This window comes from Lissotriton helveticus, chromosome 3_1 (assembly GCF_964261635.1).
Source record: "Lissotriton helveticus chromosome 3_1, aLisHel1.1, whole genome shotgun sequence".
Taxonomy (NCBI): Eukaryota; Metazoa; Chordata; class Amphibia; order Caudata; family Salamandridae; genus Lissotriton; species Lissotriton helveticus.
The window spans coordinates 347,162,303-347,234,391 of NC_136061.1; positions in this window are offsets into that span (position 1 = coordinate 347,162,303).

Consider the following 72,089-nt stretch of genomic DNA (forward strand, 5'->3'; position numbering starts at 1 on the left):
TTTGCCTGGTACAGACCTTGCTGAAATAGACTATACTTACCCCACTGACTTGTCCATGCCTGACCTGCAAGCCCGTTTGGCCACAGAATCCAGATTTTCATTTGACACTGTTTCCAATACCTCGAAGAAACCCTCACGTTTTGCAGTTTGTGCCAGCTTGTTTAAAAAACATTTTTTAATTCCGCCTTGGACTTATATTTGGCTGGTGCTTTTTTCAATTTACCTTTTTATGTCAATTGGGTTTGTGTTTTATTTTTTCCGACTTATGAATGGACACTATGTCGAAGAAAGAACATGCATTCGACATCTAAATGGAACTTTGGCCCCCCTTTCCTCATCGCATTCTGCACACAGATTGAAATGAGACTTGACATTTGTTAACATCACTGCTTGGCCTGTCCTTGATGGGATAGTGTGGGATGCCGTTAGGTTTCAAATTCATGGCCCTACCGAGGTTGTTAATGTCCCCAATGTGCTTAGAGTTAACATGGGGAATGTAGTGAAACAAAACATACGTTCTGATGATTGGGATGTACAGGCCGTAGAGTCTTTATTTTCTGATTTGAAATACTATGCTGCCTTTGATGCGGAAGATTTGTACTTAGAATCTGCTAATTATGGTGATTTGTTTTGCTTTCAACATTTTGGCAATCACTTCTTACATAAAACAGCATCAAAAAGGAATACTGTGAATCATACACAATGGGAACATTGCCCAGCCCCTAAACAAGGCAGTTCGAGTACTTTTTTGAAAAAGTACACTTATTTTACTGACTTCAATCAGTCCAATCCCGAGTCCTTTTATTTCAAAATGACACAGAAGCCTATGTCCAAGGTTAGACTTACCGATACCAAATTATTGTATTCGAAGTCCTTTCTTGATCAGCTGGCTGTTGGCGGCTATGAATTATGGAAGGAAACTATTGACTTAAAATCAGTTTGGGGTTCTAAAAACTGGCAGATACAAGGCACTGAGGCTTTGCACCGTGCTTGTCTCATCCCGAATCTATTGTTGTTTTTGATTTCTTCTATTTCACAAACGAAGTGCTTTGGATTGGCTACTTCTAAAAAATTGAATGCTCCGACCATCCCTGAGTTAGAGGAATATTCTGGCTGGAGTAATTATACTCAGTTTTCGATTAGGGACTTGCAAACCCTATTGTTAAATTCATCCTTTAACATATCCAGTATGGATCCAAAAGGTTGGCTGATGTGGCACAGAAGTGCTGATTCATGCCAGCGTCGTTTTCTAGGTTTATCTGAGGGCTTTACACAGGTCAGACCTGATCCCCGTTTTGAAATCGAGCATTCTGTCATGACTTACTCTGTGGGCAAATTATGTCAAAATTGGTTGAAACATTCTAAATTGTCTGCAGTTAAATTACATCTTGCAAAACTGAATGATGATGTAGATTTAAATGATTTCATTAGGGGCCCGGCTAGTGGTAGATCAAAAAGATGGATATATGCTGTTTACAATGAAATCTGGAAGACATCACAGATTGAGGCTGCGACACGCCTTAGAGCTATAGATCAAGCCAATCTAGAAAAAGTGCTTGCTGTGGTAGATAATAGTATTAACATGCTTTCTTCCCGCATTTACACTTTAGATAATATAGTGTCTTCTGTAGTGGATATTGTGCATGATGAAGTGTCTGTGTTATACCATGGTCAGAATCAATTACGTTCTATCATGCAATTTGCATGGACCCTTCAAACGTTGAAAGCTGGCAAGGTGCCATGGACCTACATGAATGTTTCTTCTCTCTTTGCTCCCTTTAATTTGACTGACAAGCAGCGCTTGCTTTCTATGCGAGATGCTTAATTTTCTATGTTACATATTGAGAAATTGGAGTCCTTGCCTTTCTCTGTGGCAGAGGCCAACGATGCAACGTGGCATATCCACGGTTTAATAACTTTGCCTTTTGCTTTGTATAAATTTACAAATTGTATGAGATATGTTGCCATAGGTCGATATGAACCCTTAGGTAGTGCATTTCTCCATGAAGTCTGGTCCCTTCCTTTCACTTATAGATGTTTGAAAGACGGACAGGAGGTTTATCTGAATGGGGAGGAGTGTACAGAAACACCAGACCATTCGCTAATGTGTAGGCATATACAATTGCACAGTTCTTGTAACCAAGACCGGCCTAACTTAGCCTGTGTTTTAAAAGGGACTCCAGTGCCTGCAATCACCCCGACTTTTTACTTGCTGGGAAACGGAAGTTATTTACTTTTAAATAATGAAGATTGTTGCGGGTTAATTAGAGGTGTAGCTTATGTGGTCACCGTAACTGAACGTGTAGTTTGCTGCAGAAATGTTCTGTACCCACCCACGCATGAAAATAGGGATGTTTCCATCTGGCCACGCATCCCAACCTTGAAAGCAGAATTCAGCGGCATGAGCAGAATAAGGGCTCTATTGTCCCAGAAAGAAGTGGCCTTGAGTTCGGCTAGGGAGACTTTCGTTCTTCACATAGCTAACACCCGGACTGAGGTTCAGGCCCTTTTAAATACTGATTTACCGTTGCATTTCAGCGAGATGGTACATTCTATCTTTAACGCGTCCTCCACAACTGGCCTGGCGCATTTTTTAAAATCTGTTAGCAGTGGTCTTGTAACTTCATTTGAAAAAATCTTTGGAGTCATCCCTGCTTTCTTCCATTCCATTTTTTCGAGTTTGTTTGGTGGATTCCCGGTTATCCTGGCACTAGCGGCAGCCGTTCTAGTGATTGTTTGCTTCCTGAAATATGGATGCCCCACATGTGGAAGGAGCAGCCCAGCCCCTCCTGGTGCTGTTTCGCAACCGGATGCTTGAATATTATGGCACGCTGCCGCTTGCGATTTTAAGCACGGCATATGGATTATCGTTTCGATTTTCCTACTTCACCTGTGTCCAGCCTGTATTTCACTGCCTAAGCTGTGACTTCGATTGGGCCATTGATTTGTGTCTCTGCGGACCGGTTTCTCCTGAAGTCGACTTTGATCAGCTGATGAGTCCCATCGTTACTCACGAGTTGGTTTGTACTTGCGACAGGATTATGGCCTTAGCAGCGATGCATGGACTAATGGGTCCTTGGAACATTCTTACAGCAGCGCAGGATTGCTTGGCAATGCGCTTTCTTGAAAACCCTCCGAGTTGTCCTCTGATGGTAATAGAGGCTCCAGTGTTGGGAGAACACGTTTGCTCTTTTCCTCTTTTGAATTGGATGGCTGAACTGTTTTCGGATGAAGACGGTGATTTCCTGTTGGAGGCTGTAGCTGCATATTTTGCATATTCGGTCTTGCCTTGAAGAACCTTCTTGGTTTATGATGATGCCCCACTTTTTTGCATTTTTTCACCTCTCAGTCCTATTGGCTTGAGTGCTGTGGAATTCTGAAATTGACATTTTTTATATTGTGATTTGATTACTGCAGTTTTTTATACTTATAAGGTTGTTCATGATTCTTGAACTCTGCTTTCATGAAGTTGCCCTTATCTTATCTTATCCGTCCTCGGATCATGGGGGGGTGTCATATAGCTACTATATATCTTTATAATGCGTTAAGTTAGCATAGGCACATTACATGTTTAAACGCCATTTTTCCTTTTGCTGCTTCTGCACACGACACTTAATTGTTGATTTAGCTTTCAACCTAGTAGTTCGTTGTGGTTTACATGAGAATAATATGTTATTACTCTGATATTAGCTTTGCTTAATAAACTATGTCTGTACAGAGAGTGCTGAAGCTTCAGGAACAACAAGATACTGAATTGTTATGAGGTCTGATCTTCGCACGTTCATAGACATAACATAAGTGCAGCTTCTGCCAACTTTGAGCTTTAGGCGGGTTTTATATTGCTTTGCTTGAAGCACACAAACACACTTGATGCGGTTCGCATGCAGAGAGAGCTGGAGTATGCTGATGTGATCTCTTCATTCTAGGATCCTGAGGTATGGGCCCGCCCTGTTAAAACCCAAAGAGACCTTCTTAGCTATTAATATAATATGTGTGTTAGGGAGGGTGAGAAATAAGTGTTGTTAACCCTTATTCATTACAGCATGTTAGCATGCTGTCACCATTTGCTTTCTATGGACTAGTAACTATGCTGATAACTTTGCTTCTGATAATATGTCTCCTTGTATTATCTAAGATACTGCGCCTGAGAAGACGGCATTAGTAAATAAATATTTCAAATGTGCACGTGTCCTCATTTACTCCAAGTTCTGGTTTGAAATGATTGTATAACTAAAGAGTGCTCATGTGTTCCACGTAACCTGAGGTATTGTAAGCTCATGTTCTGGTTTGTCTTAACATTGGGAGTTTGTTATGACCAATGAGACACTGTAGCTAGCTCGGTAAGGGGTTTGTTGGGTACTAAGGTGAGTTTTGGGTCACCCTAATTCGCTGAGGTTCCAATCCTCTGTGCACAGTTCTGTGGGAGAACAGAAACCATGCTACAAGGTGTAATGTATGCAAAGGGGGCGTATTGACGCGAGAAAGGGTCGTAGAGGTGACGCAGTGAAATCTATGAGATTTCACTGCATCACTTTTAGGACACCATTGCGTCAAAATCTTGCGCCTGCTTCACAGCAGGCGTAAGACTGACACAGGCCCTTTCACATGGGGCTGGCCCCATGTGAAAGGATGCATTGCTGGAGTTGCGTCACTTTTGTGACACACTCCAGCAATGCATCACTTTTGCACTTACAGATACGTCAGAAATACTGACGTATCTGTAACTGATTGCGACATAATGCGTCATACATTAAATATGATGCATGAGTAGAAGACTGAAGGTCTCATTTATGAGGCCATGCATCACTTTTAAGCCACCGGTGCGTCACTTTTTGTGGCGCACCAGTGCTGTAAAAAATACACCTTGTTGAGTCATATTTACAAAGTGACGCATCTAGGTAGATGCGTCACTTTGTAAACCCCTGCGCCACATTATACCTGCGCCAGCTGTAATGTATGTAAAGGGGGCGTATTGACATAAGGAAGGGTCGTAGAAGTGACGCAGTGAAATCTATGAGATTTCACTGCATCACTTTTACGACGCTGTTGCGTCCAAATCTTGCGCCTGCCTCACAGCAGGCGTAAGACTGACGCAGGCCCTTTCACATGGGACTGGCCCCATGTGAAAGGATGCATTGCTAGAGTTGCATCATTTTTGTGACACACTCCAGCAATGCATCACTTTCCTCTAAACACTCTACTTTATTTTTTTACTCTATTTTTTTACACTGTTTTTCCCCGTGGTGCGCTCAGGGAGAGCTCACCCGGGAGCGCACCCAGCGCTTACCCCGCGAAAATAAAAAAAAATAAAAAAACGTTTTTTTGCCCTTCAGGGTCCTTCTAGGCCCCCCTCAGAAAACCTTGGGGGTCAGGCGGTGTCTACTCTGCCCCCTTTTAATTATATCCCCCTTTCTTTTTTCACCTCTTGTGTCTCGATTCTACAGAGACACAAGATGGCGGACTCTCCGGACTGTTTAGAATGTTGACAGACACCCGACAGCCAATCAGCTTTCCGCTCGCGCACTCCTGTAGCGCGCCGGGTGCGCTCCCGGGTACGCGTACCGGTGAGAGCTCGGAGCGCGCCTATATATATATATATATGTGTTTTTGAAGTTAATTAAAAAAAAAAAACTGGAGCAATTTTCAGCAAATATAGTAAAGGCACATCTGCGTACCAGTCCCTAGAATTTTGCCAAGTTTGGCGTAATTCCGTTCAGCGGTTCGGGCTGTAGACTTGTCAGACCGTCCTATGGAAATTAACATGGGGAAAACAGGTTTTGGGACCCCCCTTTTTTCTCAGCCCCCACTTCACAAATCCCCCCGAAACTTTCAGGGAAGGAGCGCAGCGGAGCTGGCCAAAATTTTGGAAAAGTACACACAAATTCCTCAACTGGCGCCAGAGTTATTCCCAATAGAATGTTGCAGATTTCCTATGGTAGCCAATCCTAACTATAATTACCTACTGGCGACCGCCAGTAGGTAATATATATATATATGTACACACCATTCATGGTATTCTTTTGTGGAATATAAATGTTGCTCGGTGTATGCTTTTAGCTATGTATATTACCAGATAATGAATTCGTTTCCCACAGTTTAAGCTCCAGGGGTTAACCTTGATGAAGAATCGGGAAGAGGGACTGTGGGGAGTAATGGCGGGGGAGGGGGGCACTTCAACAGTTTAATAAAGACCTGAGGCTGGGGTTCACTATATTGAGACACAAAGTAAGGGATTCGTAGATGTAAATTAATGTAATCTATGTGGCTGCTTTTCCACCTTTTTTTTTGTGGGACTCATAAGATGTCAGATGGAATGGCAACGTTGGTGCAAAATTGCAGCTGCACAAAAGCAATCTGTGATCCAGAAATGTTGTTATAAAAACCTCAGCAGCAAAACTGCAATCTTTAAACACCTGCCTACAGTGTGCAAAACTGTGCTCCTAAACAATGAAGATGTCTTTATCATCACTGCTGAATCAAGTCATATATTGCAATGTTTCAGTGACACACAGCCTGCAAATGTAACCATGTGAACCTACTGTAATTATAACGATCATTATTGCTTTAATAAAACGTGCAGAAAGAGGAATTCTGTCCCAGGCCATAAAGATGCCAAGCTCTTGGAGCACTGTGTTTAACTTTGCAGTAAGTGGCAGAGAGCGTTTCCCTCTCTGGCCCGAGGGCCACATTACCGAGATCACAGAGGCTGCGACTGCAGAGGGCAGGAATGTCGCAGTAAAACCAAAACGAGAACAGAAAATAATTTCTTGAAAACTGTGAAAGGACAAGGGGGTTTGAGTTCGGCAGCGGCTGCCTTGGGATGCTGGCCCTGGTAGGGGGAACAGGGCAGTGTGTCCATACAGGTGAAGAAGGCGTTCGCGCAAGGTGACAAATACGAGAAAAAAAAACCAAAGGTGACAAAAGAAAATCCAAGAATTAATTGGAATCCACCAAATACAGGGGTTTCTTAGTGCACCAGTTGTTGGGTGCTGGTCTACAGCTGCCCTTGTGGGCAACACCAACTTTGCACCTACCAGAGTGTCTATTTATTAATTTTTTTTGTTGAGCTTTTCCTGTCACCTCAAGTCCACTTTCGAGGCAGATTACATTGCGGGTGCCTTCGCTGGCACAGGTAGGGCCTCACACCAGTTACCCTGGAGGTGTAGACAGGGCAAGCCCAATAGCCCTAAGAACCAGGGCAAGAATAATTTAGCAAAAGCATTAGCAAAGCCAATAGGTCGCGCCTATGCGAGAGCTATTTGCTTTGGCAATGTGTTAACCATGTTGTACACCAGTGTGGCTGCAGTTTAGCATGGCTAAAAGTGAGTGGAGTGGGCATAGACGAGGTGGAGTGGGGTAGATTGGGATATATTGGGGTGGGGTATATTGGAGTGTTGTGGAATATGGTGCGTTTTGTGAGGTGAGTAGATTGTGGTCAATTGTGGTAGGGTAGGGTGTGGTAGATTGGGGGGTAGATTGGGGTGGGTAGATAAGGGTAGATTAGGGTGGGCAGGTTGGGGTAGATTCGGGTAGATTGGGGAAGGGTAGAATGAGGCAGGTTTGGGTAGATTGGGGAAGGGTAGAATGGGGCAGGTTGGGGTAGATTGGAGCGTGTATATCTGTGTGTCATCTGCGTACATGTGGTAGGATATTTTGGAATTTCGGAGAATCTCTGTTAAGGGTTCGATATACAGGTTAAACAATGAGGGAGATAATGTAGATCCTTGTGGAACTCCAATTGTGTTAGGGCTTGAAGGTGACAGACTTTGGTTGATCAGAAATCTTTGGGTTCTATTCTGTAGGAAGGATTCAAACCAACTCAGCGCCTTACCAGATATTCCCATCCTTTCACGGAGTCTATTCAATAGATTTTCATGATTAACTGTGTCAAACGCAGAAGACAAGTCAAGTAGGATAAGCAAACAAGATTGATTGTGATCTAATGCCTGAAGTGCATCATCAACTATGTGTAGAATCGCCGTTTCCGTGCTGTGTCCAGTTCTAAATCCCGATTGGCATTCATCCAATAGTGAGAAATTGTCGATGTGTTGGCTCAGTTGATTTTGCACACATTTCTCTATTAGCTTGGCAAGAAGAGGAATGTTAGTTACTGGGCGGTAGTTATTTGGATCTGCTGGGTTCGCCATAGGTTTTTTTATGATCGGTACTACTTGTCCTGTTTTTAGACATTCTGGGAGGCTCCCCTGGGATAGGGAGGCATTTACAATTTCTGTCCATATTGGAACCACTGTATGGCAGATTTCCTTCAGGCATTTTGAAGGTAGTGGGTCATTGTAGTGATTATTCAAGGCTGATTGGGAAACATGGGACTGGAGTAGATTGGAATACGGTAAGTTGGAGTGGGGTAGTTTGGGTAGACTGGGGTAGTTGGGGTGGGGCAGATTGGAGTAGTTTAGAGTAGATTGGTGGGGGGTAAATTGGAGTAAATCGGATTGGTGTAGATTGAAGTGGTGTAGATTTTAGTGGGGCATATTGGGGTAAATTGGAGTGAGGTAGATTGGGGTAGATAGCAGTGCAGTAGATTGGAGTGCAATGAATTTTGGTAGATTGGCGTGGGATAGATGTAGACTGGAGTGGGGTGGATTGGACTGGGGTAGCTTGGGTAGATTGAGTGGGCTAGATGGGGCTAGAATAGAGTGGGGTGGAGTAGGGTAGATTGAGTGGGGTGGAGTGGAATGGGGTAGATTGGGTGGATTGAGTGGGATAGATTGGAGAGGGGTAGATTGAACTGGGTGGAGGAGGGTAGATTGAGTAAGATAGAGTGGGGTAGATAGCAGTGGGGGAGATTGGAGTGGGATGGATTTTGGTAAATTGGAGTAGGATAGATGGGGTAGACAGGAATGGGGTGGATTGGAGTGGGTAGATTGAGTGGGCTAGATTGGAATGGGGTGGAGTGGAGTGGGGTAGATTGGGTGGATCGAGAGGGATAGATTAGGTGGGGTAGATTGGAGTGGGTGGAGGAGGGTAGATTAGAGTGAGATGGAGTGGGTGGATTTAATGGGGTAGATGAGGGTAGATTGGAGTAGTGTAAATGCCGTAGACAGGAGTAGGGTAGATGGGGTAGATTGGGGCAGATTGAAGAGGTGTGGAGTAGGGTAGATTGGAGTGGGGTGGAGTGAGTTCCGATGAAGAAGGGGACCCATAGCTTTTGAAGAAAAGGGGATAAGCAGGTCCATGAAGATGGAGGAGCAGTAGTGCGATGAAGAGGGTGGGGGAGTCTTGTCATGAGGTAATGGGACCATTTTTGGGATGAAGAGCACGTTCCTCTCTATTATCAATGGCTGTGTAGCCAATTTGTTTTAAAAAGTGAAATCCCATTGCAGGTACACTTCGAGAAAAACTAACTATCTTGTTGTAAATGCCTGTCAGCTGTTTTAAAAGTAAGTATTTTGTTAATAAAAACATATTTTTTTTTTCAGTTCAGTTCAGTAAATCTTTATTTCGATGATTAAAAACCATCATAAAAATACATATATACAATTAAAAATGGATTAAATAGGATGTCTGAACTTTATCTAAGAACATAAAACAATACACAGTTTTAAAACTCAATAAAATATACATTCAATTCTTGACATTAACCTCTTGTTATTCTAAGTATTACTGCTATTCTTAGAAAATTCATGATTGAGCATAATGTTCGCATGTCGTTTGCTCTTTGTAAGAAGAGTAAGGCGGTTTTGGCATGACAAAATTTTGCCTCTTTCAAAATAGTCACCAGGAATTTACGCCGAGGCATATGATAAAAAGGACACAAAAGTACAAAATGAAGGGTGTCCTGCGGAGACCTATTGTCGCAGCCGCAGGCACCATTCTGCTCAATTGTTAACATAAAACCAGATGGATAAGACAATATATTTGTTAACATATTGAGCCTAAAACGACACATTAAAAACCTGTCCTGCGGGTTGTACATCAGAAATAGATATGGCTCCATACCCTCGTTATTACTCACAAGACAATGAGCAGTCACTGAACTCTTAGACAAGTCAGAACTTATCCTGCGTGATGCCAACTTTTCTAGCAACAGTTTTTTAATCTGTGGTTTACAGGAGGTAGTGATTGTATTCGGATTACTAAAAAGATCCTTCCTATCTATGTCTTCTAGTGTAACCTTGACATAGTTTAGCCACGGGATTTGTAGCCCCTTGTCCCTTTGTAAGCAATCAACTACAATTACTCTACTTAGTTCTGCCTCAGGATTACCCCAGATTCTGAGCCAAGCTATAATAGGGCTCATTTTTACCTGGTCTGTAATGTAGGGGGTTCCCAGTTCGCTGTGCGCAATTGCAGCGGGAGTACTCTGCGGGATTTTAAAAATCCTACGCAGGTATTTGTCTTCCTCCAACTGCAATTGTTTTGCATCCCCAAAGCCCCAGACATCTGCTCCATACAAAGCTTTTGTAGTACTTATGGAGCCGTAAAGGTTCATTACCTGCTCTGGGGACCAGCGACCCAACCTTCGGGCAAAATTTAATATGGCACAATTTGAGGACACTAGTTTTGAGCAGCGTTCCTCTATCAGGGTTTTAAATTGTAATGCCCCATCAAATAAAAGTCCCAGATAGGAAAAAGTCTTCACTATTTCTAAGGTGTGGGTCCCTATTTTGTAAGTAAAGTTCCTGCCCGGCTTTTTACCTGCCCACATCACAAAGGACTTGCTCAGATTCACAGACAGGTCTAAACTGTTCATGAATTTGACAAATCCATCGATCAAACACTGTAAGCTCCACGGGGTGCGAGCAAGCAGGACCGCGTCATCCGCGTACAAAAGTACCGGAATATGACGCGTTCCTGCTTTTGGGCAGTCTGTGTTCAGACTATTAGTGTTCTCTCAAGGTTATTAATATAAAGGGAGAACAAAAAGGGGGCAAGGATACAACCTTGCCTCACTCCGTTAGTGCAAGGAAAGGGTTCAGTACTCCCCCCTCCAAACTATAGCGGACCCTGGCCGGTGTGTTCCAGTGTAATTCTCTAAGAATGTTAATTAGTCCAGGGTCAATTCCCAGATTGCTCATCATAGCCCATAGCTTGTTCCTGTTTACATTATCGAATGCCGCAGCCAGGTCCATAAACCCCAGATATATGGTTTCATTACTGGCTTTTGTATATTTGGCGACCAGCAAGTAAAGATTAAGACACTGGTCACTAGTTGATTTTCCTGATCTAAAGCCGTACTGGGTATCTGCTATAGTGTGATGCTCTTCTGTCCAATCCATAAGTCGGTCCAATACTACCCAGCCCAGGATTTTGGCAGAGACATCAATCAGCGATATCGGTCTATAGCATTGAGGGTTGTCCCTACTTCCCTTCTTATATATGGGGACAATTATAGCTGTGGACCACGAACGGGGCATACCAGTTTTAACAGCTGCATTTAGGACCCTGGTCAGGATTGGGGCCCATAGGGCCACATTGCTCAGATACAGATCTGGCGGTGTACCGTCGGGGCCCGGGGCTTTATTTCTGGTGAGACCTTGAATTGCCTTAGTTGTTTCTGTGATGGAGAATTCTACTGCCGGGCTGCGTGTTCCACCCCAGCCCCCTTCAAGGACCATATCTTGAGTGTGATTATAGAGTCCCTCAAAGTGTGTCACCCTTTGTTCCGGGAGAATATTAGTTCCAATCACTGGGGCATTGGAGTCCTGGAAGCATGGCCTATTGATTATCCTCCAGAATTCCGTAAAATCCCTTTTCTCCCCAGCCTCCCTCAGGTCAGCCCACACTTCTGCTTGAAGGGCAGCCTTTTTCTGTTTTAACACAGTTTTGTAGGTTTGTCTGAGAGTGGCCACTTTTAGTTTATCCCGCGGGTTGGCTTTAAGACTAGTTTTAAGGTCTCTTAATGCACGGGAGCAGTTAGAATCAAACCATCTTGGCTGAGTTCTGATTTTCCTGGGCCCCTTTGCCTTAATTAATTCTTCGGCCAAGTTGGTTATAGACTCAAACGCCCTAAGCATGGAGCGCCCCTCTGTCAGTGGATCTAGGCATTCATCAATCTGAGTTTTCCCCTTTTCTATTAATGATTTATAGAATACCTGGGCATCGATTGCGGACCACCTGAGCCATCTCCCCTGGTCAGTTGCCCTCAGGACAGTATCTACTTGATTATTCCTCCAAGTATAAGTTCCAGGACTAAAGGGTTATGGGCACTAAAGGTGCTCCAATCAATCCGAACCCCCGTGATCCAGTTTTTTGCAAAACTGGATACTACAATGTAGTCTATAAAGGAGGAGAATCCTCTTCCTTTAAAGGTTGGGGTGAGTACCCCCTCTTTTCCCGGGACAACCAAGTCAATAGTGTGTGCTAGGGCGTGTGTCTAATAGTTTTCTAAGTGCTAACCCCTCAGGATTGTGTTCCAAGTGTGGGCCAGTCTCAATCGGGCATGAAGACCAATCTACCGTTACTGAGAGCAAGTTTGGGCATAGATGAGAGTTAAAGTCGCCCATCAATATTACAATAGGTTCTGTCGTCCCTTTCCTATATTCTTGTTCCTGATTGAGTCTATAATCTAATTCCTGGAGTACAGCATTTGTTCTTTTTACCGGCCCTGTGTTGTAGATGTTAAATATCGACAACCTTAGACCATTCCCAGAGAATTTTGCCGCCTGGAGAGTGTGCGATGTCCAGGATGGGAGCATCCAAATTCCTTCTAGGTTTACATCTACATATAATGCTAGCCCTCCTATTGCCCTTCCAGATCTGGCTACCTGTGCTGGTACAAAGAAACATTTGTATCCCAGTATTTGAAAGGGGGTGCTGTCAACCACCCAGGTCTCTTGGAAGCTTATTATTTGGAACCCACTTAGTTCACTCCGCCAGTCCATGTTATCAAATTTCCCCGCTATGCCTGCTACGTATCAGCACATTATTTTTAGCCCTCCTGTAGAGCCTTGTGGGACCTGTGCTCCCATATTTTGTAACATGGATGCGTCCCTCATTGGTGAGATTACCCGTTGTTTCCTCTGGCCTTGCAATGATTCGAGATCCTCGGATCCCCGCTGCTGATAATCCCCTAGTACTCCCTGATTGGTAAGTCCCACCCCCTCCTCCTCTGCTATATGCTCATTCCCTGACCTGTGTAGTCAGTCATTTTCATCGAGAGACAATAGGGGGCTGAATCTATTTGACCATTCTGCCAAGCCCCGCTCTTTAGGAACCAGACTTTCAAGAGTGTGGGTCCTTCCCCTGATCATATCAGGGGCTCTTCCCATTCTGCCAAAGTTATGCCTAGGATCATATGCAACACACTATATTGGGTAAAAATATCCTCGTGGCAGTGGTCGTATAGTACTAGTCTGGTTCATATTACCATTTTCTAGTATGTATTCCACCAGTCTAGTATTCCTAAAATTCACAATAATACAATTACCTGCCGTATCTTTACTCCTACTACCTATCCAGTTTACTCTTCTTACATGAAGAATCTCCCCACTTTCCTAGCCGGGCAGAGGCCTATTCAGATTTAACCAATTAATTATCTTATTTTTTAGTTCTGTGTGCGACTCTTTCTGCTCTGGCTTAAGTTCTGGTACACCCACTAGAACAACTACATAGGGGCACGCTTCGGGGGGTACGTTTATATTTGGAAGGGAGTTAATAGCTCTTTCGTGTGTTGCTTGGCGTATGTTATGTATCTCTGGCACTCTGAGGGTTGGGGGTTCCTGATTTGTGTGTGCGATGTGGTAGCTTGAATTTGATCTTGATCTGGGCCCTTATGCCCTGTTTTCTGAATATTACCCACCTCTATCTGCATTGGGGGATTTGAAGGCACATGAGCTTGCAAAATCAAAATAGACTAGGACACTTGTAACTACGTTACGCCAAGTAGTATAGAAAACCCTCATAAACGTTATGTTTGTTCGTAAAGGCGGTGTATTATGTTCTCCGCCCCACATAAACGTTTGTGGCATGTATCATCGGGTGATCTATAGTGCTTTATGCCAGCCTCAAGCCTGAGGACTACTCTGGAACAACGTAGCAGTGTCCAGAGATGAGGTATATGTATCACCACACTGAAGGTTTGGTTATGATAAGAAACAAACCTCACCCATTTTGTATTTTTATTCTGAAAAGGTGCGATTTGTTATTAAAAACACCAATTGGGTATACTCTTCGATCAGGTTACTGGATCTCAGTATATCACTTAGAACATACATACAGTCAACATGTTTCAGCCCCCTATGGCCCAGCCGGGTCTGTGGGGCTTTCGTCAGGACAGAACAATTTAAAATATACTCACACCTCTTGTGTAGTATTTTGTAGTGGTATTTCTTACCCACCAATTTGTTAGTTTGAGGTTTAAGTTACCTGTAAAGAATCACAGATTAGTACTGGAATAGTGTTATACCTCAGCATATATACACAATTAATATTGCATTTTTTGCATCATAAACAATTCATCCAAGATTTTTGGGTTAAGCAAAAATGGGTAAACAGTAAAAGGCGAATTACTCTTAAGGAGTCAATACAGTGTAAGAGATGGTGGCACGTTGGAAAACGAGTAAACTATACATTATTTACGATATCGCTTTACATTTCATCACATTGTCATCAGCGTTTGTCATAAGGGATAGTAAAAAGGTAACTGCAACGTTTCCAAAATCCTGCTAGTTAGTAGTGAAAAGATCTTTACATTTACCTTGGTCTGAAACGAAGGATTGCCGCTTCGGGGGTAAAAAGACTACTAGTCTCAGGCTGGCGTGAAAAAGGGGGAAACAAATGGTTTCACGTCACTTAAACTGTCTAAACAAACAGAAGGTAAGAGTTTTCTAGGTAATAAACAAGCAGACAGTAAGAGTTTCACACTGCCCGTTACGAGTTCTTACCCGCAATGATACACGTGTTCCGCGTCTGGTGCTGGCGCTGCCCTCGGACGCGGAAACACATTCGAATCCCGTTTTTGTATTTCACCAAGCACTTCCCTAATGAAAATAAATAACGGACTAGGAATTTAATCTTAAGACTACCTCGTAACGTGAAGACATTCACTCTTTTGAACGGTAGAATGTCTATTGGAGACCTGGCGACCTCCAAGAGTATTGTATTGTACATTCATTACCACAGTTTTTAATTAATTCTATTTTTCATCGTTTGAAAAAGAAAGGAATAAAAGTAGAGATAGAAATAGAAACAGACTTTAGAGCGGAGATACAGGGAGTTAGCCTATTGTCTCGTTGGACAATGATATTTTGATATTTTATCTCTCTGTTTGTAAACATCTTGCAGTGTTATCTTTCTAATATAGGATAGTGTTATGGGTGCAGATATATTTCACCTTCAACTCTTAAGACAACACACTATAATTAATTACATTGCAATTACCTGAGAGATGTACAGACTTATGGGATCGAACTTTATGCAAACTGGTGCCAGGGGACAACATCATTCAAACCAGTAATGTGGGTTTTCAAACGGTCGACCCACCTCTGTTCTCGTTCATATAGAACTCTCTCTGCATTGCTAGTTTTATCAGTCAACATTTCTATAACAGTCCATTTGAGTTCTTCTGCCGTATGGCCTGTTTCCACGAAATGAGTACATAGTTTTGTATTGTTCTTCTTTAGTCGTATATTACTTTTGTGTTCTCCAATCCTTAGTTTTATCTTTCTGCAAGTCATTCCTATGTATCTGCTTCCACATGGACATGTGATCATATAGATCACATGTGATGAGTTGCAATTTGTATGCTATCTCTGGGTCCACAGCAGTGTCTCAGTTAATTGCAATGTTCTCGTCATAGTTGTGGAGTTACATACTCGGCAGTTGCCACAAGGATAATGTCCTCTGATAGATGTCATGTTGATGTTTCTTTCTATCCTACTTGTTAGATGTTTCTTTGGGCGTGTATGGACTAATAAATCCTTCAGATTTCGTGTTCTCCGATTGGCAAATCTTGGCTTGGGCCATTCTAGATTACCTGAGTTCAATATATGCCAATTTGTATTCACTATTTTCTGGACCATGTAGGTAGCTGGGCAGTATGTGGTTACACAAGTTACCAAGTTTGGAACAGGTGCTTTATGATTGGTTTCAAGTAGGGATAGCCTTGGTTGATTTTTGGCTCTTTTTTGACATTTTGAAATCGTTGTTTTCTTGTAATCCCGATATAAGAGTTTTTGGCTCAATTCACGAGCTTGTGTATTATAGTCAGTTTTTTGGCTACAGTTTCTTTTGATTCTTAAAAACTGGCTATACGGCAGGTTGTCTCTAAGAGGCTGTGGGTGGAAACTCTTATACGACAGCAAGCTGTTTTTTGCTGTCGGCTTTGTGAAGGTCTTTGTTTCTAACTGTCCGTTCTTCACAAAAATTGTGAGGTCTAGGAAGTCTATGCTTTCTCATCTGCTGTAAATGTAAACTGCAGGCACTCATCTTTTGTGGTCAACCATTCTACAAAAAGATTGAGATCTTTTCCTTTATTCCAAATCATAAGGACATCACCAATATATCGTTTCCAGTAAAGGATACTAGAAACGAAAGGATTGGTGTGCACAAAAATTTTGTCTGCTTCCAATTGGCTGACATACAGGCCTGCCACCTATGGAGCAAATGCACTGCCCATAGATGTTCCATGTTTTTGTAAGTATAGGCTTCCATCAAATTCAAAATAGTTCTCAGTTAGAGCCAACCGACAACATTCAAGCACAAAGTGGCGAGGTGTTTGGTAGTTCCATTCCTTCATGAATAAAGTGTCTTCAAGCATTTGTAGAGTCTCTTTCTGCGGTAAGCTGGTATATAATGATTCGACATCTAGTCCCACTAGTAACATCGTGGTCTCATCAAATGGCATTTCTAAAATCTGATTCAAAAGATCCCTGGTGTCTTTTAGGTACGTGGGAGTACCTTGAACAATAGGTTTCAGAAAGTGATCTGCAAATTGAGACAAAGGCTCAAGCACCGAGCCTATCCCCGATACTATCGGTCGTCCAGGGGGTGGTGACTTATTCTTATGCGTTTTGGGTAATGAGTAGAAAAACGGGGTCTTTGGTTCTTTTATGATCAAGTAGTCTGCCTCCTTCTTTGATATCCACATATGTGATTCTGCTTCATAAACCATCATAGCGATCGTGTTCTGGAGCCTTGGTGTGGGATCGATAATTTTTTGGTGTAGAACCTTTCATCTGCTAGAAGGCTCAGGCACTGTTGTTTGTAACCTTCTTTTCCCAAAACGACGATTCCTCCACCCTTGTCCGCGGGTTTTATGAGCTTGTTCAATTGTGCATTCGTCATTGCTAACACAGTTATTGATGGAGGGGGACAGCCTATCAGGAATAGTATGTAATAAGGCGGGATTTGCAGGTGAGTTGTTATTTGTGGTAGGGCCCTTTGCCCTTCCCTGCTTATTCAGTTCATTTGTAATTTTAGCTAATCATCTGATTAGTGGTTTAATCTGACTTACAATGAAAAGTTCCAGGTGTTTTTCAAGATCTGTTATTACTTGAGCCATCCACCCTGGTGGGGTTGACTGATGTGTCGCTACTACTTCAGTGATTTCAACATCAGTATCTGTTGTTCTGGGCATTGGGGCACTTTGTTTAACTTTCCTAGTGTAGCACTTCTTGGGCCCCGCTTTTCTAATTTTACTGTTCGACGTTTTATTGCCAGACACGGCTGTTACTACGTCTATAGCCACTACCGGCTGGGCACAAGGAATATCCTCGGCCGAAATTTCCAAAGTGGCGGGTGGGGAGACAACCAATGTTTCATTATCAGTGGCCTGTTCAGGAGTAGATAAAACAGTCGTTGGTGTTAAAGAATAACGTCTCTCAGTGCGCTCGATCTCCCCTGATACTACACCAATCACTTTCCTCGACATGAGGTCAATGGCAGTGGGTTGAGCTTTTAGAGCATTTTGGCATAATGTTCCATTGGGCTCGAGCACTGTTATACGGGGTGTAAGAGGGGTATGGACTTGTGCTTTGGTAGATCGCTTTTTCACTTTGCTGGCCATTATAGAGTGGGCCCTAATGGGTCTCACTAGCACCTTTGTCTCCTTATAGCTCGCCCTGGAGTTATGAATGCCACCTCCCACTATTACAGAGGGCTTATGGAATGATCTCCTATTTACACCTTCACAAATACATTATTAGTCAATAACCCACCGCCGTAGTCCAGTGTCTGTTTTCTTCCACACACTCGTACTGTCTGGATATAGCTGAGTGCAGGGGTACAACTGGAAGTAGGACTCAAGGGGGGTAGCCCGGCCCGGCCTCCTCTGGCCCCGGACGGCCACAGACGGTCCCGCCCTTGTCCCGGGCTTCTCCCGGCGCCACCCGCGCGCGTCCCGCGATGCGGGAGGCGTTCCTCAGCTTTCAAGCGCCTCCGGGCGCTCCAATGGCGTCACTCGTGCGCCGTGGCCGCCGGGGCACCTGGGGATTGTGGTCCCTGCCCTCGCGGCGGAACTATGCCCAGAAGAAAGCCGTTCCCCTCACTGCGTGCGGGATGCAAGGTGCACAAACAAGCAGTTACCCTCCGGCAGGAGTGAAGAACAGGTAAGTGCGTCCTCCAGCGCCTATTTATTTTGTGTAATTTTTTGTCTTTGCATAAAATTTGTTGCTTCAGGTGATCAACTGCAATTTTGACAAATTCTGTTTTACTACATATCAACTCATTTCTTACTAGTCCATAACTGCAATGTTGAGAAAGCAGTTCCAGTGTTTATTTTCATGCCCACAATGCCATGGGCTCTAATTGCCGACTTAAGCCGTTTCCTCTTTTTTAATTGTCTTTTAGCCACAGAAGCGATATGGTTGAGCATGGGTGGTGGGCCCTGGTTTTCAAAATCCTCCTCACTCTAAAATCCTTTCAGATTTGGGCTTTATATACTGTTCTGGTTGATTTTGTGCTGTAGGGGATACAACAACAGTGATTAAGAAGGGTGTGGGGTGTTTGGGAAGCAACATCGAATACTGAGTCAATGGCAACAGAAAAAGGAATGGGACTTAAGTAGAAAGCATGAATGGGTGCAGTGCTTAAACACAATTAAAGGGTGGTGGGACACAACATTGAATACAGAGTCAGTGGTATTTGCTTATTATTGTAATAGGAACAGACCATAAGTAGCAAGCACATACTCTGTGTTTAAACTCAATAAAAGGTCAGCAGGGGTAGGGACATAAAGAAAAAATAGACAGGGCAAATGTGTGAGACAAAAAAGAAGCAACAGGGATGGGAGAAGAGCGAGTAAAAATAGAAAGCACTCTAAGCACAATTTAAAGGGTAGCTCCAAAAATGGAAGCAGTGAATGGACACAAGTACTCGATAAATGCTCTAAGGGCGGGCCAAACACAAGGAGATGCATGACGCATGCCATGACAAATGGGAACGAAGGATATGAGAACGAGGTGGAAGCAAACAAACCGTAAGCTAGGGGAGGGCTGTAGCCCAATAACTGTAAACAATATGTCTCAAAGAGACAGTGCTTGCCTTGTCTAGGCGAGACCTAAAAATAGTGTCTCTCTTAGGGAAAAAAGATACGTAATTTCAAAGCAAAAGAGCAAATCATTCACATTTTTTAGGCCAAAACATATGTACTTCTCCTCTATTTACCCCTGAGTAAAGCGCTATTTTTGCTATAGTATAACTGAAGAGCCGGTAAATGTGAAAGGGGTGCCCAGCAATCCGTTCCCAGTAGAGGGATAGAAGTAGATACAGTGTTGCAGTGAGCCTCCCTCTACGAGTCCACTGGGTAGGTCGGAAATGAGTAATGCTTTTCTCAATTCAAGACCTGATCCGGCAAAGAGGAGAGTTTTGTGTGAAAACAGCTGTCTTGGGGTCCTTTGTTAAGGTGAAATTGATATGTAAGGATCCATTCAGGAGAAGACAAACCTTCCTGAGGGAGGGGAGCCTGATTTTGTTCCCTGGTGGATGTGCTTTCAGGATTTAACCATATGAATGTATACTTCGTAATGAAAAAGCAGTGACTTGATATAAGTTTCAATGGGGATAATGGGGCTTTCTATTGAGTGTATAAAGTAGCCTAAGCCTGACAAGAAGACTAGGATCTTTCCCTCAGGTGGCTTTGTGCTTGGTGACTTAGGGCTATAGGTACAAAAGCATTTTTGGGGTTGGAAACGGCCTGATTCACAAAATTGGGCTGTTACCGACTCCAAAAATGCTTATCTATCTGTACAGAGCACAAATTGCGAGTCTGAAACAAGTTACTGAATTGCAATTTGTGGTTATGAATTCAGTATTTGGAAGGGGACGGTTTAGGGCTTTCTTTCCTAATACCAAATCGCAATGGTATGTATGAATGTTTTGCGACCCAATAACAGTCGCACAACATTTTGTACCGACACCTCAAGCGTTGTGGTAATCATTTGCAAATGGGATGGGGTTCTCGGGGGACCAGGCTGTAAGTCTTGATCAACTCTTCTGGGCTGAAGTTAGAAATTCTAGGCATTACAGTCTTAGACTAGAGGTGACCTTCTTCCAATCCAATAAAGCCTGTGGTGCTAATGGAGATGGCGATAAGAATAGCAGGCATTAGTAAGCAGGCTTTTTTGTATGAGGCCAGAAGACCTTGAAAAATAGCCTAAGGAGCTGCTATCCAGAGACTTGTAAACTCCTCAAAGGGTCTTTATTTATTACATGTTTTTTCATCGCATACAATTCAGGGCCTTCAATTAAGACTTTATGCTGTCATGTTGACAACACACATTTGCACTGCAACAAATAGGTCTTGCATTTGGGAAAGTTAGAGCTATTGGCATGGTAAATGACAATGTCTTTTACCTATGTGTTTTGGTTTGGAGTGTAGTAGACGTATGTGGTGTGGAGCGGAATTATGTGGGTTGCATTGGTATTGGTAGTCGTGGAATTATGTGGTGTGGAGTGTATTTGTGCAGCAGAATTATGTGCATGGTGAATAGATTGGGGTGAGAGCTGCACAGCATAGATAGAAAGGAGGATAGAGAGCGATAGATAGTTTGTGCAGGAAGTGGTGAATGAGCTCAAGACAAAGGAGCAGAAAGAATGAGTGAGAAAGAGAGAAAGAAGCTTAGAGCAGATGACAGATGCATCAAGAGGGTGGACCTGTATACGCAGAAGCCTAAGAAGAGGAGGAAAGTGTGGGTTTGAGGGACGGAAACCTTAAAAAGGCAAGGGAAGGGGGCGTGGCTGGATGCCAATGACTGCTTAGGAGAGGATCTCCGGTGAGCTGTCGACCTGCAGCACATTATCCGTCACCCTATCCGGTCCCCAAAGTTCCTGAAGGGCACCTCACACACTCTGGACTCACCGTATCCAAACTGGGACAGGTCCTGAGTCCCACGAGTGCTGTCCGAACCCCAGATCGGTGTTGGCCAGAGGCGAGCATGCCTGAGATAGCGACTTCACCAGAGCAGAACCGCCTGAGAAGCGGATTCCAGAGCCCCGCGGGGGCCGAGGCCCATAGGTGAAAGTGCCTGCCGCAATCCTCGATTTCAACATGGGATAAAGAGCATCCGCACGAATAGCAGATTCCGGAAAGACCAAACTAGTGCTACTTAAGAGCCTCGCAGGAACCACGCAAGTGCTAGAAGGCAGAAGGGAGCCTGTGACGGCGGCCATATTGAAGGTAGGCCTTCGGACCTCCCGAGGGCCCCGGAAGGCTGGTGAAGCAGGGATGAACATCATCTGGGGCTGGGAGACAACAGTAAACTTTGGGCTGTGGCAGGGGCCCTGGTGACATTATACCACTCTTCCCTTGTGTTAGACTTGGCATCTTTTGGCGTGTTTCTCCTGAGTTTTTGCTTTCTGCCCTCCCAGTTTTTACTCTTTTTTTGCTGGCGTAGTGTTTCTGCGCACTTTTCACACTGCTGACAAGTGGTAAAGTGCAAGTTCTCCTGTGGTAAAGTATGTTATGGATTGATGTTTCCATGATTAGCTGTTTGGTTTTCATGTCAGCCCCTAGTAAAGTGCACTGAGTGTGCCAGGGCCTGGAAATCAAATGGTACGCGTGGACCTGCAGCACGGATTGTGCCACCCACGTAAGTAGCCCGGAAAAGGTACCTCTGACCTGCCATTGCAGAGTCTGTGCAAAGTTTGTAACTGTCATGTCGACTTGGCCCGTGCACACACTGGCCAGTCCCTAACCTTCCCTTTTCTTACATGTCAGGCACCCCTAAGGTAGGCCCAAAGTACCCCTGTGGGCAGGGTGCAGTGTATGTGAAAGGTAGGACATGCCCTGGTGTGTGTGGCATGTCCTGATAGTGAATTACAGCCCATTTCGTATTTTACTGTTGCAAGGCTACCTGTTCCCTATAGGACAGAATAGGAAGTTTGTTTATAACATCTTATAAACACAACTGCCCTGGGAACTAGGTGGGAAAATACAATTTAGTAGGCCTGAACTCAGAATCTAACAATGCATCTTTTAGTAAAAGTGATTTTTACATTCTGTGTTTGAAAATGCCACTTTTAGAAAGTAGGTATTTTCTTGCGCAGTCATCCCGTGTGCCACTGCTGGAATGTGGATTGCCTGTCTGGGTTTTGGACGACAGATGGCTAGGAAGCAAGGGTGGCTCCCGATAGTCTAGGTAAGTCGGGAAAGGGCTGAATAGACCTGGGCTGCGATGGGGTAAGAGGGAGGAGATCTCCTTGCACCTCAAAGGGCCTGGTCTGCCTCTGACAATGCCGTCTCCACCCCCTGCCGGGAAATCACACCAGAGAAGGCAGAACTAGTTCTGGCTGGGTACAGACACCCTCTGCCTAGAGGGCCAAAGGATTTTTGAATACAAATACTGGGGCCCAGACCCCTGACTTTGAGAACTCTTTTGGATCAAGAAGACAGCCAAGAAGAAGAGCTGGAGAAGCTGTAAGGAGGGACTACCACTTTGCTGTGTGCTTTGCTGTGTTGGCCTACAGTGGCTGCTTCTGTCTAGGGCAGTGAAAGGACTAGACTGAACTTTCTGCAATCTACTTTTGTGAGTTTCTCCAAGGGCTTGAGGTAGAGATTGCCCCTGTTCAAGAAGTCTCAGGAACACCAAAGACTTCAAGCTCGTCTGCCCTCAGCACTGGGGACTGTGTGTTTTGTGCTGCGACAGAAGAAAAGCAGCTCGGCGACGTCTACGATGCCGCTGCCGACTCTGTGTTCTGAAGGCACCACAGAGGGCACCGCCGCAACGCGACCCTGGTCTCACCGATGACGCCTGCTGACACCACCACCGAGCCGCTGCTTGCACCACGACCTGTGGGCACCGCACTCTGTACCGCTTCGATTCACGCCGCAGCCTGGGCACCGCAGAGAGCACCGCTGCAACGCCGCACTGCGACTCTGGTCTCACTGCTGACACCGCCACCGAGCCATTGCTCGCACCGCGACCTGTGGGCACCGCACTCTGCACCGCCTCGCTTCACGATGACGCACTGCCCTCATCCCGCACCATCGACTCCCGTTTGTCAGCCAACGACAGCGCTTCAGCAACGACGTCGTCGCTACTTGCATCGTGACCTGCCAGCACTGTGACTAGCTCCACCTTAACCTCGCACCGCGACCCTGGTCTCACCGACAATGCCATCTGAAGCCGCCACCGAGCCGCTGCTCGCACAGCGAGCTGAGGTCACGGCACGCTGCACCGCTGCACTTCGCACCGCAGCACCCGATGCCTGCTGACACCAGCACTCCTGATCCCAACAGAAAGGAGCTCGACCTTCAACGCGAGTGACATCAAGGGCCTTGGCGCCCTGCATCTCTAACGGTTTGCGGTTCGTCCCGACACCGTAGCTGGTCCGTGATGCCAGAACCAGTCTGAACTGTTTGGATTTGTTTGCTCACGACACCGTGATAGCCCCGGACGGAGCTATCTACATCAAGGAACTGTTTTTAAAGCGTATTTTGATCACTGCAGATTTTTAAGTACTGTATTGTGGATTCTTATCGTTTTTGGTTTTGTATATAAAAATATTGGCTATTTCTCTAAACTGGTATGGTGTCCCTTGGTAGTGTTTACACCGTACTACTGTTGGTTATGTGCAAATGCTTTCACACTGCCTCTAAGATAAGCCTGACTGCTCGTGCCAAGCTACCAAGGGGGTGAGCAGGGGTTATTTTAGGAGTGTAACTCCCTTATCCTGACTAGGAAGAAGGGTCCCTACTTGGACAAAGGTGCAAGCCCTTGCCAACTAGAGACCCCGGTTAGTGGAGAAGTGTGGCTCAAATTGTTAGAGCGGCAGACCCTGATGCAGAGGTCTGGTCCCGGACCAGGGTTCAATACCCACCTCGGCGGGTCTTGGGCTCAATTTCCTCGGACCTGATAATTCTCGCCTCGGTGCCTATGCTAATCATGGGTCCCACTCTGCAACTCTGGGCAATAGCTTGCTTAATCTCCACAACGGCCCCAACAGCGCTGGGATGCCTGGCTTCACCTTGGGGGTGCCCAGGAGTGGACATTTCACAGGGAAAAAGCCAGGAAGAGTTCCTAAGCGGTATACGGACAGCGCCGGGACGCTTCCGTTGGAGGTAGCTGTGCGCTTTACAAAATGCTGGCATTTACATTTACATTTCTAACACCTAGCGATAGGGGGTGAGCAGGCAGCCAGTATGAGTAGGCCTGGGGCAGACTCGTAAGCAGAGGAAGGCCGGAAGTCCTAGGGAAAGTAGTCCGAGGAGGTGATGAGGAGATATAAACACCCAGGGACCACAGACAATGCCAATGACAATGTCTCCATGCAGGACCATGTACGGACATTGTGTGGAAAAAGCTTTGCCACCCCCAAGCTCCTAACAAGGCTCTTTCCATGGATCCTAGTAGAAAGCAGAAGGACAGTCACACAGGCCCTGCTGGTCAGTAGACTGGACTATGGCAACACTCTCCTTGTAGGCATGTCAGACTACCTCTTCAAACGTCTACAGGTGGTGCAAAACGCTGCAGCCAAACTGGTGTGTAACAAAGACAAACACAGCTCAGCTAAGGACTACCTATAACAACTTCACTGGCTGCCCATACGCCAAAGAGCACACTTCAAGCTCTTAGGGCATACCCACAAAACACTCCATGATACAGGCCCCAAGATCCTTCAGAATAAAATACGATTCTACACTACCACCAGACCACTAAGATCACAACACCAAGCACTCGCCGAAACTAAAAGGATTAAAAAGTCCAGGGCAGGAGGCCGCACCTTCTCCCATCTCACCGCATTGCACTGGAATGAGCTTCCAGTCGAACTCAGGCTGATTAAAGAATACAACACCTTCAGAAAAAAACTTAAAACATTCCTATTACCCAAAGACTGATACTATATCCATTAGCTTCTCAGACTCTACTCACCACTAGTTTGTTCTTAGCGCCGTGTTACTCAAGGGATGAATGTCGCGCTCTATAAATAAATAAAATAAAATAAATAAATAAATCCCTCACTGACCCACCTGCAGTAGAGTGAATCTGAGAACGAATGGTTTGGAAGCCCTAGATCCGGAAGCTGGGACGGACTTCGGGCCCTTACATGAGACTTGAGGGACCCTAAAACAATCACCAGCGGGCTGCAGGAGGGCAAGCAGCCACGGGGAGGGGCGCCTGTAAACCCTGACAACGGGGAATTGGACATCCACATCGGACTGAGCCGAAGCTAGAAGATCAGCGACTGGGGCCCTGCGACTGGGGGGGAAACATTGGTGCTCACCCACAACTTTTCAAAAGCAGACCCCATGCCATATTCTACGTGACCTGGACTAAGGTATCAAATTTGGGATGTGATATTGTCCTTTGTTACCATTTGTGACCAGAAAAAATGGTGACTGCAAAGAAGAGAATGCTTCCTAATACGTGGTGATACTGCGCTACAAATGACATATATGACTTCTACACAATATTACTCTTGAGCCCTGACGAAGTTCCTTTGTAACATGGAAGGAAACACGTTGGCTGAATTTTAACTTGTATAATATACATGATCAATAAAAGAAAACAATGGAATAATCAAATGGAGCATGGACTTCTTTCCTAAAGCACCTTCCTATTGTTGAAAAAAATCTGGTTCTGGTAGCACTCAACAGCGCCAAGCGCTGTAAGAAATGTGCACAGGATACTCGCTTTGATATATTTGATTGACGAGCAACATTTACAGTCCGCCTCTGAAATCTTTGCTTGTGCTCACCCACAACTTCGGTCATGCACTGGGGGTCATATTAAACTGCAAGTGGGTGTAGGAGAAAAGGATCTGCTTACGGTTATCTCCACGTTTTGCTGTGTTTCACTGGTTTATCGACTTTAGTCTGGCTGTGGCCCTGCTAATCAGGACCACAGCCTAGCTGTCCTCTCTCTAAATTGATTACCTGTACAGTAGGTACACTCCAGATAGGTTACTGGGTTACCCTTGTGAGTCCCTAGTATATGGTACCTTAGGTAGGGCATACGTACCCCTGAGGACTACCAGGGGCTGAAGCAGGTATTATGCCACCCCTGGGAAGCCTTCCAAAATGGCACCACAGGTCTGCACTTGCAGCCTGGGTAAGGTGGTGTAAGCACCCCTTACTTAGATATAGTATCACTATAACTACCTTTGAAAACAGACACATATAAACCTACAAGTCACTCCTATGGCAGGCCTTGACAATCCTGAAGGCAGAGTGCTTGGTTTTGTGTGAGAGGGTGCCCTAGCATTAGCTGAGCCCCTCTGCAGCTTTCGGAATCCCTTCCTTATAGCTATTCTGTGGTATAGCCATACCATATACTCTTAAGTGCATTATAATCCTCGCGGTTAATGCTAACTTTGGAATGACTTTATCAAAAGATGTCGTGTTTGGTGTCAAACACTATGGAATACTACCACACCCCGCCAGTTCTGGCGGCGGGGGTGGTAGAGGACATGTACACATTTACTTTCCCGGTAATAGTTTAAAAGAGCCCCAGCAGCACAAATGGATGCTGCTGCCACATACATGAGTCTGACCTCCTGCTGCTGGACCAAACTCCGGCAGAGGAGGCTTGGGCAATAGGTTTCCTGTCCAGGGAGGTGCCAGCACCTCCCCGGACGGCTTTAGTGTATTGGGGCAGGGTGGGTTGCATTCAGTGAATGCTTTTCAGATAGTGCCTGGGGCACACAAGGTGTACCGGTTGCTGGGGGCCCAGCTCTGGTGCGAAACTGGACAAAGGGGAAGGGGTGTAACCACCCCTCCCCAGGTCCTCCCATAGGTGGGACGCTAGAGTTAGTCCAACCCCTAAACTTAGTATAAGTATAGGAACCCAGTCCTTAGGACTTTAGATTACCCTGGACGAAACTCTGATACAGAAATCCTGGACCTTCGACATTCCATATTGACTGGAAGATGCTCCCGTGGGTCTTGACTCTCGAAGTGTCCAGTACTGAAGGGGGTTTTACCGTAGTCCACTCCTAAGTGTGTCCTTATGCCCTCTGTGCCACTCGTTTTTCCCTTGTTTATGTGCCCCTTTTGCCTTCTGTTCCACTTGTTTTTTGTGCCCTTCCGCCCTCTGTTCCACTTGTTTTTTGTGCCCTTCTGCCCTCTGTGCCACTCATTTTCCCCTCATTTTTAGTGCCCTTCTGTTCCACTTGTTTTTTGTGCCCTTCTGCCCTCTGTTCCACTCGTTTTTTTGTGCCCTTCTGCCCTCTGTGCCACTAATTTTTCCCTCATTTTTTGTGCCCTTCTGCCTTCTGTTCCACTCGTTTTTTGTGCCCTTCTGTCTCTGTTCCACTCGGTTTTTTGTGCCCTTCTGCCCTCTGTGCCACTTGTCTTTCCCTCGTTTCTGTTCCCCTTTTTCCTTCTGTTACCTTTGTTGTCCCTCATCGCCCTCGCCGCTGCGTCCCCTGCCTCCCCGCCCCCTAACTGTCCACTGCCCATTCGCTGCCCCTGCCTCCCGCCTCCCAACTGCTCCTCCCTCCCACCTCCCCATATATGCCGGCTACTGGACGGCCGCGCAGCGGGCACGCCGCTGGTGCCTAAGGCAAGCCCATCTGCACCCGTCCGCTCCCAGCGCCAGAACCCCTGGCCCCCGCACCTGCCACGACGACCGCCACCACTACGACGCCAGCACTCTGCACGCTCTCAACTCCGGACGGAGCCACACCTGCTTCAAAGCAACGCCGAAACACACACACGGCCCCTTCACCTGCCGGAACTGCAGCTACACCAGCCTCAGAGTCGATGAACCACCCACCAATAAAGACCCCAACCACCTCCGCTGCATACTACTGAACACCCGCTCAGCACGCAAGCATGCCTTCGAGCTCTGGGACCTGCTTGACACAACATCCCCGGATGTCGCCTTCCTGACAGAGACCTGGTTTAACGACTCCTCCGCACCCGACATCGCCATAGTCATCCCAGACGGCTACAAGATCACCCGCAGAGACCGCACCAAAGGAGTCGGAGGAGGAATCGCCATCGTCCACAAGAACAGCATCAGGGTCTCAACTAGCACCGATGACGCGCTCAGCACCGCCGAACACATGCATTTCCAGATCCACACAGACCTTAACTCCACCCTCAGAGGCACCCTCATCTACCGATCCCCCCCCGGACCCCGCCCCCAGTTCAGCGACTCCATCGCTGACTTGATCAGCACGTACGCCCTGACCTCCACCGGCTACATCCTCCTCGGAGACCTGAACTTTCACCATGAGAACAACAACGACAACAACTCCAGAACCCTGATCGATAACCTCGCCAACATCGGACTTAAGCAACTCGCCACAATGCCCACCCACTCCGCCGGACAAACGATCGACCCTGTCTCCTCCTCAAGCCTGCACGTCTCCGTCAGCCACACCATCGAACTTCTCTGGACCGACCACCGCTGCATCCACTTCGCCTTCCAGAAACCCACCACACACCACCGCACCCAACAGATCCCCCGCCGCTGTTGGAGAAAAATCACTGAAGACCAACTACACGCAAACCTCGCTCTCAGCCTACCCACCGAACCCTCCAACACCAACGACGCTGCCCACAGCCTCTAACGCTGGATCGAGGACTGCGCCAACACCCTCGCCCCACTGAAGAAACCCCCCCACAGAGATACCAGCAAGAGGGCCAGCTGGTTCCCCCCAGAACTCCTAGCCCTCCAAGCAAGCCTGCCGGAAACTAGAGAAGAAATGGCACAGTGAAAAAACTCTGGACAGCCACGCAGCACACAAGGACGCCATCCGCATTCACCACCACCTCATCAGGGCGGCCAAGAGGTCCTCCTTTACAGACCGCCTCGACAACAACGCAAACAATAGCAAGGAGCTCTTCAACATCATGAAGGAACTCTCCAACCCCAGCTGCAACACCAACAACATCCCGCCGTCGCAAGCCCTGTGGGACTTCCTTGATACCTTCTTCCACCGCAAGATAGCAGACATCCACGACAGCTTCAACACCCAGACAGCCCTAACAGACAGCAACACAACAGACCCTCTGCACACCATCGACCACGATTCCCTGCTAGTCTGAGCCAGTGTGAGCATCGATGACACCATCAAGACCATGCACACAATCCACTCCGGCTCTCCGTCAGACCTATTCCCGCACCACATCTTCAACAGAGCAAGCAGATCCATCGCACCCCACCTGCGCAACGTCATCAATCTCTCCCTCGAGACCGCGACCTTCCCAGAGATCTGGAAACACGCAGAGATAAACGCCCTGCTCAAAAAACCTAAGGCCGACCCAAGAGACCTCAAGAACATCCGGTCCATCTCTCTGCTCCCCTTCCCGGCCAAGGTCATCGAGAAAACCGTCAACAGACAGCTAACCCGATACCTCGAAGAAAACAGAATCTTGGACCCTTCCCAGTCAGGGTTCCGCAGCAACCACAGCACCAAAGACTGCCCTCATCACTGCCACCGACGACATCAGGACCCTGCTGGACAACGGCGAGACCGCAGCACTCATCCTCCTAGACCTCTCTGCCACCTTCGACACAGTCTGCCACCGCACACTACGCACACGCCTCCACGCCGCAGGGATCCGAGACAAGGCTCTGGATTGGACCACCTCCTTCCTCTCTGGCAGAACCCAGAGTGTCCGCCTCCCCTATTCCGTTTCAAAACCTCTGAGATCATCTACGGCGTACTCCAGGGATCCTCCCTCAGCCCGACGCTGTTCAACATTTACATGGCCCCGCTCGCACACGTAGCTCAACAGCATGACCTCAACATAATCTCCTACGCCGACGACACTCAGCTGATCCTCTCCCTCACCAAGGACCCCATCACTGCCAAAGCCAACCTCCACAAAGGAATGAAGGCTGTCGCCGACTGGATGAAGACCAGCCGTCTGAAGCTGAACTCGGACAAGACAGCGGCTCCAACCCTTCAGCCTGGGACGACTCCTGGTGGCCGACAGCAATGGGGGCAGCCCCGACACCCACCGACCACGCACGCAACCTCGGAATCATCCTCGACTCAACGCTCTCAGTGACCAAGCAAGTCAATGCCGTCTCATCCTCCTGCTTCAACACCCTCCGCATGCTCCGCAAGATCTACAGATGGATCCCGACAGATACAAGAAAGACAGTCACCCAGGCCTTCGTCAGCAGCAGACTCGACTACGGAAACGCCCTCCACGAGGGAACCCCGACTGAGCTCATCAAACAGTTACATCGCATCCAAAACGCCTCGGCGCGACTGATCCTCGATTTACCATGCCAAGGCCACATCACCCCCCACCTGAGAAACCTGCACTGGCTCCCTGTCAACAAGAGGATATCCTTCAAGCTCCTCACCCACGCACACAAGGCACTCCACACACCGACCCAGCCTACCTCAACAGACGGCTTCCCTTCCACATCCCCAACCGCCAGCTACGCTCCGCGGACCTCTCACTCGCCACTGTCCAGCGCATCCGAAGAACAACCACCAGTGGGAGATCCTTCTCCCACCTCGCCGCCAAGACTTGAAACACCCTCCCACTGAGCCTACGATAGACCCAAGACTTGCTGACCTTCAGGAGGATACTCAAGACCTGGCTGTTCGATCAGTAGCTCCCCCCCAGCGCCTTGCGGGCGCTGGGTATCTAGTGCGCTTTACAAATGATTGATTGATTGATTGATTAAGTGTCCTTAAACTTGTAACTTTAATTTCCTCCATTGAAGTCAATGGTGATTCACGGCTGTGTTTAGACACTGCACGCGTCTCCTGTGGGTCTCCTGCGTCCCTTCCTTTGGTGGTTCCTGGTTGCCCCAGTGGTTCTACAGGCCCTAGGCCTTGTCTCTATGTTCTGAGCTGAACCTATACCACTTTCTTAGTATATGGTTTGTGAGGCCCCTAGGGCAAAACGTATACTGTGCTAATTTACTGTGTGCTATTTAAGTTCTTGTATTGTACTTTTGCTTCTAGCCTCATAAAGAGACTGGAGGGATTGTGTTTAGAATAAATACATATATATTTGATATATACCTGGTGTGCATCTCCTTTCATTTGATTATTCAAGGGATTATAGACTGGTAAAACAAGTTGCTTTACATTCCTTCAAGACGTAGCCTGAAGGCTGCTCTCCACAGCTACCTCTAGGATAGCTTTCTATAAAGGTTGTTTTAAACCTACCATCAATAAGGGTTGTTTCGACTGGTGCAAGGTGCCGACTAGAATATGCCAGGCTAACTTCTCACAGTGGTCAATTGTCGGAGACAGAGGCAAAAGGCCTGAGCAACCTGCCTGGAGACCCCACAGGTCAAGGACCCACTGCATCTTCAACCTACCAGCTCGGAAGACCAGACAGGGCAGTGAAGCTGGGCAAAGGGAATCCCCAAAAGAAAACTTGACAACAGTACAGAGTTGGAGGAGTGGCGATGCCCAAGGGGAACCTACTGCCACAATCGAACAGGATGGATAAGTATGTGGTCCCCACGCCCCACCAGGAAGAGGAGACCCAGCCCACTAACCCATCCACCTTAGAGGAACCCTCCTTGGGGGCAATAATGATAGTGATGTAAACTTTTCAATCCTCTCTGGAACCTCAAATAGATTTGGTCACTATTGAGGTGGGACTAATCAGTGCAGACTTCAGGGGATGTCAGTCCACGTGCACATGGCAGAACCCAATATCGACGAGCTCCAGACTTCATTGAAGTCCCTAGTGGAACAGGTGCGCTAACTAACTAAGCAGCAAAAGGCCCTGGAGGCAAAGGTTGAAGACGAGGAAGGGAGGTCCAGGTGAAACAATCTACGAATAGTAGGGGATCCTAAAGGGGTGGAAGCCCAAAGAGTCAATCTATTCATAGAAACTTGATCACAAAACATCTGAAATCCAAATGTTTATCGAAGTTTTTCTCAGTCAAAAGGGCACACAGGGCCCCAGTCCCACCTCCGGGACTGGTGGCCCCACTGCGGTGAAATCCAGAGATCGAGACGTCATCCTGCATGCAGCCTGGGCACAAGGTGACCTTAAGTATGAGAACTCCACCGTTCGCTTCTTTCCTGATTTTAAGTATTAGGTTCAGAAACAAAGGAGGAGCTTTGAGGAGGTCAAGAGAGCCCTTAGGGAAAAGTATTTAAAATATTTGATGCTGTTCCCCGCCAAGCTAAAAGTCCTTGCAGAAGGAAAATCCTTGTTCCTCTATTCTCCAGCGGAGGCATGGGAGTGGTTGGAGGAGTGGCGCACACAATAGTCTCAGCACTCAAGGGACCTGGAGAGATCTCACCCTCGTATTACGCACAATGGAGATTCCACAGCGGAAGTCGCCAGAGCTTGGACCAGTCACAGTCTGCCTCGTAGATCAGTGAGGGGAACGGACAACACCAGAGACCCTGAAATCCACCTCTGGCGAAGCCTGCAGGGAGATTGATCGTCAAGACAAGCGGTGAGGGGCACATGAGGATTAAACTGGAGAGTAGGGAACGGGTGAAAGATGCATGGGACTAAAGGATTCGCAAGGACGATTTTGGGTATTTACCAGAACATTAGTCATTAAGTCAGAAGAATGGGGAAATGGTCGAAATAATCCGGACAGGGGTGTGCCCCCTGGGGGTGGGTGGATATCTGTGTGTCGAGCAGGCACAATTAGAAGATATACTGGGGCAACCAACCCCCAAATATGGTTATTTTGCAGTTTGGGGCAACAGGCGCTCTGCAAATTGGGGTAGTGGAAAGTTCTAGTCCCACAGTGCAGGGTGACAAGGAGGGGGGAGTTTATATTTTAGTATTTGTGGATGCAGTTGTACGAGATGCAATGCTTCAGGGTGAGGGTCGGGACATGTCAAAGGGAGGGGGGAGGGATGACTCCTGGTGAGCAAGCAAGCATCCGAGTCGAACAAGAAGCACCACGGGTCACGTTTAAGAGATAACAATGCATTAAACAGTAAGAGCTTAAAATCATATCCAGGAATGTAAATGGCTTAGGGTAAAAAATAAAGCTCACTCTGGTGCTCCAATTTATCAGACGACATAGGCCAGATGTGGTCTTTTTGCAGGAGATACACTTACAGGGGCATAATTATGAAGCACTGTCTAGATGGGGCTACACCTTGGTGGCACACGCCAGATACACGTCAGGGTCACGAGGAGTAGGAATCCTTCTTAGAGTAACTATGGTATACATCCCTGGAAAAACGTGGAGGGACCCACTGGGCAGATTTGTACTCCAGACAAGGAGGTGGGATGGACAAACTCTGAATTTGGGCTCTGTATACACCCCGCCAGGGCTGCAGGAGGACACTAGATCCGCCCTTGGAGCTCAACTCCTAGAGATGCCGTTTGGCTCTCTTATTTTGGGAGGAGACATGAATGATGTTGTCTCTCAGTCGGAAGATAGTTGGCCAGCGAAGGCAGGCATGAATACTGGCCCCCCCCGGGGAGCTTTGTGGAGGCACTTGGGTAGGTCGACTTGTGGAGAGCCCAAAACAAGACAAAATGCCAATACACACTCTTATTGCCATTACACAGGAGCTTGTCTCAAATTAACTATTTATTCACTCTTAGGCAAGATTTGGCGAGCTTCCAAAACACTCAACTCTTGGCCAGAGGCATCTCTGACCATTCACCGGTGGCCACTTGGTTTAAGGGACTAACAGTGGGAAGTGTCTTGCCACCCCAACTGGTGGCCTGGCACTTGGCAGATAGAAAATTTGTGGAGCAGCTGCAAGAGGGCACCCAGAAATACTTCCAGCAGAATGAAGGGTCGGTGGACTCATGCTGCGTACTCTGGGAAGCCTAAAAGCCAGTGATACGGGGGCAGTATCAAGCCCTAGTTGGGGGTAAAAAGAAAGAGGACAGGAGTAGGTATCAGGCACTCAAACAAAAAGTGGTGACCATAGAGGCTGAGGTAGTAAGAGGGGGTGAGCAGAAGAGGAACTCGATGCATCAGTTGAGTATGTCACAACAGGATTTGCTAGACATGGTGGAGAATAAAGTGAGGGCCCATGCTTTACCGATCTAAAGGAAGCTCTACAAGGTAGGAGATAAAGAAACAAAGCTCATTGCCTGGCTTGATAAAAGGGACAGTGAAGGAGGTTGGGTGACGGAAATCCTAGGCCTCAAAGGGAAGGTACATACAGGAGACAACAAAATTGCCAAGGTATTTGCAGCCTTTTACGAGGACGGACACGCCTCCAAATCTGGTAGATCTAGCTCAGACTGTAATGAACTCTTAGAAACAATTAACCTAAAGACCCTGGCAAGGGATGACAAAGAGACTCTAGACAGTGACTTGATGGTAGAAGAAATAGTGGGGGCTCTTCAGGTGCTCCAATTCTGGGAAGGCCCCGGGTCCGAACGGTTTGCCCCTTGAATTGTTCAAGAAAATGGCTCCAAAGATAGCGCCCCACCTTTTGATTATGTTCCTAGAGGCTAGGGAGGCTACCAGATGACCAATGAACTACCATCATAGTAGTAATCCCCAAAAGAGGTAAACAGCAGGCAGAGTGTGCCTCATACAGTCCTATATCCCTGCTCAACGTAGAACCCAAAGTCCTGGCCAAATTCCATGCAAATAGAATAGCAGGCGTGATAACATCTGGCTTCATGCGGGGTGCTTCACCTGATTGAGGCGTATAGGGTAGACAACGCAGCGGTTCTCTGTCTCGATGATCGAATGGCCTTCGATGCATGGAATGGAATTATATTTTTGCAGTGCTACATTGGCTGGGATTTGTCTGCTCTATAAAGCACCACGAACCAGGGTGCGGGTGAACGTCTGCACCTCCCACGTATTTGAACTACTGAGGGGCAAGTGGCTAGGCTGTTCGATATTTCACATGATTTTTGCCCTAGCCCTAGAGCTCTTGGATGCCTAGCTTTGTGGAGACCCATTATTATGAGGAATTACACTCGAAGACAACTGGGAGGAAAATATATCCCTCTATGCGGACGATATTTTACTTTATGGGCCAAAACCCCAAATCTCAAAACAGATAATTCTGCATATCTTTGACCTCTTTGGGAGCTATGCAGGCTACCAAATTAACTGGGACAAGTCACTAATTTTTCCACTCTCCTCAGGCTCTGCCATCCTGATGCCCAACCCCAATGGCAATGGACGGGTTCACATATCTGGGGATCCATATCACCAGGGATGATAAACTATTCCTAGCTTGTAACGTTCTTACCCAGGTCTACCACTTTCAGGCAGATGTGTGCCATTGGCGTGCGCTGCATCTTTCGCTGATGGGGCGGGTGGTCCTTTTTAAAATGATGACTCTCCCACCTATGCTGTACATTTTCCAGAACACACCGTTCAGGATTCCTGAATCCTACTTCCGCAGAATCAATGGCAGCTTAAGGTCCCTATTGTGGGACGGGGGCAGTCCGAATATCCCTGGCAAAGCTGCAGGGTGGTGTCTATGACGGGGCCTGGTGGTCCCAAACCTCCGAGCCTACTATTGGGCCTCCCAGTTGACAGTGGTGAACAATTGGGTGTTTGGGGACCGAACGGAGCCAGCATACAGGGTAGATCGCCTGGCCATGGGATGAAGGGACTATCCGCCGCTCCTGTACCGCACTGTCAGGAGGGACTTGCTCCCACTCCACACGCTGGTGGTAGTGCGGGCATGGAAAGCATCCAACAGGTGCGTGGGCTGGGATGGGATGGGTAACTAACAACAGACATCCAACTGTGGGATAGTGACTGCCTGGGGAAGGTTAAAAAATTGTGAGCATACACGAAATGGCACACAATAGGAATAGAGAAATTGGGTGATGGCTGGAGAGTGGGTACTCTCGTAGCCTTTGAGGTGTTGAAGGTTGAATATGATCTGACACAGGGTGAGATATTCCAATACAGGCAATTGCAATACGCTATGAAATGTAATTTTCTGGAGGGGGAGCTTCTCCCAGACCACTCCCCCTATGAAGGATAGACTGATACTGGACTCTATGCCATCTAAGGCAGTTTCCCTGACATACAGGAAGATTATAAACAATATGCGGACTGTCTTGCCTCACTTAGAGAGGCCTGGATGGTAGATGTGGGGTTCTTAGATAACGAAGAGTGGAGCGAGGCGTTACAGAGCGCCAGAGAGATCGCTATAAGGGCCTGATTCCGCCTGGTGCAGTTTTGGATACTACACAGGTCCTACCTCTCTACATCAAGAGTGTTCAAAATGGGTTCTACAGATTTGGCCGAGTGCCCCAGGGGCTGTGGTGGGGTAGGCACGTTCTACCACACACTCTGGACCTGTTCTTGTATCCAAAACGTTTGGACTGAAATAATTGAGACAATGAGGGAGGTAACAGGCTTGCCTGTGCTGCTGGAGGCCAAGTGGCTACTGCTGGGAGCGTCAGTGGAAGAGAAGTGGCCCAGTCATATATTTACTTGGCTCAAAATGGCTGCAGAGGTGGTGAAGTGCGATTTAGCCGGGCTATGGTGGGCAGGCAGGCCCCCTGAGACCAGAGACTGGAAGGAAGGCCTGGATTGGGTACAGCTAGCCAAACAGACAGCATACCACTGCTGAGGCTGTCCGTGCAAAGTTGAAAAGATATGGGGCCCATAGAAACAGTATCAGGGCACGAACGCCCTGACAGGGGGCTGAAAAGCGGAGGCCACTAACGCATAGCAGACTCGGGGGCAGATATTGAAACCAGTGCCAGTGTTGCGGGGACTACTCCAAGGTATGGCCCGAGATTGTATTTATAATGTGGAAAGGCCCCTAGAGAGCGACCCCCTAATTGCACTTTGCTCTGCTTTTGATGACTTGTGTTATTAATAAAATGTGATAATCAAAGGAGAGAGTAAGGGTTTGTCCACAAACATCCAGTTATGGACCAGGATTACTCCTATTCCCCTTGGGCGAGTATTTTTGAAACCCTGGATCTCGAACCAGGAAAAACATGGGTACAGAGATCACACACAAACTGTAACAGTACAAATGTTATATACTTGATCAGATGCACCTGTGGGATTCCTTACATAGGAATGACAACCCGGAAAGTGAAACTGCGCATATCAGAACATCGAAGCACAGTGAGATGCAAGAAGAATAACACCAGATTAACGGACCATTTTCTGACGGCACACCATACCCCTAATGACATGCGATGGACTGTCATCGAACAAATCCAACCAGGTCCCAATGTGCAAGCACGACTGTTTGAGAAGGAACAGCGTTGGATCTACAGACTTTCTAGCCACAAGACGGGCCTTAACGATAATATTCCGTGGGCCACCGTCCTGAAATAACTAATCACCTGTTACGAGCTCCCAGTGCTCCAAAGTACGCATAATTCTTCCCACCTGTTAACCTACTACGACCCTGAGATAGGCTCCAAACCCCAAGACTCTGAGTCTGCCAAGCTGAGACACACTCTCTCTCCCTTGTAATATGGGCCAAGACACTGCCCCGATTCCATAGCGGCACTACCTGCCAGCCCTTTCTTTTCCCTGATAGAACTGGGCGAAAACTTTATTTTAACATCCCTAGTGCAACATGCACCAACTTGAAAACTTTATTTTAACATCCCTAGTGCTACATGCACCGATTTGGTAATTTTCTATGTCCTCAGACCTTCGCGCCATCTCCCTAACGGGCACTGCCTGTCAGCCAGTTCTTCTCTTCACCCCTGCCCTTAGAGGGCAGCTACTCCTTTGTTCCAACACCCCATGTGCGCCTTCACCTACGCTCACACGAGTGATTGTTTACCTCCTGAAGGGGTGTGCCAGGACCCAAGCACACAGCAGCGTCATCACGCGTGCTCACGTGACCACGCCCCCAGACGTGCGCTCGGCCGCGCCCACCCCGGAAGCGGCCGACGCCTACAATTACAACTTGCAGCGAACGGCTCTACTAGCCGAGCAGGGAACCATGGCAGTAGGTCTCTAGCTAATCGCTATGCCGGAAAACTGTAAGTAATCCATACCCCTCCTAGCGGACGCGCTGAACCATCTGAGACTCCCACTCGGAACGGCTTCTCCCTTGCGCCTCTCTTTCCGCTACCCGGGCCACACGCTCAAACCTTTTTCCTATATATTCCGCAATTGCAGAATGTGTTCATCTGTTGCGAAGAGCCTACGCCCTGCCCGATGAAGCACATCAGAGCTCTCAATTAAGTAAGCCTGAACTCACGCCACCATGCCCATGTGTACTTCTAAATGTTAAATGTATGTCAGTCGTGTATGTTCATTGTTACGGTCAATTTCACGAAACAGAACGATTAAATATGATTAATGCGCACGCTACCATAGCACCATTTTCTCATAGCCACTATTTACTACGCGCACCAAGGTGTTTAGTCTGACCAAAGCACAGCCCCATCACCCCGATTGCTGTGTTAATTACCAGCGGATAAGCACGCCGCCTAGGTGGCATATAACCACGACAAGCATAACGCATGCAGCAATGCACGCACATATTGATCATTCGATTATGCTCAGCATCTTTGGATGCCACTTTATCTCACCCGGAGGGTTAACATGATATCTATATGGCATGATATTTCACTAAATAGAGACACTCCACGACGTAACAGGAGAGTAAATATGTTCACAATTGAAACCTGCTTTTATCCCTTTTTCTCCACAGGTCTCTTTTTTCTCTTGCCTGCTCACTTATTTAGCTGAGCACACACACCCCGAGCAATTTGCCGGTGGGTTCAACAGGGGATCAGGGTAGGGTGAGCCTTTTAGGGGGCCCACACCTCCCGTCCACCTGTTTTTTGGTCCTGAAGAAACCGGGCACTGTCCCTTTGGTAGAAACATGTCGACCAATGCACACCAACACATATAGAGATGAGTCGGTCGTAACTTGCCTACTACCATCTCACTATTATTTTTAACATTGTTCAGTTACTCTATAATAAAGTCATTTTTGAGTTAAACCAGGACAATTTTTAACATAATTTCTTTTTGCACCTACAGTCACAACCCGCTCCACTGTAGTTCAGGTGTCGTAGCACACCCTGGTGACGCTAGGCCACCAGGGTGGACCCCGATGATGAAGCATGTCACCGCCAGGCTGGTGAGTGAGGGGTTTTAAAGAAAAGGACATTTTTTCCTTTTATGCCATTAAATCTACCCTCCAGACTATTGACCCTATAATCTGCAGGGGATACTCCTCTATTTGTTTCAAAATTATTAATAAAATGCTCATTAAAAAAAGCTTTTTTTCAAAAAGGCAGAAGAAAGAAATTGTGCTTAGTATGTGTGATCAGGCAGTATAGAGAAGAGATAGGGAATGTGAGTGAGGGATGAGGGTGGCAGTGAGATTACGAGATGAGAGGGGTAGTGGAAGTGTGAGGGAGAGTTGAGAGGGGCAGTGGGTGCATGGGAGAGGTTTGACAGGGTTGGTGGAAGTGCAAGATTTGTTAGATTGGAATTATTTGTTGTGGAATTGGGTGGTGTGGTGTGAAGTTGTGTAGTTGAAATACGTGACATACCATTGAATGTTGATGGGAATTTGCTACTGCATGATGTTGGATTTTCTTCTACACAAAACATTTAAAGGATGCTTTAAACAAAAACACACACTTGAAAGCGGTTGGTCAGTTTCAAGAATAACAAATCGCACATTTGTATCCCACGAGGAAGAGGAGAGACACCCAATCACTGAGGTGAGTTCAGCTGTGCTCATCATGCGTATCCTTTAGGGGTTCAATTGTGTAGTAAAAGAGCCACTCTTGTGGTTGAGCACCCCGTGATGACCGTAGACTACCACCATCTTAGACTGACTTTAGTATGTTATTTTATACTAGCCTTAATGTAGGGCAGCCCTGTATCAGTGTAGGCCATCACGGAGTTCAAGTTCAAGTTCAAGTTCTGACATTTGTAAAGCGCACTACTCACCCAGAGGGTCTCAAGGCGCTAGGGGAAGGGGTTCATTATTTGTCGAAAAGCCACATTTTAAGTTCTTTTCTGAAGGAGGTGTGGTTCTGAGTAAGGCGGAGGTGAGTGGGGAGTGAGTTCCATGTCTTGGCAGCCAGGTAGGAGAAGGATCTGCCACCCATGGTGGATTTCCGGAGGCGAGTAGAACTGTACATTATATTATGAGTGCTTACTATTGGATTTGACATGGCCTCATGTCATCTGGTTTTCTGACTTTGACTATTGGCTTTGACATGGCCTCATGTCATCTTGCTTTCAGACTTTGTCTTGCTTCTTGATGAGAATCATAAGTTCTTACTATTGGCTTTGACATAGCCTCATGTCATCTTGCTTTCAGACTTTGCCTTACTTCTGCGTGCACAGCAGTGCTTCAAGGTCTTTCAGCTCCTCACTTGTTTTTCGCACCTCACCGACCAGAGTGAACTGGATATTATCTGTGGAATGTACAACTCTGACTCAAAGTCAAAATACAGAGGCTTGTCCAGCCACTGTCTTGGCCTTGATGCAGACTGGTACAACCTGCTCGTTTTTTTCCAATGAGAAAGGGGCAGGGTTTTCTAGAAGCTTCGCTTCACGTTGAATAATGATATTTAAGCTGTGAGCCGACTGGGGTCAGGTGGGATGTTCACCACAGGATAGACGTATTGCTGTGGAGATGACGGAGCTTGAGTCCTGATTGAAACTCCTGGGATGTTTGACGAACTTCCTACAGCGTGAGCAGGTAAGGATGATGCAAATTCAATCAGTGAGGTGTTCCTAATCACTCTTTCTCTTGTATACATTTTCTACTCTTTGCTATCTCTATATATTGCATTCTATTTCAATTGTTCATTTAATCATTCATTTGACATTTGTGAGTCTGCAAGGATTTATATATTCGGCCTGTCTTTTTAAAAGGTTGCATTAATACATTTGTGTGTCATTTTAAATGCACCAGAATTTGTCTTCTTGCCTTGCCTTGCCTAAAGGGAGTGCTGTGTCCTTTCCTCGTCTTTAGGAAGTGCTGTTCAAAGGGTATTTTTAAAGGTGCAGTGGTATATATGCCTCCCAGAGTTGGAGTGCAGGGGTTGGGTTTGGCTTATTGGTGAGAAGTACTTGTAACAAACAAGAGTTCCCTGTATTTATAAATGGAGAAACCCCTAGGTCAGGGAAATAGCAATATGAAGGTATCAACCTAGGCGGTAACAAACAAGAATAAACCACAAAATGGTAATGGGACGCAACAACCTACTTCCGTACAGATAACAGTTTATTGTAATTAGAAATTATTGAGAATCAACAAATACATTCATTAAATTAACAAGGCATATACAGAATTACACATAACCTATATGAAATTAAAAATACAAAAAGATAATGGAATAAAATACAAAAAAATATAAACTAAATCACAACCATCACATTTTCATAAAAGCATAATGTCATTTCTTAAATTAAGTATAAAATATGTTGTCGACGCGCGTTTCGGCGACCAGCGCCTTCTTCAAGACAACCAAATTTTTCAAATTCTTGAGAGCTAGTGCATGGACACACTTTATATTCGTTGGCACAACTTCTTATATGAGGAGAAAACTTTATAACGTATTAAAATGGTGCGTGTGTATTGTACAGCATCAATGGATTTTGGGTACAATCAGGATAGTCGTTATAGATTTTTGATTCACGTAATTATAAAACAAGTGTGCCTCGCCTCCACAGATGCAAACCGGCATTAGTAAAATGACTATGAAGTAACCTTTTCTCCTCATATAAGAAGTTGTGCCAACGAATATAAAGTGTGTCCATGCACTAGCTCTCAAGAATTTGAAAAATGTGGTTGTCTTGAAGAAGGCGCTGGTCGCCGAAACGCGCGTCGACAACATATTTTATACTTAATTTAAGAAATGACATTATGCTTTTATGAAAATGTGATGGTTGTGTTTTAGTTTATATTTTTTGTATTTTATTCCATTATCTTTTTGTATTTTTAATTTCATATAGGTTATGTGTAATTCTGTATATGCCTTGTTAATTTAATGAATGTATTTGTTGATTCTCAATAATCTCTAATTACAATAAACTGTTATCTGTACGGAAGTAGGTTGTTGCGTCCCATTACCATTTTGTGGTTTATTCTTGTTTGTTACCGCCTAGGTTGATACCTTCATATTATTGGTGAGAAGTCACATTCATTACAAACTGGCACGAGGAGAAAAAAAGAGAGCTTCACTCAAAGGCTAGTCCTTTGACAGGTCTATGGTGAGAGAAAATGTCCACTGACCCAGGTTCTACAGGTGGCGACAAGTTTGTCTGAAAACTACTGGCTCTGCAGCTTAACCCTATACCCATGTGTATGAAATAACACAAGTACAGCATCATGTGAACCATAGGAACAGTATTGTAGTGTAGTACCTATATTCCCAGTAGGCTCTGCGCATTGGAATAATATAATCAGCAGTGTAGACGTAGGACTGAGGTCATCTAGGTCTCTACTGACTATATTAGACTTAATTAGTTTTGCCAGCTAGCTCAGAGGTCACTAGAAACTTTCTCGAATGTTCAGGAAAGGGTTAACTCTCCTGATTTAGACAAGAAGGGATTAGTTTCTGACGGTATACAACCTTTACAACGTAACTTTTACCACACAGTGCCTTTACAACGCAACTTTTACAACGCAAACCATTACAACGCATTGCGATGGGGGGCGCTCTAGGATAGGGAATATGTTTAATGTACTATCCAACACCTTCCCTACTATCCACGGGGACTGGAGTTGGAATAGTAAATTAAACAATTCACTATCCAGCGCCTAAAAGCACTATGCGTTGTAATGGTATGCGTTGTAAAAAACGCGTTGTAAAAGCATGCGATGTAAAAGCATGCGTTGTAATGTCATACATCCCAATAGACGGTTATTTCACTCAGTCAATCGTGCATACTTAGTTTCACCAGAGTGCAGAGAAATAGAGAGACAGGCGTTTTCAATAAAAGTTGTTATTTAATGAGCAGTCTTCTTTCTCATGCAAGAGAAATGAATTGCCACAATTGCAATACTTAACATGAAGTAAAGTGCGTACAGTAAAAGTAGTATTATAAAATAATACTGTAAAAGCATTGATATGGTTTCTTAGCCATATGATACTTTAAAACGGATAAAATATATACATACATAAAAACATTGACTAACGTACTCAACTGGTGCTTCTAAGATACGCCTACCCCGGTGTACCTGACCTAAGCCTAATACGTGGGAAGGAGTAAGTAAGTTGCAGTTTAAGTTAAGTTGTTTTTTTGCCAAGGAATCTGACTCAAGAATTCTCTTAAGGATTTAGTCATCTCCGTACCTTGGTAATAGGATGTAGGAGGTCTTGTATCTCTATCTCTCAGGACTCGATCTCCCAGCAACCCGCAAGGGTGACGGGAAACTCTGGAGCTGGATTTTCTCGACTGGAGAAAAAGACAGCGTCTCTCTCAGCGCGTCAAAAGGGAGGGGCGGCTTCCTTCGGCTCTCGCATCAGCTGGGCTTCCGGGCAAGTAGATAGCCGCTCTGCTCCAAACCACCGTGTGTTTGCTTAAGGCAACGTTGGTATATTTATACCTGAAAGGTGCCGGGTTTGACGTAAGGTTGGACATAAGATGTCACTAAGAACTAACAGTTCTTTCTGGACTCCAGGAGTTCTTGTGCAAATCAAAACAAAAGCAGGGGGAATTCCCGGGCTGCTGGAGGCTTGGTTTGTTTAAAGAACGCGTTGTACTTTCTAGGAGTCTGGGGAGTAGCTTTGCCGTATTTGGACTGCATTGGCTATTACTAAATATGAATATGATTCTTATGCCTTTATAAGGATATTATTTATTAAAACCACATAAGGGCATAAATCGGGAATATCGAATTAGGGTCCTAGATAGAAACACAACACCCACTCCACGTATTAATGTCCATCATTACTAAAAACTAAGCAATATTAAACATATAACGATGCATGTGTTTTCCAACCCACCCCAAAATACATAAATTGCATTGCATTTGAGATGGTGTATGGTATATACACGAAAATGAGTATTGGTACTGTACGTTTTTAGGTCGAGCGCGAAGCAGCGAAGCACCTATTGCCGGCGTGTTTGGGGGAATGTGAGACAGCGTTCAGGCACGAGCCTCGCTTTCTCAGATTCCTCCTCGAGGGCGCGCACGGCGCCGTGCCCCTCTCGTGCCTCATTCCCATGCGCAAACACACTCCACACTCACGAATGCTCACATACACAGCCACACCCATACACAGGCACACACACACTGCATACACACACGCAGACCCACGCGCACACACACAGACACACGCACAGACACATTCGAACACACACAGACACACGCGCGTAAACCCCCCCTCCCACTCACCGGGCTCTTTTGGCGTGTTCCGTGTCTCCTCTGCAGCGCTGGTCGGGCACTCACCGGGCTGTTGCTGGGGATCGGGCTCCTCTCTGTGGCAGTCTCGTCTCGTCGCGGCACCAGGGGGCAGGACTTCACTTCCGGGGCTCCCTCCAGCACCTGGGAGCCCCGCAACACTCTGGCTGTTTTGCTGTTGGCAGCCCCGGGACACTCCTCAGCTCATGGGAGCCCCGGGCTGCGGAGAGGCCATCAGTCGGCCGGCTTCACTTCTTCCTCGGCAGCGGCGGGCGGGACTTCCTGCCGGATTGCAGGCTCCGCCCCCGTCTCGGCCAAAAGTGCCTGACTTCCGGTTTTCACGGAGCACGGCTGCGGCGGTGATTTCTTTCGGGGGCAAGAGGGGTAGGCACCCTCGAATTAAAATATAATTATATATGCGAGGTGGGCACTCGCAAGGGACCTAAAAACGTGTCCCGTAAATAATTAGATGAAGTGCACTCGAGGCACTCGGGACTAATGCCGGGTGGGCACCGGCCTGGTAACAAAGCGCTCTCAAGCGTACAAGCATTTGCAATGCATTAGGTCTCGCATTTATGCGAGTTTTAGCCATTTGCATTGTAAATGACAATGTCTTTTATTTATGTTTTAAAAACAAAAATAAAAGGCGTTGTTATTTGCAATGTCAATAGCTCAAACTTGCGCAAATGCGAGACCTATTGCATTGCAAATGCTTGTTTAAGCAGTGGTATCATTCAGGTAAATGCATATATATATCAGCTGAATGAATTGCGAAATTACACATGAAATGGCTCTGAATATAGAAAAGAAGGTCGAGACCATTTTATCACATATTGTTTTACAATACTGTACATGTGCTAGAGGCTGAGGTAAAATATTGTCTCTAGTTATCCTAAAAATAGAAGCTCTTTTCTCTAAGAATAGTTCTACTTTAAGCAGAGTACCATGTGCCAGAAAAAAGGTAAATATTTTTGGAAGTGAAAAAAAACATAATTTCGCTTTCAGGGGAAAAAATAGTTCCAAATGTTTTCAGTAGCTGTGTTTATCAAAAACTGAAGGCCAAATTCAGAGTTCAGGGAACGCTGTGTGCTTTATTGTTATGAAAAAGTTAGTCTCATTGTTCAGGGGAGAACATCATATCAGACAGGCTTGCGAAAAATTGGTCTACAACATCAGGTGAAAGTTCGACCAAGTTCGAAAATGCTGAAATTGTGCATATGTGAGAATGATTGCAATCATCGATGTTTGGATCAGCAATGCTCACAGAAGGTTGTACCTGTTTGGTGCTGCTTTCCTCTCGTACTTCACCGCCACCTACTCATAGTGGTGAAGTCACAACGAATGCCGTCATTAGAATAGGTAGTCGCTGGGGACAACACGTTGCATGAGTCGTTACCGGACCTAGCAAGGTATCTATATCCATTGGTACTGCTGATGGTAGTGTAAGACTGACGTCCAACATGCATTCTTCTCCGCATAGCAGACATCAAAGCACAGGTAAGATGCAATCTTGCCAGATTGGTCTGAATGAAAGAAACCAAGTTGCACTCAGATCTCTGGGCTAATCCGAGGACTTTAGTGATTCGGTCTCGGTAGCGTATTGCTAGGATCGTCTCTTCCATTGTAGCTGGAGTTTTGTCTGTGGCTTGGCTTGCCATATCGGAGCAGAAGTATCAAAAATACAATTCCTGCTACGAGTCCCAATAGAAGAGGCAGGCCGCCGAAAAAGGAATGGACAAAATTCGGGAAAATGCCCAGAATTGTTTCAAAGGGTGCTAACAGTCCAGTCCAGAAAAAATTGTCTTAAATACATGTGCGATGCCACAAGTATCAGACATGTTTAAGATTTGACCTAACATTGCTACGAAATGCACGGGGCAATTTGTTGATAATAGGGAATGTATCTCTGCAGCTGTCCTTGCAACTTGCAACTTGCAGATCATACATCTCTTTGGACGAGGTTAGAGGCACAGTTGTCTGTAAAAGAATAGACTTCATTCTGCTTAAAGTATCAATTCGAATAGAAGAGATATTCAAAGAAGGCCATATTGCCGCCTCCATGTCTGGATTGCTGTTTGGATACAATACTTGCATGCAGCAAGTGACCATGGAAGTAACGCTCACAAGATAGGCTTTTCCTGGCACCATGCCACAACAGCTGTGGTTACTTATTAGAACATAACTGCAATTGGAAAGTTGTCTGACAAATGGCTCTATCTGTGTTGCAGGAGTTCCATGCAGGTGACATGAAAGGTTGTTTGATGAACCTTCGCAGGCTCCATGCAAGTTAATACCTTGACACAGGAGTGTACCGCTTAGTGATTTTTTTTACAATTGTTACCACTAAGGAATACCTCTTTTTTTCCTTCATTATAACATTTGTGTGTATAAGGTAAGCTCCATGTTGACTTGATGTATTCTTTACCCAACCTTTCATACAGGCCTGCTGGTATATATTTTTGGCAATACTTAAACTGTAAAGTTGTTATCATTTCATTTCAAATCTTTATTTCGGCATATATGCCATAAAAGAACAGTGCACACATTACATTGCATTCCGTTAGATAAAACAACATATCACTACATAAAAACATTAGTTAAAAATACATTTCATGTTGGAAGATAATTTGAGCGGAAACAATACATTCATATGTCGTTGGATGGACCACCACATCGGTTCCAAACAAATCAATTCAATTACAATTGATGCCCCATTTTTTTCCTTTGATAAAAAATAGAAAGTAGAAATCTACTGACACTAAATGTTATCTGTTGAGATGTATTAGTTGTTAGGATTCTCAGAGCCTGTGAACATGACCTCAGGCCTAAGAGTAGGCATATTGGTTTAATCCATCTCTTTCTTGCCTGAGCATACAGAGGGCAAAAGAGGAGGATATGCTGCTCGTTTTCAATCTGGTCTTGTTCACACATTGGACAAGTTTCGTCCATTGCTGGGGACGATAAATCGCGATTCCTAGCCCAACGAGCCAAAGTTGTTTTAATTAAAAGGTTTCCATACCTAAATTTTTAAAATAAAGTTTTGGCAAGTGGGGGCTCTATTTCATCCATAAAAATCTCGTAAAGAGGTTCGTCCTTAAAGTTTAGGAACTTTGAGACTAAGGTCCCACTAGTTGTATTATTTACAGTCCTATTTGCTATAAAGGTCCAAAAGGCACTTTTTAGAATTTGTTTGGGATTGGCTGGTAATTGCTCAGGGTTCTCCCAGAAGTGTTTCAATCCTATACAGCTCAACCAGGTCTTAACATGCCTTAGCCATGGGGTAACAGTCTGGCTGTCAAGTGCCATAATTTCTTTTAACCCGTCTCTGTAATCTTGGAGTTCGGGGACATGCCATAATCTAACCCACTTGTTAGGAATGTAATGAGTGAACTAGAAACTCATGAATGCTATATATCATTGTATTGACATCGTACATACACACATGACTGAAATTGATACTGCTATGGTATGATTAATCAGATTTATGTTTTGAGAATAAAATGAGAATATGACCAGAGAAAATTTAAATGTTTTATTTTGAATAACATTCATTGTGAATAATATTGGGTTAACATTGAGGCTCTCAGCCCATAGCTGTGCGATAGGCAGCGCAGGGTTTCCCCTACGCTCAGTTTAAATCTATAATCTAACCCACAGCATTAAAGGTCGAATCAGAACTTGATGGTCAGTTCTTTTGAAGTTTAGGTCCAATTCCAAGGGTACTAGTGGGGTGCCTCTCGGGACCCTCACCAGACTTCGCATAAAATTATTGTCTGAAGCTTTAAAGATCCCCTTGGCCCCAGGACCCCATATTTCTGCTCCATAAAGGACTGATGATTGGACCTTAAATTTAAATAGTTCCATCACTGGGGACACCGCTTTGCTGGTGCTCTGGCTTTGTTCCCTGAGGATTGGTTTAACATTCTGAGCAAAGATTAATTTACTTTTGTCCATTTGTGCTTTCCAATTGAACTTTGAATCTAGTGTCACCCCTAAATATGAAAAATGGGGCACTGATTCCAACTTTACTCCTTTTAATGTTAAACAGCCCTTGTCCGGTTTAATAGGATTTAGTGACATACATTTTGTCTTCTTCCCGTTAATCTCCAACCCCTTTTGACTACAATATTCACTAAAGGTGTCCAATAGTGTCTGTAATCCATTTTTCGTGTGAGAAATCAAAATTGTATCGTCAGCAAATAATAGGGATGTTACCTTTTCGCCGTTCAGTTTAGGAGAGTCATTTTTACATCCTTCTAAAAAGGAGGGGATATCGTTTACGAACAGGGAAAAGAGCGTAGGAGCCAGAACGCAGCCCTGGCGGACTCCACGTTCAATGGGAATTTTTTTGGGTTAGCTCACCATTTGGGCCCCATCTAATTCTCGCAAAATTCCCTTCGTGTAACTCTTTAATCTGAACGACGAGGTTATTTGGCATACCCGCTGCACTCAAGGTTTTCCATAAAAGATTTCGAGGCACCAGATCAAATGCTGCCCTTAAATCAACAAAGGCAACATATAAGTGGCACCCTTTAATCATTACGTACTTCCAATAGAGGCAGCAAAATCTAAAAATCTGATCTATTGTGCTGACTTTTGATCTGAATCCAGCTTGGAATTTGGTTAAAATTTTATTTTCATCCAGCCAATCACTCACGCGTAATAAAATGTGTCGTGAATAGATTTTCTGTAGGATGTCCATTAAACTTATTGGCCGATAATTGCAAGGGTCCATCCTATCGCCTTTTTTAAAGATTAAAACAATTTCCGCTCCCTTCCAACTTTCAGGGAATTCTAAAGAGCAAGATAATGTGTTGTTATCAGAATTGTAATTGTTCCGTGTATTATCCATTCAATGACAGGTCTCTCTGACATTGTCAATGGTAATCTCTCAAGTTTTTCAATGCTCAGAATCGTATAGTCTGCTCCTTTTTGTGCCAAACTGATTTGTTTATCAGTAAGGTTAAAGATAGAGAATAATGACGTTATGTTGATTAGACACCATTGCACGTAGCCTGAACGCAGATTTTGCAATGTCCAGCCAAGTTGGACAATAGAACGCAATTGGGACTGACCATGTTGTAACATTAGTAAGTCCTGCTCTATTATATCAATAGCAGATGATACAATGCTGTCCAGTGAATATATTCTGTCGTTAACCCATTGTCCACTACACAAAGTGATTTTTCAAAATTTATACGATCAATTTCTCGTATTTTTTCAGCTGTGTTACTTTCCAAGCTTCGTTGTAAGCAGCGTATATACCGGCGTATATGAAACATTTTTGACGCTGTTTGCATGGTCCCAGTATGAAATCACGCAAGTCAGCACCGTCTTTAAGTAAAGTCAAGTGTTGCTTAATTTCAGCCAGTGTGGATTTCGTAGCCACTCAAGGCATAGTTTCCCTACACTGTATGTTGTAACTATCCCTGGATGTTGTCTCTGGGAGTATCTTGGGTCTGGCCTGTTCTGTTTTAACCCCTGTGTTTTGTTCAGGGATCTATCTTGACAGTTATTTGTGTCTGTGGGCCAGATCAACCATTTTTTCCAATCAGGATTTGTTCTGTTTTGGTGTAAAATATGGGATACGTCTATCTCAACATCTGTAGTGCTATTACTATCAGGTATTGGCTTCGGAATAGATGGTTTATTTAAGGCTTTTATCTTGGCTAAACCAAGACAGGTTGTTTGCTGAATGGTGTAATTCAGGAAAATTATCTGTTCTGGGATCATGCAGGCTCTAAATAATGCTTCTAGACCTTGTACCTGCCAGTCTTTTGAACCCCAGATGGTTGTTTCAATGTTGTTTTTCCAAAATTCAAAATCAAATGTAGACATTTTGTCATAAAATTTTTCAGAATAAATCAATTTAGTATTTGTCAACATTGTTTTCATTCCTGTCTTATTTAGCATTTTAAAATAAAACGTTTCTGGATCACTGTTGTTAAACCCTGAGAAGTATGGGAATTTCTCATAAAATGTTTTCGAGCTGCCTTTTGGCGGAGTTGGACAATGTTCCCATTGGTTATAATTAAACACATTTCTAGGTTGAGCAGATTTATGCAAATAGTGATGACCAAAATGATTATAACAATATACTTCTTCATAATTTGACGAACCCTGCAAATAATCATGTTCTGTGAATTTTGCTGACATTACTAAATCTGACATCATATTATTAATGTTTTCAAAGTCCCAATCATCAGAGAAAGTACTTGGTGTCACAAAGTCACTTAAGGAAACCTTAAACTGGTGTAGATATTTCAAGAACTCAATCGGGCCATAGATTTCATAATCCGTTTTGTCCCATGCTACCCCACCGGGTATTGGATTGGCTGTGATGTTCACTGATGACAGTTCTCTCTTCTCGATGTGAGAGGATCTGTGAGGCTTTAGGACCAAGTTGATGTTCTGACTTGCTGTGTCCATTGTACTATATTTTCCATCAATAAATCTACCCAAAACATAAAACCATGATGAGCCAAATCAGGAGGAAAAGTACACCTAACACAATCCAAAATTCAATCCATGGTGAAATCAGATATGTTTCTTTTAGTTGGTGAAAAAGTTCAATTATTTTTTCTTTGAAAGTTTTTGTTAATTCATAGAGAGGTTTAACCCTCTCTGCATAATTTAGAATGTATGTTCTTCCGAAATTCAGGAAACCTAGTATTGATTGTAAGTTCTTCAGCGTTTTAGGTGCTTGGAGTACAGCACACTTCTATAAGAAGTTGTCTGCTAGGCTGTTGCCTTCACTTGATAATTCATAACCTAAAAACAGGACAGTTAGATGAGCGATTCGTGACTTTTTGAAGTTGAATTTGTACCCTTCAGCTGCGAACCCAAGTATTATGGTGTTCACTCTTTTCAAGTGTGTCTCCAGGTCATCATCTGTGAGATAGATGTCATCGACATGCTCACTTGGATCTTCAGAAAAGTCATCGAAATTGATGAAGTAGCCAGATGCAGTTCTGTCAATTGTTGGAATTGCTTCCGGATTTTCATTTGCATTTGGATCTTTCTTTGTTTCATTAGCATAGTCTGAGGCTACATCGTTGTAGATTGGTGTTTCTTGACGAACTGTTGTAATTTGGGTTTCAAGAGGCACAAGTTCCATGGCTTTGTTGCATAGTCTTTTTTTATTCACTGCAGGTTTATCAAATGTGATTAGTCTTTCAGTTTGAACCTCTTGAATTGTAGCAAGATTTGGTCTTCTGCTATTTCTTGGGAGTCCACTGGGCCTACTACTTATTATTGGCCACATGATTGTGGTTTTACCAGGTCGATGGATACAACTCTGTTCTCCTTTTTACCAGCAAGGGGCGGTAGTACTACTGATCTTGTTCCGCTGACAGCTAAGACAGGTACTGCTTTTCTGTAAGAAGGCCCAAATTCCTTCTTCACCGCGATCTTCTCTCTGACTAGATCCCCAATCTTTGGTATCCAGACAGGTCTTGCTGGGACAGGTGGTTTTTCTTCAGTGGCTGTTGGCTTTAACTTTATGTTACTTAGATTTCTTCTTGTTTCGTTCAAGTCCTGTAAAACAGCCAAACGGTCTTTGATATCAAAGGCTTTTTCTTCTACCACTGAAGTGTGACTATCTAAGTCCTGAATGTGCATCCTAGTACCGAACAATAGTTCGTAGGGAGTGAAACCTTTTAGAGAATTTCTTGGCAGATTGTTAAGACTACGTTGGACATTTGTTAAATGTTTGACCCACCCATCACCCGAACCTAATACCCTCGCCATTATAGATTGCATTATGTCCCGGTTTTTTCTTTCCACTACCGCATTTCCCTCAGGATGGAAGGGAGAAGAGTACCGCAATGCAATGCCCATGCTGGTCATGGCCTCCTTGTAAGCCCGAGAGCTAAACGCAGGACCCTGGTCAGAATGTAGCATGACAATTGCGTATGTCCCGATAAAGACTCGCAAATCTTTTATAACAGTTCTGGCGTCAGCCGAGCGCTGGTGTCTACATCTTAAGTGAATCTAGTCTTAATATTTATGGGGGCGCGTTTCTCCAACTGGATTTCTGCGTATAGATAGCCTGATGCTTTCTAATAAAAGAGTCCTGGCAGTGGTCTGTTCCGGTTTACAACTGCGATCTGTGTTGCAGTCTGGACAATCCTTTGCAAATTTGTAATTTTGCAGGCTCATCCCCGGCCACCAGTATTCTGATTGTAATTCTTTTAGAGATTTCACGATCTCTTGGTGCCTTAGACCCTCTCCCATGTGTGCTTCTTGAATCAAGTAAGCCCTCCGGTTCGTGTTTGGAATTACTCTGTCCCCCACTCCAGGGATTTGAGCAAAAGGAACGGAGTTTGCATCAATTATGTATGTATTATTGAGTGGATAGTCGAGAGGTAATGCTGCATAGTCGCCTTTTAATGAGGCTTTTACCGCCAGCATGGTTTCTCCGTCTATGTGTTTTTTAGAACGCTTTTTTGTGGCTACGGAAGCTGGTTGAACCGCTTCCGCTGTGGCTCTGTCAGCCAATGAATTCCCTGCAACGTGAACGCCATCACGTCGATGACTCAGTGTTTGTATCACGTGAGTCTTTCGTAGTTCTTTCTGCAAAAGAACTACTTGTTCCAAGAGCTTTTTATGCTTTATTGTGGCACCTGTGTCATCTTTGTAACCATTTTTGATCCATGTCTGCATGTCATTATTGTAAGACTTGATGCAGAAATGCGAATCGCACACTATCAGTGTCGGGAATTCACGATCGGCATTTTCAAGCGCCATCTTTAAAGATCTTATTTCAGCTCGCTGAGCTGTACAATTTCTGAGTGATTCAGTTTTCGTGATTATTGGTCTGAATTTACCAAAGCGCCAGCGACGTTTAACAATCGCGCACGCTGCGTTGTAGGATTTTTTATCTACATCGTATTGTTGTGCAAGTCTGTCCATGTAGATTACACATATGTACTGTTCGAGAGGCAGAATTTCGATTGGCAGAGGATATTCTTCTTCATATTCTAGATCTTCTAGTTTTTTCATTTTCGGGTCAAAATAGTGCTTCACGTCTTCTGCAGCAAGAGAATTTTACCATTGTATCCATTTTGGATCTAGTGCCACAGCATTCAGATAGTGTGGGCTTGTTAATGCCTCAAGGGATGATTCTGCTGTTAAAACAGATATCCTTCTGCCTTGGGCTTGGGCTCTCTCTTTTGCTACAGCAGTTTGAACCGCTATTAGAATCTTTTCAGTAGAACTGAATTTCATTTCAGCTTGTGTATACAAGTGTGATTTGTAAGCTATTGGTACCATTTCTCCCTCATTTGAGGTCAGGTACGTGAATCTGCATCTTCCTGGGATGACTCGGATTACAAGGTTGCGAGTGTGTTCGCGAGTTTGCAATTTTGTTTCAGCTAACATGTCTGTTTGCTGTGATCTTAAAATTTCTGTGGGTTTCTGAGTCCAATTTATTGGTTTGAAATCAGGTTTTATTAATTCATAGAGAGGTTTAACCCTCTCTGCATAATTTAGAATGTATGTTCTTCCGAAATTCAGGAAACCTAGTATTGATTGTAAGTTCTTCAGCGTTTTAGGTGCTTGGAGTACAGCACACTTCTCTAAGAAGTTGTCTGCTAGGCTCTTGCCTTCACTTGATAATTCATATCCTAAAAACAGGACAGTTAGATGAGCAATTTGTGACTTTTTGAAGTTGAATTTGTACCCTTCAGCTGCGAACCCAAGTATTATGGTGTTCACTCTTTTCAAGTGTGTCTCCAGGTCATCATCTGTGAGATAGATGTCATCGACATAGGATAATGCCTCATCATCATATATTTGTAGTAACTCTGTTACCCTTGCTGAGAATAATCCTGGGCTGTTCTTGAATCCCTGTGGGAGTCGACAGAATTGTTTTTGTGACCCCATTATTGAGAAAGCGGTCAAATACCTGTTTTCAGGTGCAATGTTTTAACAAAAGAATCCATTAGAGATATCTAATGTCGTTTTATATTTTTTGCGCACGATGTTATTCATTAGTGCTGTACTGTGTGAGTTTTGTACTGCAAATGTTTTGCAACAGGAGTTTAGGTGTCTGTAGTCCAAAACTAGACAATATGAATCGTCTGGCTTGGAGACAGGAAACAAAGGATTGTTCATTTGTGAGGTGCATGTTTCAATCACCCCCTGATATTCAAGTTGATCTAAGATCTCCCTGACTTGCTTGTTAGCTTCTTGTTTAACTGGGTACTGCCTTTGTGCAGTGGGTTGATTTTTTAACTGGATTTTGTGAGGAGGAGAATCCTCATCCCGTCCTACATGATTTTTATATAATGCAGGAGCTTGGGCCACTGCCCATTTTCTGGCAAATGTGTTTTTTTTATGAATTGGAATATGATTTGAGAAGGCAGGCATAATCATTTCTTCGCCATGAGGGCACTCCCTGACGAACTCTGGTGGCCAGTCTTTTTCAGCTAACAGGATGTCATAGCCTTTCGAAAGGTTATCCCAAAAGAGACGGTACAAAAGGGGGTGGTGATGGACGGAGCATCTGAATCAATCAAACACTCACACCCAGTCAAAAGATCTGGGTTTAATCCATCACCGTTCTTTAGCCCACTCTGCCACCCCAGTTCAGACATGGCTATATGCAAATCAGTCTGACCCTGTGCCTCATGGGAACAGTCCAGCCCGAACTGCCAAGCCATGTCTTCCCTGGACCGGAAACAAGCTTCCGTGGACCGGTTTCTGGCATTCCAGCCATCTTCAGCCCGGCTTGCTTGAATCCAGTGGCAGAGTGAGCAAGGGACTCACGTCTGAGCATACCCTGCCACACTTGTGGCGGCCAAAAGCAGTACAAAAGGGGGTGGTGGTGGACGGAGCATCTGAATCAATCAAACTCTCACACCCAGTCAAAAGAACTGGGTTTAATCCATCACCGTTCTTTAGCCCACTCTGCCACCCAAGTTCAGACATGGCTATATGCAAATCAGTCTGACCCTGTGCCTCATGGGAACAGTCCAGCCCGAACTGCCAAGCCATGTCTTCCCTGGACCGGAAACAAGCTTCCGTGGACCGGTTTCTGGCATTCCAGCCGTCTTCAGCCCGGCTTGCTTGAATCCAGTGGCAAAGTGAGCAAGGGACTCACGTCTGAGCATACCCTGCCACACCTATGGCGGCCAAAAGCGGTACAAAAGGGAGTGTGATGGACGGAGCATCTGAATCAATCAAACACTCACACCCAGTCAAAAGATCTGGGTTTAATCCATCACCGTTCTTTAGCCCACTCTGCCACCCCAGTTCAGACATGGCTATATGCAAATCAGTCTGACCCTGTGCCTCATGGGAACAGTCCAGCCCGAACTGCCAAGCCATGTCTTCCCTGGACCGGAAACAAGCTTCCGTGGACCGGTTTCTGGCAGTCCAGCCGTCTTTAGCCCAGTTTGCTTGAATCCAGTGGCAAAGTGAGCAAGGGACTCACGTCTGAGCATACCCTGCCACACTTATGGCGGCCAAAAGCGGTACAAAAGGGGGTGGTGATGGACGGAGCATCTGAATAAATCAAACACTCACACCCAGTCAAAAGATCTGGGTTTAATCCATCACCGTTCTATAGCCCACTCTGCCACCCCAGTTCAGACGTGGCTATATGCAAATCAGTCTGACCCTGTGCCTCATGGGAACAGTCCAGCCCGAACTGCCAAGCCAAGTCTTCCCTGGACCGGAAACAAGCTTCCGTGGACTGGTTTCTGGCATTCCAGCCGTCTTCAGCCCGTCTTGCTTGAATCCAGTGGCAAAGTGAGCAAGGGACTCACGTCTGAGCATACCCTGCCACACTTATGGCGGCCAAAAGCGGTACAAAAGGGGGTGGTGATGGACGGAGCATCTGAATCAATCAAACACTCACACCCAGTCAAAAGATCTGGGTTTAATCCATCACCGTTCTTTAGCCCACTCTGCCACCCCAGTTCAGACATGGCTATATGCAAATCAGTCTGACCCTGTGCCAAATGGGAACAGTCCAGCCCGAACTGCCAAGCCATGTCTTCCCTGGACCGGAAACAAGCTTCCGTGGACCGGTTTCTGGCATTCCAGCCGTCTTCAGCCCGGCTTGCTTGAATCCAGTGGCAAAGTGAGCAAGGGACTCACGTCTGAGCATACCCTGCCACACTTATGGCGGCCAAAAGCGGTACAAAAGGGGGTGGTGATGGACGGAGCATCTGAATCAATCAAACACTCACACCCAGTCAAAAGATCTGGGTTTAATCCATCACCGTTCTTTAGCCCACTCTGCCACCCCAGTTCAGACATGGCTATATGCAAATCAGTCTGACCCTGTGCCTCATGGGAACAGTCCAGACCAAACTGCCAAGCCAGGAGTTGAACTGCTAATCTAGCTTTCTCCCTTTTCTCTTCATTATCTGACATTTTAATGACAGGAAGTTTTGTTGCAGAGCAAGTTTCAAGGAAACAAAGATTAGGTGCACAATATTTTGGAACACTGTATCCTTCAACGTTGACTAAACCAAAAACTATACATAGGAATCTCTTCCTACTAAGTTCCGGCGGATATTAACCTTTTACCCACTCCAGACGTCTTTTGGAGTTTTTACGGGAAAAAGGGTTCTGTGTGAAAAAGCACGACTGAGTTACTCTAATGACCTGCGTTAGATTATCGCCTTACCAAACATTGGGCGCCATGTAGTGTAGTTCCTATATTCCCAATAGGCTCTGCGCATTGGAATAATATAATCAGCAGTGTAGACGTAGGACTGAGGTCATCTAGGTCTCTACTAACTATATTAGACTTAATTAGTTTTGCCAGCTAGCTCAGAGGTCACTAGAAACTTTATCGAAGGTTCAGGAAAGAGTTAACTCTCCTGATTTAGACAAGAAGGGATTAGTTTCTGACAACCGCATAAACATGACAACTTTGCTCCCTCAGAATAAAGAGTATATCTCTAGAGTCGTGTGAAAACAATAGACGGTTATTTCACTCAGTCAATCGTGCATACTTAGTTTAACCAGAGTGCAGAGAAATAGAGAGAAGGGCGTTTTCAATAAAAGTTGTTATTTATTGAGCAGTCTTCTTTCTCATGCAAGAGAAATGAATTGCCACAATTGCAATACTTAACATGAAGTAAAGTGCGTACAGTAAAAGTAGTATTATAAAATAATACTGTAAAAGCATTGATATGGTTTCTTAGCCATATGATACTTTAAAACGGGTAAAATATATACATACATAAAAACATTGACTAACGTACTCAACTGGTGCTTCTAAGATACGCCTACCCCGGTGTACCTGACCTAAGCCTAATACGTGGGAAGGAGTAAGTAAGTTGCAGTTTAAGTTAAGTTGTTTTTTTGCCAAGGAATCTGAATCAAGAATTCTCTTAAAGATTTAGTCAGCTCCGTACCTTGGTAATAGAATGTAGGAGGTCTTGTATCTCTCTCTCAGGACTCGATCTCCCAGCAAACCCGCAAGGGTGACTGGAAACACCGGAGCTGGATTTTCTAGGCTGGAGAAAAAGACAGCGTCTCTCTCAGTGCGTCAAAAGGGAGGGGCGACTTCCTTCGGCTCTCGCATCAGCTGGGCTTCCGGGCAAGTAGATCGCCGCTCTGCTCCAAACCACCGTGTGTTTGCTTAAGGCAACGTTGGTATATTTATACCTGAAAGGTGCCGGGTTTGACGTAAGGTTGGACATAAGACGTCACTAAGAACTAACAGTTCTTTCTGGACTCCAGGAGTTCTTGTGCAAATCAAAACAAAAGCAGGGGGAATTCCCGGGCTGCTGGAGGCTTGGTTTGTTTAAAGAACACGTTGTACTTTCTAGGAGTCTAGGGGAGTAGCCTTGCCGTATTTGGACTGCATTGGCTATTACTAAATATGGATATGATTCTTATGCCGTTATAAGGATATTATTTATTATAACCACATAAGGGCATAAATCGGGAATATCAAATTAGGGTCCTAGATAGAAACACAACAGTATCACATACCTACTTGCGCATAACATGCTACACTTACCATATGTAATACGTCCCTTATGTGCATCACTTTGCTTCACAAGTATCACAAGTCATGCACATTCATTAGTCCTATATTCATCGCTGCTTCCAAAAATCAGCAAGTGCCCTGTATGTCTTATGGCGGCCCATATGTTTGAAGATGCCCCTATGCATCACATATGCTATGCACTGTTCCCTGCAACTTGTGTGCGCGGGCTGGCTCGCACCTCTTTCACTCCCAAAGCGCAGTGGCTTTGAAGTGCACACACACAGCACACCTATCCCCCCAGAGGCAAGTATTCATGTTGATCGCCGCGCCCTGTAGATGGGCGCTGCGATCAACAGGAATACTTTAACAAAAGCAGACAATCTGCCCCCAGCTAGGCTGTATTAAGAAGGGGCATACTTGCTATTAACAAAAGGCCTAAAAGCACGACCTGTGCTTTCACAATCACTAATATTTATCAGTAACTGATATATATTAGTGATTGTGAAACGTCGTGCTTTTGGGCTTGCTGCATGCCTTTTGTTAATCTAATGTGGCAGATTGCGTGCCTTTTTGAACGTTGTCATGTTAATTGCAGCCCGTGTATTAGCACGTCGGGCGCTGCAATTAACAGAAAACTTTCAAAAAGGCACGCAGTTGGGGGGCGTGGCTTGACTGCCGAGCGTAATGGCTGCTTAACTCAGCAGCTCCGCCGACCAAGCAATAAATCCGACATTTATCCTTATAACTGACGCTGCATTTCGGACCCACGACGGGCCTGCCTACCTAGACGATCCTCAGATCGATTTTCCGGCAGAACCTGTGCCCCAGAACGTGAGGAAACAGCTGCATTGTTCGATTGCTGGCTACGGAGGTGCGGCCTGCGAACGGAGCCGAGCTGGGTCCTGGATTTCTGCCCAGCCTGAGGGAGAGGAGCACAGAGAAGCAGCGGAAATACGGGCTTACACGGAGCTCCGCCGGAGCCTGCGGCACGGACATAACTACCGGCCGATGAGCTGATCCCCGCAGCCGAGACACTGCTGGGTGAGTGACACTGGTGACGAATCTGAGACCGGGGAATCAGAGGGCCAGGGCAGAGAGCCGCCGCGCGGGGAGACAACAAGACGCGCGGCACCCCATTGGGCTCCACCGCGTGTGGCCAGTGACTAGGACCGGACTCTAGGAGCTGGGCGGAGGAGCTCTGGGCTTGGATCGGACTGTCGCAGCGCCCAGAAATCGCACCGTCGAAGGCTCGGACGGCGAGACAGGAGCCACCGAGGCTGTTCTCTTATAAGAGAAGTGCCGCACCCGGGCCGCCATCTTGGAAAGTGCCGAACTGCTCCGCCTTTCTGCCGCATAACCTCTGGTGATTGGAAGCGGGAGAGGGAATACTCCTGTACCCGACAGGGGAGCCTGTTAACTGCTGGCTAGACGACCTGGAGAGGTGGCACAACAATACGAGATAAGCTGCACATAGGGTGATAGAGCGAGATTGAGCAAGCCAGGGCCTGGGCCTCGCTGCTACGCGCGAAACAGCGACACTGTATGCAGTCAGTGGACTGAGCGAAGACACTGTTGGAGCGACGACCATAGCCCGAATATTTACCTGTGGAGCTGTGTGTGCCGACCCTGTCTCTATGGTGTGGTCCTGATAGCGGGTCTGCAGAGGAAGGTCCATCTTGACAGCAGAGGCGCGCCACTTGCGTGCGTGGAGCAGATCCGGCCAGGCCTGATAAATAAATTGTTTGAGTCGCTAAACGGGGCATACCTCGTTGTTAACTGGCCAACGTGTGGTGTCGACGTCTGAGACGCCATGGGAAAGCCTGACACGAGGCAACCAAAAATCACATTTGATAAAACAAAACAGAAAGCTGCTAATCAGGACAGCTCTGAACCGGACACTGGAGGAGAGGGTACACAACAGTTTGCAGCTGAGAACATTCGTCACATGTTTCAGGAGCCTGCAGGCCATCGATGCTAAGATGGATACCCTGGCCGCTCGAATGGATGGCATCACGAGGCGCATGGACAAGCAGGAAGGCAGGGTGAGTGTGCTGGAAACACGAGTGACTGAAACGGAAGAAGGGCAGACGGAGCTGGAAAAGAAAATAAGAGGCATGGATAAAGTCCTGGACTTAATTCAACAAAAGAATGAAGATTTGGAAGCGAGATCGCGCCGGAATAATATACGAGTCACGGGCGTGGCAGAATCCACGGATATACCAAACATGGAGCGCTATATGGAGACCATGCTGAGGGACCTCTTTGCTGACGGTTTGTCCCCTATGTTCCTGGTAGAAAGAGCACATAGATCACTAGGGCATAAACATAAACCGGGTGCCCCGCCAAGACCGATACTGGCCCGGATCTTAAATTACAGAGACAGAGACACGATATTGAGACTGTCAAGAGACAAAGGCAAGATACAATATAAAGGAAACACCATCAAAATGTATCTGGACTTTACTCTTCAGGTGCAGGCAGCACGCAGAGAATTTCTACCTGCAAAAAAGATATTCCAACAGACAGGCACAAAATATGCGTTAATCGATCCAGCAAAGCTCAGAGTACAGGGTCCAGGGAAACCAACATTTTTCGTTGATGCGAAAGCTGCACTCCAATACACTAAGCAACTGGCGAAAGATCAGAAACAAAGGCCTACTCCGGAAGAACAGGAAACACCAGACCGGCTAAGTGATGTTGAATGACGTACACGGTCCCTGCACTAACTTAGCAGATCTGTTGACTGGGATCATGTCACTGTGAAGAGGTGGGGAGCACGTCCGCGACGGAGAGGGAGCTAGACGAACTGCCTGACGTATTATACGGTATGGTTCGGGTGGGTCCTGGAGAAGCAGCGCTCTTAGCAGCGCTTGGTCACCCTGTCACAAGTACGGGGTAAGGAGGTGGTCACCCCGCGTACCCTCTGGGATGATTCCCGCAGTTACTGCACTCGTTGAACTGATTCCCGGTGATTGTTCTTTCACTGCAAGTTGGGATGTGGCGGGGGTTGGGGGGGTGAAGATTCACAACCTAGTTGGGGGGTTGGTGTGGGAGGGGGGAGGATGGGACGTCTGCTGTTATTCTTTGCCTTATTGTTATTTACTGGGTCACCATGCATGCCAACAAGATGGAACGCTGAGAATGCCTGTCTTAAGAAGTATGTTACAAGATTGCTGTCAGTTGAGTACGGACCTCTTGGGATGCCACTCGGCATGTACGCACAACAATTGAAGTATTGGCGGATGCCGCCTGCAGATGTTATTAACATGGCCTGAGTGATGGCAGGGAACACGGACGTACATTCTGTACACATATTGAAATGTCTCACGTGGAATGTAAGGGGTCTTAATGATCGTCGAAAAATCAGGCTTACACACTCGTACTTGACGAGGCACGGTATTGATATTTGTTTCTTACAGGAAACACACCTACTAGGTACTGACACAACCACTCTAAGGAACAGGAGATGGGAGGTGATTGCCGCAGCTGGGTTCTCTAGCTACTCCAGGGGGGTAGCGATAATGTTAAGGAAGGGCCTACACTGGCGCACACATAACACAACTGCAGACAAAGATGGCAGGTACATAATACTGGTAGGAGCGCTTTACAATACATCTATTGCCCTAGTGAACATATATGGACCTAATACTGACAGCCCTGATGTTTTTCGCACGATATGGCATGAACTTCAGAAGCTGGGCCCTATGGCAATTCTATGGGGGGGAGATTTTAATATCCCACTATCTGCGGAACTTGACAGACAAGGGACCTCACACGCGCACCACCCTAAGGCAGCGGAACTACTACATGAGATAATTGATGATCTCCTTTTGATAGATTCCTGGAGAGCCACACACCCGACATGCAGGGAGGGTGCTTGCATAACGCACCACAGAAACGCCTGGTCACGATTAGACTACTGGCTGCTTACAAGAGACTTACATGCTTGGGTGACTGAGGCCTCGCACTCGCCCGCACTCTGTCGGATCACGCCCCTGCACAGATAAACATTAGAATACCACCAGCATACACCCAGCCTTTTACATGGAGGTTCCCGTCCGGAGCCTTACGACACCAGGTCTTCCGTGAGGGCCTTCGAGCCAAAATTGAAGACTACTTCACTCTAAATGAAGGCTTGGTGGACTCACCTGGGATGTTATGGGAGGCCTTTAAGGCTGTCGTGAGAGGGGACTGCATAGCCTTAAAGACTGGAGTACTACGAGACATTCGAAACACTTTACAGAGATTGGAGCAAGAAATACAAAACCTTGAGAGGCAGCAGGTAGCCTCGCACGCATAAGATCCAAACTCACTGAATATCAAACTGAGGCGGAGAGGGAGGTAGCATATATACATAAACACGCGCAAGCAAGGAGATATGGCGAAAGTGACAGACCTGGCAGGACACTTGCAAATCTACTCCGGGCACCTAGAGGCAAATAAATCTTATGTAGCAGAAATACAAACATCTGTTGGTGCGACGCTGCGTACGCCCCCAGACATACTGAAGGAGTTTACTGGTTATTACTCAGAGCTCTACACCTCTAAGGTATCCCCGTCGCAGACTGATCTGACTAACTATTTAGATGAGATATGCCTTGCGTGGTTTAATGACGGCGCACGACAATACATGGAACTACCGTTCACGGTAGAAGACATAAGCCAGGTCATAAGCGCTATGCCAGGCGACAAGGCTCTGGGGGCAGATGGACTGACAGCTGCCTTTTATAAGGAATATGCTGAAGTGCTGGCTCCCTGGCTGCATCGCATGTATCAAGAGGCATAGAGATCGGTAAACTGCCGCCCACTGTTCGAGAAGCTATAATCATTACAATTTTGAAGCCGGATAAAGACCCCACTAAGACGGACTCATACCGTCCGCTGTCCCTTATAAATCTCGATGCTAAGATTTATGCTAAATTACTAGCGGATAGATTGACACCTATGGTACCACAAATCGCATTGACAGATCAGTCGGGTTTTGTCTCAGGCAGATCTACGGCGCATAACCTGAGAACCTTTTTTGGTATACTTCACTATTTGGCCCCTCACGTACAGGCAACAGCTGCCCTAGCTGGATGCCACAAAGGTGTTTGATTCCCTGGAATGGGACTTCTTGTTTGCCCTGCTACGTCAGCTGGGTTTCAGCCCTCTATTCCTAAAACAAATTCAAATACTATACACTGAGCCCTCTGCCAGAGTTCGAGTGAATGGTCGCACGTCTGAGCCCATCACCATAACCAGAGGCACCAGACAGGGATGCCCACTGTCCCCCTTGCTTTTTTCTATCGCGAAGGAACCCTTGGCGGCCAAATTAAGACAGCAACATGCCCATAGAAGCATAGGGTTCACTACGCGTGGCATTCTCATCTCACTATACGCAGATGATATTACTGTTTATCTCAATAACCCTCGAGATAACTTTGACATGATAATGCGAGAGTTCATTAGGTACGGCGGCCTGATGGGCATACAGATTAACTGGGCCAAATCCACTATGTTCCCGCTAACTGATGACACAGCCCCGATTACTTCAGAATTTCCTATAACGTGGGCGACTGGGGAGGTGCGCTATCTGGGCATTCAACTGAGCCGCTCGCTACAAGAACTGTGGACACTGAACTATGGTAGAGTGATAGATTGGATAGAGAGCAAAGTGATGCGGTGGAAACACCTTCCGCTATCTCTGACGGGGCGCATTGCCATTGCCAAGATGATAATTCTCTCCAAGCTGCTATATCTTTTTGTAAATTTGCCCATGCCTCTGAACTCGCATTTCTTCACACGCTTACGCACCGCGGTGCTGGTCCTGATATGGGCGGACAAACAGCCAAGAGTTTCCTGGCAGGTTTTGACTCTGCCCTTTACACAGGGTGGCTTGGGTGCACCGGACTTCGAACTCTATGCTTACAGTGCGCAGGCCCAGTTCCTGCATTATTGGCAACATCCGGTTCCCTATCAGCCGCATGTAGCGATCGAAATTGATAGAGTCTCCCCTCTTCCCTTAAACACGGCGGTTTTTCAACCTTATAAACACCCACGACAAGATGTTGACACCGTTGAAATTGTTCGATGGGCTTGGGGTAAGATAGCGAAGAGAGCACACATTAATAAACTATATGCCCCATCAATGCCCTTGAAAGGAAATCCATTGCTCACACCACTGACGGATGAGGCAATAGCAAAAAGAGCACAGACACATAACTTACACAAAGGGGGAGACCTATACCCGGCAAGGGAATTTTTAACGCTGCAAGCTATGTGTGGCACGGAGGCCCCCACAGCGTCCGATACCTTACTTTACTACCAGTTGAGGGCTGCATGTAGAGCCACCTATGGGGATTTTCCCAGTGAACCGCCTATGCTACCAGCGCTAGAGAACATACTAGCTAATGCCTCGCCCTGCAAGCTAGTTACACGTATATATAGTATAACACAAAAAGAAAACCCACTCACAAGTGTCAAGTCACGAGAGGCCTGGAATGGAGAGGCAGCCTTAGACATTACTGAGGAACAGTGGGGCTATTGCTGTGCCCAGCTGAAGTATCTATCGCCCAACTACAGGCTCAGGCTCATTCACTTTAATTACCTACACCGCTTATACCGCACACCCACTCAGATGCGCCGTATGGGGCTATGTGAGGATGACAAGTGCTGGAGATGCAATGTACACACTGCCAACCTTACACACATGGCATGGGGCTGTCCTGAGGTCTCACGATACTGGGAGGAGATCTTCAAACATATTGAGCACATAATAGGCACTACTATTGAGAAGTCGATCAGATTGGCGTTACTGGGGTATGTGAGAGATATCCCAGTGAAACGGCGTAAACTCGCTGCCATGCTGTTGCTGCTGGCTAAAAGACAGGTGGCTATCCACTGGCGGAAGAGGCAACCGCCGGCAGTAGCGGCCTGGATAAAGGCGGTTGTATATTGTAAGGATCAGCTTGAGGGATATTGGGAACAGATGCCGGGGGCTCTAGGCCTGCGGATATATGGTCCCCGTTTGCGGACTGGCTGCGACTGAGAGGGGCAGACCTCCAGACAGAATAGCTATCACTCAACTAATCATTATGCGGCCACGTTCACACTGTAGAGGGTAATTGCAAGAGATACAACGTGTACCCACACAGTGACATACTGGCAGAAAGTATGGAGGGAGGAGAGTATCTGTATGCGAAATACTGCCAATTGTAAATTTAAGTGATGGATTTAGGAGTTGTAGCTGCTCAGCTTCCTGATGTTCCATATTGCAATATGATACCAACGATTGCATTTCTGTGTACATTCTTACCGTTGATTGCTACGCTGCCTGCCCCCGAGGTTGTTGGCCGAAAAGCCGTGTTCTTAGATACTGTACGATTGCTGCCGGCCTCCGCCTTGTGGGTGAGAGCTGTGTACTGTATGGTGACCCAATAAAGTTTTTTTTGAAAAACAAACAAAAAAAAAGGCACGCAGTCTGCTGCACTCTATTATCAAAAGGTGTACAGCAAGCCTAAAAGGATGATGTGTGCTTTCACAAATCACTTATATATTTTAGTAAGTGTGAAAGTACACGTGGTGGAACGCGCTACACGACTCCATAAACACTTTCTCTTTTTAGCACTTGATTACCGTGCTCAACGCCGCTTCATGTAAATTCTTGATCATTGCCGTAATGTAGCGGCACAAGTTCTACACTTTCATCATAGGATGTTTTTTTCTTTTTTAACACACCAGAGCATCAAGCTTCATATCAGGCACATTTCTTTTTCTTTTTTTAATGCACTAATGTACATTCCTCTAAAACGGGCATGCTCTCATTGCTAATCTGTGATTCTTTCCTAATATTTTGATCACATCCTTAATACTGGCTATTTCACATTATACACACTACTTGTTAGTTTATGATCACGTTCTTTTAACCATATAACGGTTCACCTTTCTTTTCATCATTCGCCTACTTAATACATTCATCAGATTTTTAAATTAGACTTTAGACCATGGGTACTCATAGTACGGCCCGCGGGCCGCCAGCGGCCCGGCAAGCCTTCCCTGGCGGCCCACGGACCTTGCCCACATCGTACCAGTGTTTTAATTTTATTTTTTAAAGAGTGTCTGCAAACTCAAGTTGCAGCAGCGCAACTCGGAGACTCTGCTGCTCTGTGGGGCTGGCCAGGCGATTCCTGCCATAGTTAGAGTAGAGCAGCAGGGGTGCTAAGAGGTGAACAACACAGCCTCATTAACATGCTAATGGTCTTTTAAAGACCTGTTAACGCGCTCGGTGCGGCTGTGTGTGTGTGTGCTACGAAGCTGTCTCAGCTGAAGAACCGGGTTTTTAGAACCCAGCGGTGCCAGGGGAAACGCCTGATGTCTCCAAATTCTCCTGTCTTGGCATACAGAGACACGGGATACTTCTTGGTGACGTCAAAGATCAAATTTATTGGCTGCAACCAGAAACAGAGGTCCAGAAGTACAATGGCGTATATTCGTAGGAGACTGCTCAACTTTACAAAGCAAGTCATCCCTTTTTATACCAAATATTGTGCTTCAGGCAAACATTCCTTATTTACGGTTAACCAATCCCATGTGTACACGACAAAAGCATTGCATGACAAACCCACATTTCATTTGTCCAGCCCACCATCAATTACACGAGAAGGCCCAACATTTTTGCTCAAACAGGCCGGACAGAAACCCATAATATAAGACCTCAACCCAAACCATAAATAGGCCATAAAAGAAGGAACAGAAACAGATGAGAGGCAAGATAGAAGAGCATGTGAATGTACCATAAACTCAGCAATGTCCTGCTCTTTGATCTCTATCTTGACCAGCTGTCGAACAAGGAACTGGCTCAACAAGTTTAGCTTCGGGCAATGGAGTCAGCTTGCCCAGGTCACACAGAAGCCAGCTGAAGGTGTACGTGTCCCAAGGACTCGTTCGGCCGTAGTCATCGGCCTATGTGAGGGCAACCACAAAATGGCTTCCGTACACAAAATGGAACCCAAAGGTTCAGAACGGAATCCCTAATTTCATGGTGATCCCGTCACTCGAACATGACGAAAACACTCGTACATACCCAACAACCATTCAAATCCAATTTACCCGTACTCTCTCTCCATACGCTCAACTCCTTCTCTGTAGCTTCAGCTTGAATTGACTTCACACTTTCTATCGTATCTTCACACATACTTCTATCTGGAACCCATCTCGCCGGACCTGCAACATACATTCGACTCATCACATCCCTCGCCACATCTTTCGCAACTTCATCCGCAAACGCATTACCACGACCAACATCATCGGTAACCTTCTTATGTGCACTGCATTTCACTATCGCAACTTGCAACGGCAAGGTAAGTGACTCAAGAAGCTCATTCACCAACTGACCATGCTGTATCTTTGTCCCGTGAGACGTGAGGAACCCACGTTCCTTCCACAAGCGACCAAAAATATGAGCCACACCAAACGCATACTGGCTGTCAGTATACACAGTCACTCGTTTCCCTTTCGACAACACACACGCTCTCGTTAATGCAATCAACTCTGCTGCTTGAGCTGAATTATGTGGGATACGTGCAGCTTCAAAAGTCGTATGCAAAGTCGTAACAGCATATGCTGCAGTCGTATCACCATTCGGAAGCTTGAAGCACGAACCATCCACCCATAAGGTACCATCACATTCCACAAGAGGAGTGTCCCTAAGGTCTATTCTCCCTTTTGTTTCCTCCTCTGTCCTAAGAAAATAATCATGCTGTTTAGAAACATCTGTCCCTACTGAAGTCGGCAACAACGTAGCTGGATTCAACGTATTGCATCTCTTTATGTGCACATGACTCGCTAAGAGTGTCAACTCATAACCTGACAATCGAGCACTAGTTGAGTGCTGTGTCTTGGTTCTGTTTAACAAGGTATCCACTGCATGTGGAACCATCACAATCAACGTATTACCCATCACCAAGCCAGCAGACTGTCGAATAGAGACAGCCGCTGCCGCTGTAGCTCTCAAACAACTCGGCAACGCTCTAGCTACAGGATCCAAAGTCGACGAGAAATACGCACATGGACGTTGCTTATCGCCGAACTGCTGTGTCAAAACTGACAATGCACATCCCTCTCTCTCGTGGACATAGAGTGTGAAAGGTTTGCTGTAGTCGGGGGTACCCAACACAGGAGCCGAACACAACGCATCGCGCAATTCAGAAAAACTCTTCTGGCATTCGTCAGTCCAAGGAATAGGATTCGGAGTATCCTTAACAGTAAGAGCTCTCAAAGGTTTCGCAAGAAGCGAAAAATTTGGGATCCACTATCTACAATACGACGTAATACCCAGGAAAGCACGCACTTCTCTCTGCGTAGTTGGCACACTCATTTTCGCAATCGCTTGGATTCGTTCTGGGGTCAATCTTCTTCCCTCCTTCGATAAGAGGTGACCTAAGTAGGTCACTTCTTGTCGACAATACTGCAACTTCGAAAGAGACACTTTATGATGGAAGTCAGACAAATGACGCAACAACGACAAAGTAGCTTCTTTACAAATCTCCTCAGTATCGGTAGCTACTAACAAATCGTTGACAAACTGAACAAGAGCAGCACCATCAGGTAAGACAATCGTATCAAGCTGCGTTTTCAAAGCCTGACTATAAATTGACGGACTCTCACAGTAGCCTTGAGGAGCGCGCTTGGACCGGAAGCTTCGACCTCCTAAAGAGAAGCCGAAAATATCTCTACTCTCCTCTGCAATCGGGATGCTGAAGAAAGCATTCTTCAAATCAATCACCGAAAACCAGGTAGCCGAAGCTGGAATCATGGTCAGTAAGGCAGTGATATCTGGAACAACAGGAAATTGCGGAACTACAATCTTATTCACCTCGCGAAGATCGATCACACACCTGTACACAGGCGGTTGTGAAGAATCAGTACGTTTCAGAACAGGCAAAACCGGACTATTGCACACATTACCTCTCGTTTCTTCAATCACATCTTTCTCAATCAGGTCATAAATGATCGCTAGCAACGCTCTTTCACCATCACTAGAGATCCTATATTGGGGAATACGTGGCATTCGAACATTCGCTTTCAGCGTCACAACATATGGCGGTATCTCCAAAAGATCCACATCATTAGGACCAGTAGCCCAAAGAATATCAGGAAGAGAAGCCAATTCGGCCGGGAGTCGGTCTCTCGACAAATACATCGGAGAGATCACTCTCTTACCTAATGTAAGTTGTACTCCCGAAGGAGAACATTGTAGTGTCGCATACAATCTTTTCAATAGATCCAATCCCGGCAAATTCTCACCACAACCTGTTGTCAAAATAAGGGGTGCTTCGAATTCACGAGGTCCAACAGAAAGAGACAAAGGACTAGAAATCGGATTCCTAACTGGGGCGCCAGAAAAACCTACTGAAACATTCGTCAAGCCAGACAAAGGTGCGCCAGGGAGTTTAGAGTGCATAATAGAACTCTTCGCAGCACCAGTATCCAACAGAAAAGGCTCTGACACACCTGATGTAATCACCTCAATATAAGGACCACTCTGATCTACTGGAACTGAAACAACTCCCTCTCTTTGTCTATGGCTGTCCTAGCAATCATTACCATCGATATTCTCACCTTCGACATAGTAGTCGTCAGCATAGTACTGAGTTGACCTACCAGACGCACCATTTTGCTGATCAAAACAATTCATTGTATTTTGTGGAGGAAAGGAACGCGCATTCTGGGGGAACACACCACGTCCCCTACCTCTAGGAGCTTGCTGAACACCTCGACCTCTCACACCAGAAACACCATTCGCGCGCTGTAACAGAACCGGGCAACTACTTTTAAAATGACCCTCCTCTTTACAATATGCACACTGACTAGGGCCTACAGGAAAACGCGGTTGAGAAGGCTCAAACCTTTGCGAGTTTCTCGGAAACTGCTGAGGTTGCTGATAATCACGTTGACTACTACGAGGCAGATACGCTTGCTGTAAAAGAACCTTCGTCTTCAACTCTTTAGTCTTCTTGTCTGCTCTATCCTTCTCATCCTTATCCCTATTTTCGTAGTACTGTGCAGTAGCCAGTATCTGTGCCGATGAAGAAACAGCCCAGGAACTCTCTGAATCCTTCAACTTAGTACACAACTCGGGAAGCAAATTAAGCACAAACTTATCAACAAACAACGGTTGACCACCTTCCGTACTCATGTCTTGACCACTATGGTCAATAAACGTCTCTTCAAACCTAGTGAAGAAATCAGACACACTTTCATCTTTCTTCTGCTTACACGCAGACAATTTGTCCCAGTTTACTCGCATAGCAGGCATTAAAGTCTTCATGTAAGTAACGATCCTACCAGGAAGTTCTGCGACTAAAGGCTCAGGTTTAGCACCACCAACTTGTCGACCATCCGCAGCAGCAATATTAACCCAGGTATCACCTAACTCTTGCCCATGATCCGTATGACGAATCAATCCCCATAAAGGCTGTGGAACCACATTTCCAAACAACATGTCTATATCAGCTAGATTCATAACACATGAGTCTGCAGTCTGTGATAATTCCTTATAATACCCTGCAGGATTCTTACGGGGGTCAGGTAAAGTCTGCTTAGGAGCCAAAACTTCAGCTCGCTTCCACGGAACATGTACCCAAACACGCTGAAAATGTGCCGGTGCAGCTACAATATTACGACCAGCATCAGCCTGAACTGCTTCCTTCCATACAGGAGGAACTTCTCTCATTGGATATTGCCGCACCTTTCTCCTAACAGAAGGATCAGGCTCGAACAACGGCTGAGAAGGAGACTCGCTCCTAAACGACAACAATGTCGCAACTGCTCTCTCAACGTCGAGACCCACTATAGTTCCCTTCGCAAACTCAGACTGTACACGGAACAACTCAGACGGAGTCTGTCCCAAATCACCATCTTCCCATTCTTCACGAAGGAAAGTACACATCTTATCGAAAACATATCTCTGCTTCGGTGCTTCCCATTGACGGAAGACATCCATAACAGACTCTAAATCGTATCTCAAAGAATAAGTGACACATTTACGCGCTAAATGAGCCAATACTTCCCGCTCTTCGGAACCAGGCATTTGGCTATGCAACTGTTTACGCGCTGAAACAGGGGTCATACTCAGTGACCCAAAGAGAGGAGATAAAAGACTAGTAACAGTATCAGTCATTCTTTGTCGAACAGAAGGAGAAGTCGACAAAAGAACAGGAGGAAAAACAGGATGAGACAAAGCATACGTAGAGGCAGTATCAGAAGGAGTATCGGAAGAAGTAGACAATACAGGAGACAAAGTCGTAGGAATTGGAGACGGAGCAGGTAGCAAAGTCGGCGGCCTTTGAGGAGGCTGCGCCAAAGGAATAGGAGCCAACTGAAGAGGAGCTGGCGGCTGTGCAATAACCGGAGGCAAAACAACCGGAGGTTGCGCAACTAAAGGTTGCGGAGGTGCTGTAGCACTCTGCATATAAGGGGGTGGCGAACTCAACAAATGTGACATCAAAGGATCTTTCTCAAGTTCCTTCGTCGCATCTTGCTGATGAGGTGGCAAGGCTGGATAACACTTATCAATCGCCAT